At 40.7% G+C, this 72,089-nt stretch overlaps 3 protein-coding genes and 1 long non-coding RNA gene across 5 annotated transcripts; 1 reads left to right on the top strand and 3 right to left on the bottom strand.

Moving 5' to 3' along the window:
* Window positions 1–17,858: 17,858 nt before the first annotated feature.
* Window positions 17,859–40,645, bottom strand: LOC138983706 (uncharacterized). 2 transcript variants are annotated; one of them, XR_011461235.1, is made up of 5 exons: window positions 38,250–40,645; window positions 35,395–35,470; window positions 34,135–34,210; window positions 20,824–20,899; window positions 17,859–20,336 (listed from the first exon to the last, which is right to left on the bottom strand). It is a non-coding gene; the product is annotated as an uncharacterized lncRNA (long non-coding RNA). The 2 variants fall into 2 exon arrangements; XR_011461234.1 differs by lacking the exon at window positions 38,250–40,645 and having other exon boundaries at window positions 35,395–37,434.
* Window positions 22,118–30,743, top strand: LOC138983704 (uncharacterized). Its single transcript, XM_070357013.1, has 10 exons — window positions 22,118–22,301; window positions 22,706–22,904; window positions 23,089–23,371; window positions 23,716–23,922; window positions 24,189–24,252; window positions 24,478–24,729; window positions 25,134–25,283; window positions 25,608–25,765; window positions 26,008–26,169; window positions 30,081–30,743. The coding sequence occupies exons 1-10, from the start codon at window positions 22,225–22,227 to the stop codon at window positions 30,110–30,112; spliced, it is 1,584 nt and encodes a 527-aa protein (XP_070213114.1). The 5' UTR covers window positions 22,118–22,224; the 3' UTR covers window positions 30,113–30,743.
* On the bottom strand, window positions 24,812–32,398 carry LOC138983705 (uncharacterized). The gene is made up of 4 exons (XM_070357015.1): window positions 32,270–32,398; window positions 31,098–31,241; window positions 30,362–30,547; window positions 24,812–29,364 (listed from the first exon to the last, which is right to left on the bottom strand). Exons 1-4 carry the CDS (start codon window positions 32,366–32,368, stop codon window positions 28,864–28,866), a joined length of 930 nt encoding a protein of 309 aa, XP_070213116.1. The 5' UTR covers window positions 32,369–32,398; the 3' UTR covers window positions 24,812–28,863.
* Window positions 40,646–41,990: 1,345 nt separating the features above from the next.
* Window positions 41,991–62,294, bottom strand: LOC138946048 (uncharacterized). The gene is made up of 3 exons (XM_070317571.1): window positions 61,052–62,294; window positions 43,373–43,478; window positions 41,991–42,373 (listed from the first exon to the last, which is right to left on the bottom strand). The coding sequence occupies exons 1-3, from the start codon at window positions 61,787–61,789 to the stop codon at window positions 42,264–42,266; spliced, it is 954 nt and encodes a 317-aa protein (XP_070173672.1). The 5' UTR covers window positions 61,790–62,294; the 3' UTR covers window positions 41,991–42,263.
* Window positions 62,295–72,089: the final 9,795 nt, after the last annotated feature.

Genomic DNA, 72,089 nt, shown 5'->3' with positions numbered 1-72,089 from the left:
AACACCCAAATGCTATTGGCTTTCTTTTTCTGAAAGGACTACATCGCCCCCCCCCCCCCCCAAAAAAAAAGTTTGCATACTGAATCGCTGAACGGAAATGGTCATTAACTCTGTGTTCGACTGATCAAATTTCACTTTCCATTTAATCGCCAATCAGAATTGAGTACTTCAGTTCTATCGAAAGGGTCACCGAGGCTCAAATACATGCTGGTATCATCTGCAAAACATTTAATCACTGAATCGATATTCTCAACAATGTTATTTATATAACTTAACAAATCGCGTAAGGCGAAATTACTACATTTAGTCAAGCTGTCGAACTCACGGAATGAAACTGAACGCACTGTAGTTTTTCACCAAGACAGTACAGCTTCGTCAAATCCCCGCGAGAAGGAAATCGCTCACCTTCCACGTGCAAAACGCAGTGAAATTAGCACGCCAGAATAGCGCGGTAGCGTATTGTGCTAAGCAGGAAAGCGCGCTTTTCTGTATTCTTGTTAACTTTCGGAGCTTGTTTTGAAAACAACCTATCATATCTATATGTTTTTGGAATCAGGAAATGATAAAGAATAAGATTAAATCATTTTTGGATCGATTTCTTAAATTTTTATCGTAAGACTGATTAATCTATTTTCGTTAATTGTGATCACATTTTAAGAGTAAACATGACATATGTATATATGTTTAGATTCAGAATATGATGAAGAATACGATGCAATCAATTTTAAATCTGTTTGCGAAAATTCGATTTTAATGACAACTTTAATGAGCAAACTCATTAATTAATTTGTAAGCCTCCAAGCTGAAATGCAATACCAAAGTCCGGGCTTCGTCGAAGATTACTTGACCAAAATTTCAACCAATTTGGTTGAAAAATGAGAGCGTGACAGTGCCACCTCAACTTTTACGAAAAGCCGGATATGACGTCATCAAAGCTATTTATCAAAAAAATGGAACAAAAAGTCTGAAGATACCATACTCAGGATCTCTCATGTCAAGATTCATGAAGATCGGTCCAGTAGTTTTCTCTGAATCGCTCTACACACACACACACACATACACCACAACCCTCGTCTCGATTCCCCCCTCTACGTTAAAACATTTAGTCAAAACTTGACTTAATGTAACAAGTCGCGTAAGGCGAAAATACAACATTTAGTCCAGTAGCTGTCGAACTCACAGAATGAAACTGAACGCAATGCAACGCAGCAAGACCGTATACTCGTAGCATCGTCAGTCCACCGCTCATGGCAAAGGCAGTGAAATTGACAAGAAGAGCGGGGTAGTAGTTGCGCTGAGAAGAATAGCACGCTTTTCTGTACCTCTCTTCGTTTTAACTTTCTGAGCGTGTTTTCAATCCAAACATATCATATCTATATGTTTTTGGAATCAGGAACCGACAAGGAATAAGATGAAAGTGATTTTAAGTTGATTTCGAAAATTTAATTTTGATCATACTTTTTATATTTTTAATTTTCAGAGCTTGTTTTTAATCCAAATATAACATATTTATATGTTTTTGCAATCAGAAAATGATGGAGAATAAGATGAACGTAAATTTGGATCGTTTTATAAAAAAAATTTTTTTTTTACAATTTTCAGATTTTTAATGACCAAAGTCATCAATTGATTTTTAAGCCACCAAGCAATACCGAATTCCGGGCTTTGTCGGAGATTACTTGACCAAAATTTCAACCAATTTGGTTGAAAAATGAGGGTGTGACAGTGCCGCCTCAACTTTCACGAAAAGCCGGATATGACGTCATCAAAGACATTTATCAAACAAATGAAAAAAACGTCTGAGGATATCATACCCAGAAACTCTCATGTCAAATTTCATAAAGATCGGTCCAGTAGTTTAGTCTGAATCGCTCTACAGACACACACACACACACACACATACACCACGAACCTCGTCTCGATTCCCCCCTCTATGTTAAAACATTTAGTCAAAACTTGACTAAATGTAAAAAGAGGAGAGGTCCCACCATCCCCAGTGTTTGATGGAGACAGGGGGTTCGAACCCACAACAAAGAAAATAACAAAAAGCATAGAACATAACTGAACCTTTTTAACAAAGTTTTATCATTACCACCCTTACCCTCCCCGTCATCCTCCCTTCGTCCTCACCATTACCAGCCATATAGCATATCATCATACACATGTCCCTAATAGGAAATCTTACTGTGAGGACGTTAATCACCACCCACCCCAACCCCCAATCCCCCCCCACCCCCACCCCAAACCATCCCCTATCTAGTACTTCGAGGGGTTCCAAGACTGACCCTTGGGGGACACCAGAAGAAACCGGTAAAACCTCTCACTTACAACCTTTTACAAGACACACTTTGAGGCAGAGAGGACGAGTCTGAGAGACAGAGAGACAAAGAGAATCAAAGTGAAGTTACGTGTGTGTGTGTGTGTGTACGTGTGTGTGTGTGTGTGTGTGTGTGTGTGTGTGTGTGTGTGTGTGTGTGTGTGTGTTTTAACCCAGGAGAAATCAAATTTAGTCTAAAATAAAAAATCAGTGCGGTACTTTAAAGGGGGGACATATCTTTTGTGTCATTTAAGTTAGTGATTAACAAGTCGCGTAAGGCGAAAATACAACATTTAGTCAAGCTCAGTCGAACTCACAGAATGAAACTGAATGCATTGCATTTTTTCCGCAAGACCGTACACTCGTAGCATCGTCTGTCCACCGCTCGTGGCAAAGGCAGTGAAATTAACAATCCAGAAAAGCGCGGGAGCAGTTGCGCTGAGGAGGATAGCACGCTTTTCTATATCTCTATTCTTTTTAACTCTCTGAACGTGTTTTTAATCCAAACATATCACATCGATATGTTTTTGGAATCAGGAATGGACAAGAAATAAGATGAAATTGTTTTTAAATCGATTTCGGAAATTTAATTTTTATCATAATTTTTATATTTTTAATTTTCAGAGCTTGTTTTTAATACGAATATAACATATTTATATGTTTTTGGAATCAGAAAAGGATGAAGAATACGATAAACGTAAATTTGGATCGTTTTATAAAAAAAGTAATTTTAATTACAATTTTCTGATGTTTAATGACCAAAGTAATTAATTAATTTTTAAGCCTCCAAGCTGAAATGCAATACGAAAGTCCGGCCTTCGTCGAAGATTGCTTGGCCAAAATTTCAATCAATTTGATTGAAAAATGAGGGTGTGACAGTGCCGCCTCAACTTGTACAAAATGCCGGATATGACGTCATCAAAAACATTTATCGAAAAAATTAAAAAAAACATCTGGGGATATCATACCCAGGAACTCTCATGAAAAATGTCATGAAGATCGGTCCAGTAGTTTACTCTGAATCGCTCTATACACACACACACACACACACACACACACACACACACACACACACACACACACACTCACACACACACACCACGACCCTCGTCTCGATTCCCCCCTCTATGTTAAAACATTTAGTCAAAACTTGACTAAATGTAAAAAGGAACAACAGCTGGTATATCTAATTTGGAAATAAGTTCCTTTTCACAGTGCCGGGCAGTAATTAACAAAACAAAACAGACACAAACAAAAACATAAAAATGCTAAGAAATCTTCTGCATTTTGACGTTAATTTGAATGCGACCTGTACGTTTTTGTTTGCGTCGTTCTTTCTTTTCTTATTTCTTTCTCGACAAAATGCCGATGACGTTTTCTCGATCGAGAATGACCATTTTTAATCTTTTCATGATTTTTTTCTGTCCCTCATTCTAGTTTTTCATTCATTTTGCTTTTCTTTTCTGTGATTTTCTGCATCAAAAAAAGCCGGAGGCGTCTTCTCCATAGCGATCGAAAAATTGTCACGCTTCAAAACTGCTGACACCTGAATTTAAGTTGACATTTCTTTTGCAATATTTGTTTTTATCTTTTCTTAACTGTTTCTGTATATATGTCTCTCGCGATTTAAGTTGTTTGTTCATTTTTGTAAGCACTCAACGACATGTGGTGTTTCTTGCTCATGAGTTGGCAGTCAATCACTTTCAGATGTTTCCTCTTTTGTTGTTTTTGTGTTGCGCGTGTGTGTGTATGTGTGTGCGCGCGCGCGTGTGTGTGTGTGTGTGTGTGTGTGTGTGTGTGTGTGTGTGTGTGTATATGACCAAGTAGACGGATGGTTCTCCAAAGCACACGCCTGCATGGTTGTATCTGAGATGTGTGTGTGTGTGTGTGTGTGTGTGTGTGTGTGTGTGTGTGTGTGTGTGTGTGTGTGTGTGTGTGTGTGTGTGTGTGTGTGTGTGTGTGTGTGTGCGCGTGTGTGTGTGTGTGTGTGTGTAAACATATGTTACGTTATTTCCTCCATATCGTAATTGCTTCAAGTCAAATTGTTTATACGGGAAGGGCCGTTGCTTTAACGCGTGTCTGGTACAAAACTCTCAACATGGATATCGATTATCTTCTGTCTCCCTCTCATGACAGAAAAGACACAAGATTCAAATACAGTCGAACAGTCAAAACTGATCGTTATAGATATATTTTCGCTAAAAAGGTGAATTAATTAGCGAAAACGTCGTCGGAATTTTTTTGGTTTAATTATGAGTAGTTGCTGTGGGCAGGTTGTCGATATCGAGAAGTGGTTGCCATGCAGGGAAGGTTCGACTGTATCTCAGAATTGGAAGACTTCCAATAATACGTATAGTCGTTTAACTCCCTCCGAAATATTTGACGTGTGTTTGAGGCAAGCGTATCACTTCTACAAACAATCAACATTGCCTTGATGAGGGGCTCAGGTGTTCGTGCACACCGTGAATCTTTCCCACTTGACGTGTACATGGAGCAATTCTTCCTTAGAATAATAATCATTAACCATAGAACAATGCTTATTAGCTCCGAACAGCAGCTGATGCACATTTGACGTCAACTGGGATGCCTCCCCCAGTGGTAGTGTTATGCAATGGCCGACAATTAATGCATGACTATCAATATTTTCAGCAAATCGTTGTGTTAATAGAGCTTTCACGTTACTTCCGTTTCCGCCATTATGATTTTGATTGAGGGACTCAGTGAGAGATCCGTTCATGGGACTACTAAGTTTCTTGTGTCAGCACAATTCATATAGGAATATTAAGCGTACACACACTCACACAGAATACATGTGTGACAGGGCGACCAGTCACCAATTGTAGAGTAAAGTTTTTGTCATTGTCAAGTCTAGTGTTTGTAGTTCATGTTGCCGATCGCTTTATTGGTGGCCGCAGGAGCGGTTATCTATTGGAATGCATTCGGAGAGGTGACATGTCTCGTTTTGTTACCGTTCTCACGAGATCAGTTACAGGTGTTTTCTCTCTCTCTCTCTCTCTCTCTCTCTCTCTCTCTCTCTCTCTCTCTCTCTCTCTCTCTCTCTCTCTCTCTCTCTCTCTCTCTCTCTCTCTCTCTCTCTCTCTCTCTGTATGTATATGTCTTTGTCTGTGTCTCCCTCTGAGTCTCTCCGCTTCTGTCTTTCTATGTATGTCTCTGTCTATGTGTGTGTGTGTGTCTCTCTTTCGCTCTCTCTCTCTATCTCTCTCTCTCTCTCTCTCTCTCTCTCTCTCTCTCTCTCTCTCATCCGACTCCTGGCACACAAAATATTTTGCACAGAGAAAAAAGTACAACAGCCAACTACGAAAAAAGAAACTAACCTACAAAACCTCATTGGTCACAATGTTAAATGAAGCAATGGACAAAGACCCTTCCTCTGTATGGAAACTAATTAAGCAACTCAAGGACTCAGAGTCCGCACACAACCGGAACCAGACGCAGGTGATTGGAGCCAAATGGATTGCCCACCTTGAGAAGCTGCTCGGTCAAAACACCGAGATAGACGGTACCCGTGATTCAATCATGAAAGAAAAGATAGCTCAACAAACACATCAAACAAACCTACTAGATTTTCCAATAACAGCCACAGAGATAGAAAAGGCTGCTCGAAATATAAAGCTGAAAAAATCTCCAGGAATAGACGGTATTACAAATGAAATGATCAAAACAAGTCTCCCTGTATTGAGGCCTATCATACAACAGCTCTTCAACCAGTTAATACAATATGGAACATATCCCGAACAATGGAAGAAAGGAGTGAATGTGCCCATATTCAAAAACGGAGACCCACACAACACTAGTAACTACAGAGGCGTCACTCTTAACAACACAATGGCAAACTTTTTCTGTCAGGTCATTAACAATAGAATAACAAACTTCCTCGAGAACAACAGCCTGCTAGCTAAAGAGCAAGCCGGCTTCAGAAAATCGTCTCGAACGCAAGACCAAGTGTTCATCCTAAAAAAGCTAGTCAATGATTCCCTCAGAACTACAAATGGCAGACTGTACGGCTGTTTCATTGACTTTGCTAAGGCATTCGACAGTATCTGGCACACAGCATTGGGATTACTATATAAGATGCAGGAAATAGGGATAGGAGGCAAACTACTGCAAGTTGTGCAAGAAATGTATAATAATGCAACCGTATGCTCAAAGACAGAAGTCGGCCTATCGTGGGAAATCACAGTAAGAAAAGGTGCCCTCTTTTATTACGATGCTATGGTATTTCTGTGGGTCTCCACATGTGTTTGTTTATAAGGCGGAAGTGACCTCCCCTTGTACACAATAGGCCCTCAGAGGAAGCCTACGGACAGACTAGAATAGAACATGCACATAACACAGAAGGTCTGCACAGCACACTCACACACAGCAATACAGCACACCGTCTTGTACCTCCTTCTGCCCTGCCGAAGTCGGGGTATCCTTTTTAATCCATCGAATCTCACAACAATTAATATCCACAGCCATGTGTGTCTCCTGCCTCCGAACACACACGCTACAGAGCTCGACTCGATGTGCGCAGTTTCGTATAAAAATTATTTTCCAAATTTCCCCACTGTGTTTTATAAAATAATCATATTATGAAAGCACATACATTCTTATCTTAGTTTTTATGTATTCATTGTTAGCAAACATCGACATTATTCATGTTTTATTTTAAATGCAATCATTGTTATTATAGATCACAGGCACTTGATGTAAGTAGGTCACACACGTGTAAATGTTGTGCCCAGTCCTTGTTTTTGTTTCTGTTATTATTTTAGTTAGCAGGCCTAGTTGAGCACGTATTGTGTATCATGCACCCTCTACTAGTCATTGTGCATTTTAGTTAATGGACTGATGATGTCATTTGTATGGTGTCGACGCACGTGCGAGGATATGTATGTGTGGGAGGGGGGGGGGGGGGGCGCGGGAGATGGAAACTTGCTGTATGTTATGTAATGTATATATTGTGTGTGATACGTGGAAAATGTGATACTATTTATTTGCATGTATGATACAGGGACAAATGTGATATTTGTAGGCCTAGGCCTATACTAGTGATTACTGTGTGTGATACATGAAATGTGATATGAATGCTGTTTTTATATGTTATACTCTTACTTTCTGCCTATGTCTTAATCCCAAGCGCAAGACAAATTCTTCTATGTGGAAATTGAAGCCAATAAAATTTGAGTTGAGTTGAGTTAATACCCTAAGCCCAACACTGTTTAACATTTTTATTAATGACATAGTTGATAGCTTAAAAGACTGTGACTCCCCAACTGTGGATGAGGCTGGACTCGTTCCGGTGCCATGCCTAATGTATGCTGACGACATTGTTATTCTCTCAACTACAAAGAAAGGATTACAGGACAAACTCAACAGCCTCCATGAATACTGCAATAAATGGGGATTACAAATTAATCGCGAAAAAACAAAGGTGATAGTTTTCTCCAAGCACGAACCCATACTCCCCCTCTTCTTCAAAATTGGCGATGCCATAATCAATACTACAGACAACTACAAATATCTCGGCATCATATTCAATAAACGCGGAGACATGAAAATGGCACAGAACCATCTCTCCCGACAAGCAAAGCTCTGCACTCGCTCAAACGAGCAGTACGAACAAAGAACATAAGTGTCCCAGTAATGGCGAAACTCTTTGATACATTAGTTGCACCTATTCTGACCTTTGGCTCTGAAATTTGGCTCCCTTACTGCAAAGATATAAACTTAAAGGACACGCAGAACCTTGAGAATAATCTCCTTGAAAAATGTATAACGACTGTCCTTCCGCATGAAAACGTACACATGAAATTCTGCAAGCAACTTTTAGGAGTACACAGAAAATCAATGAATTTCCCAGTACTGGCTGAATTGGGCAGATTTCCGATCAGCACAAAAATATTGGGACAGATCATATCATTTTGGTTACACATCATGGAATCTGACCAACATGGGCTTCTTAGGCAAACTTACTCAAGCCTTCTCTCACAAGAACATAAAGAGGAAAATAAATGGCTATTATTTGTACTCGAGTTCCTGACTTCCTCAGGCTTCAAACACGTGTGGCAAAACCAAAGCACAATACACCCGGCAAGACTGAAACACGCGCTAACAAAACATGTAGAAACTCAATTTGTCAGGCTCTGGAGGACAAAAAAAGAAGGAAACTCCTCTAAACTACAGTTTTACAAGGGAGTGTCACACGACTACTCTCTACAACCCTATCTTTTGCTAACACAAGAACACAGACAGGCTATGAGCAAACTACGTATAAGTGCCCATGACTTAGAAATCGAAAAGGGCAGATACACGGGAACACCAAGGGAGGAAAGACTATGCAGAAACTGTGGAGTGGTGGAGGATGAACTTCACTTCCTTGATTCATGTACAATGTATGCTCATCTCAGGCAACAGTTATTACCGAATACTTCCACCGGCAGTGATGAAATAAGAGTCAGTTCTCTGTTTACTGACAGCGACATCCAAAGGCAATTGGCAAAATATGTGTACGATTGTTTTCAACTACGCAGATGCAATGCGTCTTCCGACTGTCCTCAATAACCTATGCTCATCTTCAGGTCCTCTTTGTTCACCCTGTTCCACTTGGTTTTGTATTACATGTATGTTATGTTTATATTGCTATTTTTTCCTGTACTTATGTATCTTGAATGTGTCAATAGGCTATGTGCTTTAATGACAATAAATTCTGATTCTGATTCTGATTCTGATTCTGATTCTGCAGGTCAAAGCAGAGGTTAACTTGATTGCACGTGTACCTAGCAGGAGGGGGGGGTGATTCGGGTCAGAAGTAAGGTAAAGCACTTTGATCTTCAATCTCTGGGTTATAGCTTTCAGTGGAGAAGATGCCAACATGAAATTGCACTATGCTCTACTATTTATTGTCCTTGTCTATCGGACACGAAGAAGGGAAGCTGCAATCGCCCCAGGCCATATATAATACTCTTTGTTTCCTGAGCCTGGACCATTGAGACGGTTACCTCATAGATCTGTTCATTCTCAGGGCCGGACTGGGACCAAGTTCGTTTGAGGGGGGGGGGGGGGGTTCCAACTGAAGGCAGGGGTCCAAAGTCCACATTTTTTTCTTTTCTCTGAGAGGTACATTGGATGGCCAGGGGGGGGGGGGTTCCGGAACCCCAGGAACCCCCCCCCCCCCAGATCCGGCCCTGATTCTTCAGTTTGTCGGTGTCAAAAGTTATACCCCCATTCCACACAACCGTTCTTTGTCCCGTTCCCGTACCAATCAAGGAATGCTGCCACAACAATGGAACGCTGCACAAACGGCCGTTTTTTTGCATCTTTCAGCAGCGTTTGACCATAGTGGCAGCCGTCCTTGGTCGGTAAGGGAACGGGACCTAGAACGGATGTGTGGACTGAATGCGGGTATGACAACTCAGTGTGTGAGAGCGCTACCGTTGCGTTACCGTTGTTTTAAGTTCCTTTAACGATCCAAGCGTTCCGTTACCGATGGGTTGAGGTTCCATTACCGTTCATTCTGATCGGGAGGGGAACGGCTAAAAATTTGAACATCAAACATTTGAAACTCAGCCGTCCCTACCGACCCTACCGTTCAAAGCAGTTCCGTTAACGATCAGTTACGTTCATTGCGGTTCTCTCCCGATCCCTCCCGTGCCGCACCGTTCCTTGGTCGGTACGGGAACGGGACCAAGAACGGTTGTGTGGAAAGGGGGTATAAGACTCGACCTTATGGTGGAGACAGCTGGAAGATCTCTGGATATAATTGAAGAGGAGTAGTCTTCCTTTTAGAAAATGTGTACTCTGCCTTGCAGATTACAAATTTGTGCTGTCGGGGCTGGGTAAAGGGAGTGGAGGGTAAGGGGGTGGGGGGTGGGTAAGCGAGGGGTAAGAGAGACGAAAGAGAAAACTGGACAGGGAAAAGTCACTGCCTGAAGTATTCAATAAAGCCACACACACAAAAAAGAAATTACCACATATGCAGGTTTTCAATTCATATTTTTGCAAAGTATCTGCACAAGCATGTGTGCCTCTGTGAGTATGTTCGTGGCTGCTTTCATGGGGTGCCTGTATCCTCAGGAATTTGAGGATTTCTTTTATCTCTCTTTTTCTGACACCGTTGATTTAACGTCATTTTTACAGGACAGTTTTTTTCCTTTCAATTATAAGTTGTAGTAGTTTGACCTTATTGTTTTAGGACAAGTAGAGCTCGTTCACCAGTAGCAAAGACTCACTCAGTCCGTCAGTGTGCCTGAGTGTGAGTGATGGGGGGGGGGGCTCTCCTGTGACCGGCCACCTGCAATGTACGGACAGGTTTGCACTGGCCCAAGGGTGTCCGTACATGAGAGGAACTGCTGTAACAGCAAAACTAGTGTGAAACATAAGTAATCAATTTATCCACTTGACTATATTCACAACAGGGACCTATATATCACTCTTCTTTGCATGTTTGTATGCCTACGGATTTTCAAATACTCTGCAACACATGTAACCCAAATTCAACATGTGCCCGTACAATACCGCTTCTTTTATGAAAACATTGCTTCGGCCATGTTGATTTTAATCAACCAATTTTCTTGTGTTTTGTGTAATGCCATTATCTGTTCTAAGTTAAATTTTGAGATGCACATGTCCAGTCACCGGTAGATCCTAAGCGCGCTTAGCCGTCTGTGTCCATGTTCTGACTAGTCTTTGATCCTTTGAACTTAAGCCGCTCTCCTAGGAAGAGACGGGTAGCCGCTGGCCTGCAGGTGGTCAGTTGCGTAACTTGTATGGTCTAACCGGGAGTAGCTTCCCAGAGGATGCTCTAGCCGTGTCTTTTGACGAGCCCCGATCAAAGCCTCGTTAAGAGGGTGTTAATTTCTTTGTCAGATCGGATGGATCGAACACCAGCTCAGCTGGCAGGTGGTCAGTTGTTTACCCCCCCCCCCCCTTTTGTGCTCCTCCCCTTCCTCTTGACTTACATTTAACCAATTAAGTAGATGTGTACTGCCGGGCAGTACATACCCCAAGCGAAGTCGTCCATCTGTGTGTACATGATTCTCTCTCTCTCTCTCTCTCTCTCTCTCTCTCTCTCTCTCTCTCTCTCTCTCTCTCTCTCTCTCTCTCTCTCTCTCTCTCTCTCTGTCTTAAAATGTGTCATCGATGACGTGTTTTCATACTTGCTAATGCGGCAGGCTAATCATGACGTCAAATTGAAACTTCTTGAAGTCTCTCAGAAAGGGACATGAAAACCATGTGGGGGTTACTGGTTTGGGCTGAAAAAAAACCCAACTCCACCTAAAATTCAAGCGCCTATGGGGCTGAATTATGCAGCATAAATTGTGAAACATCAGGATATCTCACACTTTCAATTCTGCCATCATGTCAAATCTGACAACAAACCTACCCACAAAATGTCATAAATATCGGTGTAGAATTGAGACTTAACGGTTTTTAACTGCCAAAAATAAGTTTTTTTGACTGGAATAGTTTGTCTTGAAATTCAGTTTGGGACAACGGAGCCACCCACTAAATTTCAAAAAGATAGGTGAAAATTTAAATGTAACGGTTTTCAACTGCCAAAATTATGTTTTTCTTCTGGAAAAGTATGGAGTGAAAATCAGTTGGGGACAACGAACCTACCCACAAAATTTCATAAATATCGATGAAGAATTGAGATTTAACGGTTTTTAACTGCCAAAAATAAGGTTTTTTGTCTGGAAAAGTATGTCTTAAAATTCAGTTTGGGACAACGGACCCACCCACTAAATTTCATAAAGATAGGTGAAGAATTGAAATTTACCGTTTTTTAACTGCCAAAATTATGTCTTTCTTCTGGAAAAGTATAGAGTGAAAATCAGTTGGGGACAACGAACCTACCCACAAAATTTCATAAATATCGGTGAAGAATTGAATTTTAACGGTTTTTAACTGCCAAAATTATGTTTTTCTTCTGGAAAAGTATGGAGTGAAAATAAGTTGGGGACAACAAACCTACCTTTAAAATTTCATAAGAATCAGTGAAGAAATAGGATTTAACGATTTTTTAACGGCCTTTAAATCATTGGTGATGTCATCATAACCCAGTCGTTGTAGTTGTCGTCGTAGTTGTTGGTGTTGTTGTTGTCATGTTCGTTGTCGTGATTGTTGTTGTTCCGACTCGTGTTGTTGTTTTTGTTGTTGTTGTTGTTGTTGTTGTTGTTGTTGTTGTTGTTGTTGTTGTTGTTGTTGTTGTTGTCGTCGTCGTCGTCGATGTCATTTGTTGTTGTTGTTGTTATCGTCGTCGTCGTCGTCATCGTCGTCGTTGTCAGAGGTTATTTCTAAAGATTTCATTGATAGTCTTTGTTCTCGTCACCAAGACTTGCTAAGAACAAGCTTGGAACAGCAAGAGTTCCAAGAACAAGATTAGAACAACTCATTACATCATTACCAGTACGTCATTTGTATTTAGAACACACTTTAGAAAAAAACTCTTCAGCTACAAACCAGTCACCCTCACATGGCGGAGGTGTTTGTCTAAACCACTTACTGAAATGTTTTGAGGTTTAATGACCATACACATGTTGAACCGGTGAGTGTCTTCCGCTGCTTAATTCGCAAATAACTATTTTATTAAAGTCCGCTTGAAACGCTCAAAGATGAAATTCCATGTTAAAAAGTGACAAAAGTTTCACATTTTCCCGTTGTAACAGCTTCCGATGATATTATATGAAAATTCTGATCCTCTGAGAGGATTCCCCGAAACAAAATCAGTTTGTACGCCTAATTTTAATAGAATTGTCCAAACAGTGTCGCTAATATTGTGCTAAAAGATGAATTCTAGAACAATGTCCAGACAGACACCACTTGGCCAAAAAATTTTCAGTGCTGGGAGATGAAAAAAAAAAACTACCTCGCTACGCGTGGGCTTCGCCCGCGCTCCGCTTGGATAAAGGGGTGAAATTATTTCCTTTTCAGCCTTGCATGTATTCCTGCACATTTTGTGTGTGTGTGTTCGTGTGTGTGTGTGTGTGTGTGTGTGTGTGTACGAGTGTGTGTGTGTGTCATGATGATGTTTGCACTCACACATGCAAGGGGGCACTGTAGGGAAAGTAACACACATACATCGTTACAAAAATCTTTTAACCACTTTCTTTTAACCTGTGTTAAGAATTGAGCAGATAAAATTATGATGAATGATTTGTGTGGTAGTGTGTGTACGTGCTTAATAAAAATTAAGTAGATGTGTACTGCCGGGCAGTACATACCCCAAGCGAAGTCGTCCATCTGTGTGTACATGATTCTCTCTCTCTCTCTCTCTCTCTCTCTCTCTCTCTCTCTCTCTCTCTCTCTCTCTCTCTCTCTCTCTCTCTCTCTCTCTCTCTCTGTCTTAAAATGTGTCATCGATGACGTGTTTTCATACTTGCTAATGCGGCAGGCTAATCATGACGTCAAATTGAAACTTCTTGAAGTCTCTCAGAAAGGGACATGAAAACCATGTGGGGGTTACTGGTTTGGGCTGAAAAAAAACCCAACTCCACCTAAAATTCAAGCGCCTATGGGGCTGTATGCAGCATAAATTGTGAAACATCAGGATATCTCACACTTTCAATTCTGCCATCATGTCAAATCTGACAACAAACCTACCCACAAAATGTCATAAATATCGGTGTAGAATTGAGACTTAACGGTTTTTAACTGCCAAAAATAAGTTTTTTTGACTGGAATAGTTTGTCTTGAAATTCAGTTTGGGACAACGGACCCACCCACTAAATTTCATAAAGATAGGTGAAAATTTAAATGTAACGGGTTTTAACTGCCAAAATTATGTTTTTCTTCTGGAAAAGTATGGAGTGAAAATCAGTTGGGGACAACGAACCTACCCACAAAATTTCATAAATATCGATGAAGAATTGAGATTTAACGGTTTTTAACTGCCAAAAATAAGGTTTTTTGTCTGGAAAAGTATGTCTTTCATAAAGATAGGTGAAGAATTGAAATTTAACGTTTTTTAACTGCCAAAATTATGTCTTTCTTCTGGAAAAGTATAGAGTGAAAATCAGTTGGGGACAACGAACCTACCCACAAAATTTCATAAATATCGGTGAAGAATTGAAATTTAACGGTTTTTAACTGCCAAAATTATGTTTTTCTTCTGGAAAAGTATGGAGTGAAAATAAGTTGGGGACAACAAACCTACCTTTAAAATTTCATAAGAATCAGTGAAGAAATAGGATTTAACGATTTTTTAACGGCCTTTAAATCATTGGTGATGTCATCATAACCCAGTCGTTGTAGTTGTCGTCGTAGTTGTTGGTGTTGTTGTTGTCATGTTCGTTGTCGTGATTGTTGTTGTTCTCGTGTTGTTGTTGTTGTTGTTGTTGTTGTTGTTGTTGTTGTTGTTGTCGTCGTCGTCGTCGATGTCATTTGTTGTTGTTGTTGTTATCGTCGTCGTCGTCGTCATCGTCGTCGTTGTCAGAGGTTATTTCTAAAGATTTCATTGATAGTCTTTGTTCTCGTCACCAAGACTTGCTAAGAACAAGCTTGGAACAGCAAGAGTTCCAAGAACAAGATTAGAACAACTCATTACATCATTACCAGTACGTCATTTGTATTTAGAACACACTTTAGAAAAAAACTCTTCAGCTACAAACCAGTCACCCTCACATGTCCGAGGTGTTTGTCTAAACCACTTACTGAAATGTTTTGAGGTTTAATGACCATACACATGTTGAACCGGTGAGTGTCTTCCGCTGCTTAATTCGCAAATAACTATTTTATTAAAGTCCGCTTGAAACGCTCAAAGATGAAATTCCATGTTAAAAAGTGACAAAAGTTTCACATTTTCCCGTTGTAACAGCTTCCGATGATATTATATGAAAATTCTGATCCTCTGAGAGGATTCCCCGAAACAAAATCAGTTTGTACGCCTAATTTTAATAGAATTGTCCAAACAGTGTCGCTAATATTGTGCTAAAAGATGAATTCTAGAACAATGTCCAGACAGACACCACTTGGCAAAAAAATTTTCAGTGCTGGGAGATGAAAAAAAAAACTACCTCGCTACGCGCGGGCTCCGCCCGCGCTCCGCTTGGATTAAGTAGATGTGTACTGCCGGGCAGTACATACCCCAAGCGAAGTCGTCCATCTGTGTGTACATGATTCTCTCTCTCTCTCTCTCTCTCTCTCTCTCTCTCTCTCTCTCTCTCTCTCTCTCTCTCTCTCTTAAAATGTGTCATCGATGACGTGTTTTCATACTTGCTAATGCGGCAGGCTAATCATGACGTCAAATTGAAACTTCTTGAAGTCTCTCAGAAAGGGACATGAAAACCATGTGGGGGTTACTGGTTTGGGCTGAAAAAAAACCCAACTCCACCTAAAATTCAAGCGCCTATGGGGCTGAATTATGCAGCATAAATTGTGAAACATCAGGATATCTCACACTTTCAATTCTGCCATCATGTCAAATCTGACAACAAACCTACCCACAAAATGTCATAAATATCGCTGTAGAATTGAGACTTAACGGTTTTTAACTGCCAAAAATAAGTTTTTTTGACTGGAATAGTTTGTCTTGAAATTCAGTTTGGGACAACGGACCCACCCACTAAATTTCATAAAGATAGGTGAAAATTTAAATGTAACGGTTTTTAACTGCCAAAATTATGTTTTTCTTCTGGAAAAGTATGGAGTGAAAATCAGTTGGGGACAACGAACCTACCCACAAAATTTCATAAAAATATCGATGAAGAATTGAGATTTAACGGTTTTTAACTGCCAAAAATAAGGTTTTTTGTCTGGAAAAGTATGTCTTAAAATTCAGTTTGGGACATCATAAAGATAGGTGAAGAATTGAAATTTACCGTTTTTTAACTGCCAAAATTATGTCTTTCTTCTGGAAAAGTATAGAGTGAAAATCAGTTGGGGACAACGAACCTACCCACAAAATTTCATAAATATCGGTGAAGAATTGAAATTTAACGGTTTTTAACTGCCAAAATTATGTTTTTCTTCTGGAAAAGTATGGAGTGAAAATAAGTTGGGGACAACAAACCAACCTTTAAAATTTCATAAGAATCAGTGAAGAAATAGGATTTAACGATTTTTTAACGGCCTTTAAATCATTGGTGATGTCATCATAACCCAGTCGTTGTAGTTGTCGTCGTAGTTGTTGGTGTTGTTGTTGTCATGTTCGTTGTCGTGATTGTTGTTGTTCTCGTGTTGTTGTTTTTGTTGTTGTTGTTGTTGTTGTTGTTGTTGTTGTTGTTGTCGTCGTCGTCGTCGATGTCATTTGTTGTTGTTGTTGTTATCGTCGTCGTCGTCGTCATCGTCGTCGTTGTCAGAGGTTATTTCTAAAGATTTCATTGATAGTCTTTGTTCTCGTCACCAAGACTTGCTAAGAACAAGCTTGGAACAGCAAGAGTTCCAAGAACAAGATTAGAACAACTCATTACATCATTACCAGTACGTCATTTGTATTTAGAACACACTTTAGAAAAAAAACTCTTCAGCTACAAACCAGTCACCCTCCCATGGCGGAGGTGTTTGTCTAAACCACTTACTGAAATGTTTTGAGGTTTAACGACCATACACATGTTGAACCGGTGAGTGTCTTCCGCTGCATAATTCGCAAATAACTATTTTATTAAAGTCCGCTTGAAACGCTCAAAGATGAAATTCCATGTTAAAAAGTGACAAAAGTTTCACATTTTCCCGTTGTAACAGCTTCCGATGATATTATATGAAAATTCTGATCCTCTGAGAGGATTCCCCGAAACAAAATCAGTTTGTACGCCTAATTTTAATAGAATTGTCCAAACAGTGTCGCTAATATTGTGCTAAAAGATGAATTCTAGAACAATGTCCAGACAGACACCACTTGGCAAAAAAATGTTCAGTGCTGGGAGATGAAAAAAAAAACTACCTCGCTACGCGCGGGCTTCGCCCGCGCTCCGCTTGGATAAAACACGGAACCTGCTGAGAGTGTCGTGGTTACGGGTGGTTACTAAGATGTTGATTGGATGTGTGTGACTCTAGCTAAAGTTTGATTATGTATGTACATGCTAGGGTGTGAAAGAGAACTTTGAGAACTTCGGAAGAGTGTGGACGTATTTTGTTGTGTGCTCCACTAACTCAGGAGATGTAGTCAACTTTGCATTGTGGCTTGTAGCCACCGGCTTCGGTCGGGTTGGCGAAGGGGAGGAGGGAAGATCGAGAGACACAGAAATAAAGTTTGCCATGCCAGTATTCTGTTTGTTGTCACAATGTCATATGTTGTGTCCGTGAGTGAGAGTCCAGAGTGAGTCCGTAACACATGAAAAATCAAACGAAACATCGTGTTCCCGAACCCTCTACACATGCAAGCACGCACACACGCCCGCCCCCCTTCTCCCCCAAAGACACACACACATTCCAACACACATGCACAGACACACACACAATCACGCACACACACACACACACACACACACACACACACACACACGCACGCATACTCACACGCACACACACACACACACACACACACACACACACACACACACACAAATGCGTCATAATTTGTGATGACCTTAGCCAAAATGATTGCTGTTTCGTCCACTCGATTCGAGTGAAAGTCATTATTGGAAATAAGCATACATCTCATTAAAACGTTCAATTAACAAATAGGAACAATTTTCACAAAATAGGAAACAAGAATTGAGAGATGTATATTAGCTGGATGATAATTCCTAGGCTTTGTAACATTTACAAATAGACAAGAATCACACAAGGTTATTGTTGAATTGTTCAAATTATCTCCCTTAGACAGTTATATAGAGCATTACTTGGGGGAAAATAACATTAAAGTCATTAAAAGCTGATCTTCATACGCAATCACAAGCAAACGTGGCGACTAAACAAGAATCACACAAGGTTATTGTTGAATTGTTAAAATTATCTCGCTTAGAGCAATACTTGTAGGAAAATGACATTAAAGTCATCAAAAGCTGATACGCAATCACAAGCAAAAGTGACGACTCCAAAAGAAGAAACAATAGGCAACCGTAAAAAGACTAACGAAAAGACCTTTGTACATGTTATGAGATATACTGAGACATCTAAACATTATGTTACGTTATTTCCTCTGTATTGTAATTGCTTTAATTAAGCTAACTGCACAAGCATACACATCAAATGCAAAAGCAAAAACAAAACATAATCCATTATGTATTTCTGTTCAATATGCTGAACTTTATCCTACACAGTGGGTACTTCATTTCTACATGGAATATTTTAGCCCACATGGTTCAGGGAACAGTACACCAAACCGGTTAGGGGTGGAGGTGTACCGAAAACAAAATTAACAGATTCATGATAATATGACATCCTGAAACTAGACAAATAGCTGAAAACACTGTGGGCAACACTTTAGGTGTCAAGTGGTTGTTGAACAAGTCAACTCACATATTGCACAAGTCTGATGTTGCATTCCTTGCAGGATGTCAATATCTTCTCACAATAGACACGTCTCGATTGTTCTTTTAAGTCTCAATAATGTGGTCAGTATCTGGTCCAGGAGACATCTGCCCAGGCAGCAGAGCAATATGCGGGACATATGAATAACATATGACATGGCATGTAAAAATCATATGGTAAAACAATATATGTCAGCCACAGAGAAATTGCAAATGGTTCTAGAGTGTCAGCCATGTGACTTTAAGGTGAAAATGACTTGTCAAAATCACGTGTTTACCACATTTTAAGTGACATTGTCATATGAAAATTAGATGCATGCCGTGTCATAGTGACATTTTTATATGAAAACCCCATGTATGCCACATTATTTCAGATGTTTGCTGTATAAATGGCATATCTTAGCCATATGTTTGATGGATGCAGGGCACCTCTTGCCATGACACACACATGACACACACACACGTCATATCCACAACAATTTAACATAAAATGACAGTTTCAGGTCATACCTTTAATTCCAACTATACTATATCTCTTTCAAGGTACTCAAGAAAAATTCTACATGTACTCTTCTACTCCAAGTCAGGGGATACAAATTGCTCAATTTCTAGACAAACAAAAAAGCCACATGTGACAGTTTAAATAAAAAAATCAAAGTTAAAATATTCTGCCTACAATTTTGGAATAAAATCTCCTGCTTGCAAAGTATGGTAAATCAATACATGATTTTAGGATAATGAGAATCAATCTAAATGAACCTGCTGACAAACCGTTTGTAATTGAAATAAATCAGTAAATCCTCTCACCGATCAACAGACAAGCAAATTAATTATTTCATGTGCAATCAATGGGAAAAAGTAAAGTGAATGCCTAGGGTATCTCAAACAAAATCGTGCAAATTACATTTTCAACTTCAGTTTGTCTATTTGGAGTCAAATACACTTTGATACCCAGAGATGCATCCGAGAGCTTTGAAACTTCCTCTGCCATCACATCCCTTTATTTATTTTTGGTGAACAGAGAAAAAAACAGAAAAAAAACAGAATTTTCACAAATAAAATCCCCACATACTAAAACAAACAATACTTCATAATTATAATGCCTAAGCCCACTATTCACTGGTTCCCTTTTTTGTTTTTTTAAACAGTATGCAATGTGAACCCACTTCGATCTACATAAACCTTCACACACACACACACACCCCTCTCCTCCAAAAAGGCTCTGTAGTGAACCCATGACTATCACTTCAGGGTTGGACCTTGAGTGTGTGTGGTGAATAACCATCGCAGCACTGGGAATGTAATCTCTGCAGTATGATTTAAAGACAAGTTCTGGATTGAGAAGAATTAATCTGCTTTAAAATTTGGTTTCAGGATTATATGTTATCTTAAGATAATCAGTCCTACACTCTGAATGTGGGTCAAGGTTTGTCACTCTTCAGCTTTCTGGATGATGCACAGGAGTGGTGTCTTGGACAGAACTTCTCCCCCATCGCCAGAGTTTAGCACCACCGACTGTGCCGAAACAGATATCCCTGATCACCAAGATGTGTGAGCTTGATCGGCTGACATCGTGCAAGACTCTGTTACATGAGGCATGGTACCTGAAAAAAAAGAGAAAAATAGAACCTGATAGAATGAAGTGTAGCCAGAGGAAAATGTTTACCATTTGACAGTGTAACATTGTATGACTGGGGGACACTACATTCTTTAACAGAGATTTTTCGCAGACTTTTCTTATCGAGCTTACTGATTGGTTAGCTATAGCCAAACTATCGCCAAACTGCTCTTATGGCATTAGGAGGTAGCTCCGATAGCCCCGAGCCTTCAAAGTCTGACAAGAATCGTCGCTTAAAAGTTTGAGCGTTTGCGCTATTCACAAGGGCAGCAATTTTGATTTGATTTGGCGCTGACTAAAATTGTTTCAAAGTAGGGGGAAAGGTGGTACAAAGTCTGCCATGTGAACAAAACTTAAGTCACAACCTGACTCACCAAAGAGAAAATAAAAAATTGAGGATGGGAGAGAGAGAAATCTTGAAGTTGAACAGGTATTGATTTATAAGGCAAAGTGATATATGAATGGTTACTTACCTCAACTCAAAAAGCAAGGTCTTGTTTGTAGTTCAGAGTATGTTTGACCTGACCGAAGCTGTTCATTACTGCCACCCTGAAAAGATATCACAGAAATAGTTATTGCTTGATGAAGATGTATGCAATTGCAAAAAACTCTCAAAAAAACATTCAGGTTACAGAACTTCAATTGGTACAAAGAAAGTGAACAGCTGGTTTACTTTTTTGTTTACACAATATACAGTAAATTACACTTTTTTTAAAACAGGATACAAAACTTCAAAAGCTGTGGTCTATTCATAAAAAGGTGGAGGGTGGATGTTAAAAAAAATGGCCGCCAACGCTGCACAGAACTGTGTACCAAATTCTGTACAGCGAAGGCGGCCTGAATCCTGACCTACACTGCTTGCGCGCACCTCACTGTGTCATTCAACGTTCGACTTCGGCCGGGGTAACTTCCGGTCGGCTCTACAGCGCTCACGGATGAGCAAACCCCTTTCCAAAGCAACCGAAGACAAAATAAAGAGAAAAAAAAACTATCACGAAAAACCGCATTACATTTCACTTACTGCAAAACATTCTGGAGCAGCTTTACAAATTACCTTCATTGCCTATAAGAGTATGTTCCTCATGCCCTGCAAAAGCGTCAAACTTCCCCATCGCTAATCCCTCTTGTTTTGCACACATGTGTTACATCAATCGCAACACATGGTCTTTTGTCGCCATTTCCCTGACGGTGTCACGAGATGACCTTGACACGTCTACTTGCAACAAACGAACGAAGTTTTACCTAACTTTAGTGAATATAATAGAAAGGGTCAGTGCATCACCAAACAACGGTGACAGAATTTGCTGCATTCACTCGTTACCAAAACAAGAACAGACGTCTAAGGGGTCAATTCCAGGAATAGCCTAAAAAAGAATGTGTTAAAACTTGCTACCTATTGCCATATCCGGTACAACTGTTACGTTTCGGTAAAAAGACATCCAAGCACGCCTGCCAGTTTTGTGTACACTGGAAGAAAGTCGTTCACTGGTCTATAAATGGACTTCGAGCACATGAGCGTAAGTAAACATTCAATATTTGGTCATAAAAAATGTTTTGCGATACATACATTATGCTTTTAAAAATCAAAACCTTTCCTTCGAAATAATTTTTCTTTTGGGTGCTGTTCACGGTAAGGGGCACAACTCTCGACACTTTTGTTTCCAATGTAAACAAACGTCAAACCGATCGCATGAGAGAGAGAGAGAGAGAGAGAGAGAGAGAGAGAGAGAGAGAGAGAGAGAGAGAGAGAGAGAGAGAGAGAGAGAGAGAGAGTACACGAATACGAATGTTTCATTTTTTGTAAAATTGTGGTGAGAGAGAGATATATTCATAACTGTCCCTTTGTTATATAGGATGAAGATTTCAATGATCTGATGTATGAGGGAAACTCCTCCGAGGAGGAAGACGAGGAAGGTGGCGATGAACCAGATGAACCTGATGAGGAAGAGCAGTAAGTTTACATTGCTTGCACATTTTTAAAAATTGACCTTTTGGATGTATATAAATATAATTTGTATTGCTTAATTGTCATCACCCAAAGACCTGGAAATAATTCCCCTATGAAGACAAAATGTGGATACTGTCACATTTCTATGTTTATTTTGAAGAGATTAGTGAGGATCAAGGGCCCCAAGTATGGACCACATTTTGTTGTATATGAATAATTAACTTGTTTTTGCATGCAGATGTATCATTGTGTGCTTGGTATTTTGTTCTCTTTAGTTAACCATTGCGCCTACTTATAGAGTCAATAAGCTTGGAAAGACATTTCGCAACAATTAAATACAGAAACAGAACGAAGGTCCATACCAAGAGCCTGGGCTACAACTATTTGAGTAATTCATTTTGTTACAGGCTGAGGACACCCAATGAATATGCAAAAATGTTCCTGAATGCAGCTATTGCTGACAAGCGGTATATTGTTGACGAGACGGTCCTTGTCAACACTGTGAAAAGATTACCGTGTGACAACTGTGGAGCTCCAGCATTAGGCGTGACATTGACGAAGAAATCCACTGCAGGTGGTGGAGTAAGATTTGAATACTATTGTATGGTAAGTGGAATTTTCTTATCAATCTTAACAGTAACATGTGATTATAAAAACACCCATGCTCAATTGACCTGCTCTATATCATTGTCAAAATTATGTGTTTATCAGCCCCTTACTTAAATCCTATTGAATGTAACGCATGCTGCATCACTTCATGATTATTTATAAATAAATTTTATTTGCACAGAACCAGCACAAGAACACCTGGTCCTCTACCCGCTGGTATGGGGCCAAAAGTTTGACAGGTCAGCTGCTGGTGCTGTGCACACTGCTGGCGGGCCTAACTTACCACCAGATGGCACAGTTTGCTAAGTTCCTGCAACTTGCTTTTCCAGCGAGGTCAACATTTTTCAAGTTGCAGCGGCTATTTTACAAGCCCTTGAAAACGTATTATTCCAAATCAATGGAAGAAACACGTACACAAACTCGGGCAAAAGTTGTTGCTGTGGACACACGGTTTGACTCCCCAGGTTTGTAAATAAAATGTGTTTGACTAAATGTGTGTGTGTGTGTGTGTCACTGTGTGTGTCACAGATTTTAACACTTAGAAACATGTTCACAATGAAAACTAGATACTTTCCACATAAAGACTAAAAAAGATTGTAACAATATGGTCAGTCAAGTATTACTTCTGCTTACTTGTTCAATTTCATGTCTTTGTGAATGAACACTTGTAACTAAGCAATGAAAAGTGCATTAGAAATACTATTGCATGTGTCATATCTTGCAATACATGTGCACATTTGAACAATTCAATACTTGCAACCAATCATGGTACCTGTATAACTGAATTTGGCTGTATGTGCTGTTGCAGGATATTGTGCGTCCAAAGCTACCACAGTCTTCATGGAATATGACACAAAAGCAATTGTCCATGCAGAGTTTTGTGACCACCGCTCAACAAACAGGCAGTCAGCCACCATGGAGTACCACAACATCCAGAGGGGGTTGCCTGCCATGAAAGATCTTCAAGTTGAAGAAATTGTGTCGGATGCCAGCTCTGTCATCAAAGCTGCCTTAGGTACTGACAAAATTAATGGGATCAAATGTGACCAAAACCAGTGCCATAATTTTATGCCTAAAGAAAGAACTATTTTGAAACAAAGCCGTTTATGTTTTAAGATATTGAGAAACTGTAAAGTATGTGTCAAATCAAGAGAGGTCAAGGAAGACTGACAAACAAAAAGCTTGCATGTCTACTTTTTGAACAAAAACTAGATGATCATATATACATACATAGAACATACACATGCAGCTGTGAAATACAGAATCTGTTTTTACTTCCAGGTGAAGAGGACACCATTTTCCATTCAATGGACCTATGGCACAAGGGGAAAAACATTGCAGAAATGTATGTACAGGTTCTCTGACAAATTTAGTGTCAACCCAATTTTGTTTTCCTGATGCCGTACGTATGACCATGTACACAGAATACGATAATGTTTGACTTTTAGTGGACAAAATTCAGATTTTAAAAAGAAGCTTGCTTTGTTTATTGTGTAAGAGAACTGTTATCAATATCATATTTTAAATGATAGACGGAATAGTGATGTGGTTTTTTTCATTTGTTAACCAGGGTCCTGACTGGTGCCAAAAACAAGGATTGCAGAGCCCTGAAGAAATGGGCAAAGCCAACAGTGGCCCACTTTTGGTCCTGTGCAGTTGCCTGTAAAGGCGACCAAGAAAAAATGGACCGAAGGTGGGCTGGACTACTGTGGCATGTACAAGGCATCCATGAATGGACTGTTGGCAGATGCCACCACGCCCCTGATAAAGATGCCAGTCTGCCCTTACTCATAGAAGGCAGTCCGGATGGTGAAGCCTTTCGGTAAACTTAATTCACACGGACACAAGCATGCGTACATATGTGCATTCACACGCAAAAAAGTAAGTGAGGAAATGAAAATTACTCAAAATCAATCTAACTTTATTACAGGGCATTACAACAGCCCACACAAGATACAAACATGTATTTATATGTTTCTTCATACACAAACATAACTCACTTCCTGTCTTTCTACCTATCCAAAGCCCCCTCTCTCCCCTCCCTATGAACAGGAACAGGTACAAATACAATGTTTGTTTCATTGAACTGAAATAGATGTCATTACATTTCATACAACTGACAATGCTGAAACTATATTTCCATACGTGAAAGTCAGTGTGAACAATTTTTGGGGTGGCAGAATATAAATGGACAACTCTAACATATTTCTATATTTGTGTCAACAGGAAGATCATCATGAATCCAAACCTCCTGGCATCCTTGGAGTACTACAGCAGAGCCAGACACACCTCCTCAGTAGAGAACTTTTTCTCCCATACGCTACTGCACTACGCACCCAAAAGAATTCAGTTCTCCTATGATGGATATTGCATCAGGTATATACAATATTTTTGATTTGTTTCAAACCAAGCTGTCACCACCAAAGTTCAATGTAAACATGTGCAACTGATACCTTTTTATGTTACAAACACATTTATGAATGTGTTCGTGTGTTTTCAAATTCCTATTTTTGTTTTTATTAGTGACTAATCCTTTTTTCCAACTGAACAACTTTATGGCACAACATATTGACATGGTATTTATAAGCCCCTTCATTTTATGACTGGCAAAAACTTACTCTTCTTTCTCATTGTGGACATTGTCATTCCTGCCTACTTCCTTTGTTTGCAGGTTGATAAATGCTCTGACAATTGTTTCAGGAACATGATTGCGATCCTGGATCACAACCACAACCTGACACGTGCAGACCAACTGTCCTCAAATGGAAACCCATATATCAACTGCCAGCTGTCGCGACGAACCAAGGAATGGGTCGCATACAAGCGTATGGAGGCTAAGGAATACTCCTACATTCCTGGTAATTATATGTGTGCACATTGACACTGATATAAAAACACCGAGTTCTTATTTATATAGTTTTATAACGTTTCACAATCATCATTTTGTTTTCATTTTATTCCATGCATACATATTTGTAAAAATGAAATATGTTAATTGTTATGAAAAAAAAGTCAGCACATGTACTATTTACTTTTCGATGACAGATAATTCATGGAAATGTCAGTCAAAAAATGGAATAGATCTTTTTTGACGTTACAGATCTTCTCTGCGTTTGCCTGGACGGGGTATATGGGGTAGGAAATCACACAGCCAGGCTGACTGACACTGGACTCTACCTGCGCAACCTGGGAAAGGCCCAGAGAAAGAATCCTGGGGCATGGACTGTGTTCCAGCAACAGGAAAGCCGTGGGAAACACTCCAGTAAGTTCATCTACCTTATTCGTACATTGACAGTACATGTATCATGTACTGTTTTGACTGTAAATATTACATTGTTCAGACAGGAACATTAGATCATAAACAGAACAATGCAAATACATACTTATAAACACTGTCAAAAAAATGTCATAAGAATTGGTATGTGGTGTGCTTTTCTCGAGGAGTAAACATTTCATTTCCTAACATACAGTAGTTGGTAGTCTGAAATTCAGTAATATTGTAAAAAACCGGCACGGTTGGCCTAGTGGTAAGGCATCCGCCCCGTGATCGGGAGGTCGTGGGTTCGAACCCCGGCCGGGTCATACCTAAGACTTTAAAATTGGCAATCTAGTGGCTGCTCCGCCTGGCGTCTGGCATTATGGGGTTAGTGCTAGGACTGGTTGGTCCGGTGTCAGAATAATGTGACTGGGTGAGACATGAAGCCTGTGCTGCGACTTCTGTCTTGTGTGTGGCGCACGTTATATGTCAAAGCAGCACCGCCCTGATATGGCCCTTCATGGTCGGCTGGGCGTTAAGCAAACAAACCAAATATTGTAAAAAGAACGCTCGTGTAGTGCCACCATCCTGTTTGGTTGCCTTCCTAAGCTTCCACAACACAATCTCTCTCGTTGTGACACTGCCATAAAACAAATATACTAAACTGCAGCGGTTGCCTAGAATATCATAAAGAAGAGGAATATTCTATCAAATACATAGTACATATGAAATGCATGACTGCAAATGCACTTATCACCCGTTAAGAACATGTTCTAAGGTGGAAAAGTGTTTTTACATCAATCAACCACACTATTTTGGATGTAGCTGTGATGTCTCTTGAATAATGGATCTCCCAAATCAAGCAAAAAATAAGTATGTGTCATCAGTTTGGAATACATATTTGACTAAATGTCAGATAAAGCAATGTTCAGCAACTTATTCCAACAAGACAGAAAAACAAGTCTGCCAAGAGATTAAAAAAATCCATTTAACCATCTGTTGGTCTGAAACTAACAGATCAACACTAAAAAAAACCAGCCTACATTGAGACTTGAAGTGCTAGGTTAAAGCCATATGTACTCGATGACTATACACGCTAATTGCTTTACCAACAGCTGGAGACATGCTAAATTAAGTTCCCTGCAAAATATTGTGGTCTAGGACCCCTTCAATGTTGAGATATGTTAATTTTCATTTTGATCTGGATCGTCCTATTTATAGATTTGGCAACACATGTAACGTTGATGCAAGGGAGCTAACACCGCGGCTTTGTTGACATCCTCACTTTTTCAGAGGCTAGAACAAGCTGTAATGCATGTATTATGGTCCGCGCATGGTGACATATCGTCATTATATGGTCTTATGGTGCGTTTGACATCGATTATGGGCAAACTACACTTTGTAAACACGGGAGCGCGTACATATGCCTTTAAATCCAAAGATTGAGACAGGTCCAGCTCGTTTCAGTAAAGCATACTGCCTAATTGACCCATTTTCTTCAATTATCATTGTGATTGCATTGCCAGAATAAACATGGCCCATCAATGTTATTGGATTCATGAAATGTTCAAGAATCAGATAAAATATTGATTACGTAACGTTTCTTTGTTATTAGAATTTAAAATGTTTTCATGACATGTCTAAAGGTAGGTATAAGCAACTGTTTTTTCAAATTCGTCATGCATTGATTTTTTTTATTCGGCACTCTAAAACAATCTTTTTGAAGTTGACATTCATTCAAATAAAGAGGAATTATGGTGGCAGTGTATATATATATTTTTTTTTTTTAAACAGAGGTAGTGCACCAAAACAGAGGACACGCCTTTTTCTAGAAAAATACATACAGTTCATGAAAGAAAGTTTCACACAATGATTCGTGATCAGGAAAACCAAATTTCTTTCAATGTGTCTATATCTCGATTTATAATGTGGAAAATTGCTGAAAGTCATTGAAACAGACTATAGTTTTTGAAAAAGACTTTAGTGTATTTTTAGGTTTATGAACAATTCTTTATGATGCTAAATATGACTTTCCGGATTTAACGTATGAAAGAACCCATTGTTATTGAGCGAATTAAGACATTTTCCCAATTACAGTGGTTTTGTTGTTCGTAAAATAATTTGATGAACATTGTTGCAAACACAAATTCAAACATGTTTTGACGTTATGGTTTTACGTAAGCATTTGATAGAAAAATAGTTAGTGATTGAGGACGCTAAAAATAGCTCTGAAGTAGCGAGGTTGGTGTGTTTCATCTGCATTTTTGAGTCTTTCGCACACTCTGGTGCTAATGTAAGTGATCAGGACGGTTATTAGTAACGAACGAACCACCAAGAAATCGTATTTTCAGCAGGGTGCACTTTATTTTTCAAGTCTTGATGATCCTGAATATATTTTGCAGAAAAAATACTCAATAAGAAAAGGCTACAAATTCGTCAAAATTGCGCTGCACCTCGAGGCTGATGTGTGCTCTTAAATCGTAGGTCAGATTTTAACACCAAAAACTACGCAAAAAATACGTTCTGACTGCCTAACTGCACAAGGTGAAAGCGTGTAATTTTGTCTCCCTGTTTTGGGAACTTCCGATTTTCCACGAGAGTTACCTTCTCCTAGCTTGGTTATGTCTACTAAAGGTAAAGTGAGAAGAAAACACTACCATCAACCTTTTCAATGCTAGCTGTTACAAGTCTTGAAAACTTTTATTCATTGCATGACTGGTAGCCAGTGTATGACTGGTTGGGATCAGGGAAGGCCCACCTTATTCTGGCAACCACACAGGACGGTAGCACTACACGATGTTTGGCACCCAAGCTGCCCCATTGCCACAAGGTGTAGAACCTGTATGCAGCTGAACGGAATTTTCTATTGCTGAATTCAGGATTGCTGCGGTGATATGTATATCCATAATTCTGCACACCACATACCTCTACAACCGATGGCTTCATGCACAAGTCAAAAAATGTTGGTGTGCTAGTCACACATTCATCCTCCCTTCCACAACACAATCTCTCTCTCTGTGATTCCATGGTCACACAGTGGCCACACCTACACCACCCAGGAACGTCACTGTTATCAACACGCTCAGTGTTCACATGGGCATGAACATCACGGATGAAGCAAGAAACGTACAAGGGGTCCTTCTGTGCCATCCTCTGAAGCACTGCATCTTTCTCCACTGCAGTCAGTGTAGCGAGAGCTTCCTGCAAAGAGAGAAGAACATAATTATACAGCAGCCATGAAAAGGAGATGGGGATGTAGAGAGAGGGTAGTGCGGGCTAGATTACAAAGAATCAAGTGGTACTTTTTGTGCCGAATAGCCGTTTTCCACAAATAACCATGTTAGGATTTCTCGGCGCTCTAGCACAGCACTGCTGACCAGCAATCAATATAATTACTAACTCAGATGTGTATGCTTTTGTATGATATGCCATGTGCGATCAACATGTGGCCCTTTTCCTTTGAAAGTTTACTCATCGTAGTTCAGAATGTGATGAAGTAATCACTGCTGCCCCACAGATGGCTAACAATGTGTTCTGGATGAGGTCACATGATTTGTGGTGCAGGTGCGTCTTTGATAGTTCGACTGATACACATCAGATATAGTTATTCACCACGCTCATGTGTTTCTGCAGATGAGCACTCTTGTTGATTGCCCCGTGGTTTGGGGCAAAAATCTTCCAGCTCTCCAAAATCCAGCTAGACTTGTTTTATAACATCATCTATTTTCATACACATACTACTATTACTAGTCATTTCTTTGTTTTTTTAGTATTGTCACAGTGCAATCAAATATCATTAAAATTCATGATACTGTTGATAGGATTATATTATCAATATTGAAAATAATTAACCCAAATTGAACATTGATTTTAAGACATGTGTAATTCTTATTTTATTATCATCTTTTATTGTGCAGGTAGGCAGGAGCCAAACAGAGCCACAGAGTGACATGCATCAAGTTGTGTACACAATTACAGCTGTAATTGAACAAACAGCTGTCTATGAATGCTGAACTATTCTGTGTCTGTGGTGAAGTATTGTCAAAGACTGTGTTCTTCATGTGGTGTCAACTTACAGCCAATGACAAGATTTAAGATGTACACCAGAAGACAAAACAAATAACTGGAAACATTCACAAGTTTTTCAATGACACTTCCACACACACTTTGTGTTCAACTGTATCAGTAAGGATCTTACCTTCACAGCATCACCAGCGGCAGCCTCTTCGGCCCTGACAGCTGCAGAAGCCACCTCCAGCCTCAGGTTCCTCGGCGTTTCTCCAGAATTCCTCTGGCTCTCTGCTGCATACGGAATGTGGATGGTTGTACTTGCATTCAGAGCAGAGGTTGTAGCTACCTCATGAACAGCGTTCAAATCCTGTTCCTGATAATGAAATGAGTTGAAAATGGACTCAATGATCCTGAGCATGATAAGAGATAGTACTGGTATATATCTCAAAGAACACAAGCTATCAGTAGCAGTGATGTTTCATTAGAATTTTTTCAGAAAATGTTATGATTCTGTCATTTACATTCTAGAGTAGAGATGATTCTTACCCAGCCCATTAATTTTTATTTTTTTTAAATTTAGAATAAGGATATGAGCACACACACACACACACACACACACACACACACACACACACACACACACACACACACACACATGTATGAGAAGCCATACTACCACTAATTCAAACTAAATCAATGCCAATGCTTCCATTTCAAAACAGACTTACAGTTACAGTTACAACAAACCATGTGCTGGTAAAACTCTCAAAGAATGTCATGCTAATTTTATTTGACACTGTAAATGTATTAATAAAACAGTATCTGTTTACATTTCAGAATTTATTACATTTCTCAACTTGACTGTCATTTTATCAGAGAAGGAGCAAGACTTCACACTTTCCAAAACACAACAAATTGCTCACTGTCGTTACCAGTCCCTTGTTTTTGCACTTCTTACTGCCGCAGTCTGTGCATCGGGTTATGTTGTTCTTACAGGAACATCTGACACTTTGACAGGTGCTGTTCCTTGAACAGCCGCAGCACTGTAGGGTCTGTGCACGTGTTGCCTGTAATTTAATTCAAATTAAGGTTGTGTTAGCTACTGGGGCAGTGTAGGCTGATGATAAAACCATGACAGTAAGTTCCATCTTTGATCATCACTGAATGAATCTTACTTGATTGACCAAAAGATGCTACATACATCACACACAGCAGCATTTAATTGTAGTCAAATGCATTACTTTACAATGATTTCAATTTTGTAGTGAACAACATTAAAATGGTGCTGATGAAGTAATATGATTGAACAGAGGAGCACACGGGGTTTTCTTTATACCCTTTTTATACACAAATTTCACATGCTTCATGTCTACTAATTAAATTGTTAATGTGTTCTCATTCTCAATCTCCTTTACAACTCTGCTTCCAAATCTACAGAATCATGAGGTTAGTGTTTAAAATACATTTAATTTTGAGTTAATCAACTTAATGATTAACGTTTGAAGTTGTTTGAAGAGTACAAATCAACCAACTTAAATTATCTATATGAATTATATTGGACGAGAAAATGAATTTTCACATTCAATCAATGTCAGGATTAACTGCATGATAAATCATGTGTGAGGGTGTGAAAAACTGTACTGGTGTCCAATACATTGATTTTTTCTTTTGTGATGATGATTCTACTACAGGTATGTATAGATATTCTTGTGTGTGTATAGTTTACCCAGATTTCTTGCCCTAACATGAAACTAATTAGGTGCGAACTTATTAAAAGAGTGTTATTCAAAAGCACCAGACTTGTCTCCTTGTTTGATTTTTCTGGGAGATGTCACATCATCACCACCGTAACCATTTGTTTTAAACCACCCCAACCACATGCTACTGGCTTATTTGCATGTCACAGAGATCACGAAATCTACTCGATCGCAATAGGACAATCAAAGCTTGTGTACTAACACTGCCGAAGTAATCACTATTGCTGATTGTGGGCAATAACGGAAAGACAAGACAAGACACTGACATGAAAGTGAAACACTTTCGATCGAAAATTAGGTAGCGATTTAGTGAATTGCCGAAATAACAGGGAACAGACCTTTCGTAAGCAATAGATTATTAGTTCCCGAGGTACAGTAGGATTACTGCGAACACAGAAACAGACAAAAACACGAAAGAGCAACCTTCGCATCGACATAAATGTTTCAAAGTCGTTCGAGACTCGAATGTAAACAATGCGAGAGTAAGGTCCCTTTACGTTTGTGAAAATAAGCCGAGGTATTCGTGTGAATAAGCATCGATCGTGAAAATAACACACGTAAAAATACAGTCACAGAAAATAAGAGACAGATGCCAGGACACATACATCGAGTGTTATGAATAAAACAAAATATATTTATCATACTCACCAAAGTTAGCATTGCTTGTGCCATCGCAAAATCCAGAAGAAAGCAGCGTAAACTTTAGGCGTGTAAACAGCACGTGGTCTCTTTACCCAAAACATCTCAAAAACACAAATCGACTAAAACATCACTCGAATTGCAGATTGAAGATGTGACTTGCTCATAACATAAACAATGAAATATGTTAGTATTTGCTTTGCACATAGTTTATTTTTAACATAAGCTTAGATTTCATGAATTGTGGAAATAACACGATGGATGAAAAAAAGGTGTTGTTGGTTTTACTAGTTTTGTATTGAAAGTCACGTGGAGCAATTCGGCACAGACATGGCGGGTCCGCATGGTTGTTTTGATTTCGTGAGAACCGTGTATATGCGCTCAAATATTGTGTTGCAGATGAAAGGACGAGTTTTTATGGCGAAAATGGATTTTTAATCGTGGCTGAGGGTTAGCTGTTGTCTTAGAAGGTAACGGAGGTACGAAATCCGGCTAAGCTGATGGATAATGTTTTGCACGTAAGTGTGTGTGTGTGTTTTCTCACGGTCTCCCCCACTTCGCCTGCTTTGACTAATAGGAGATTGCTTAGCCGTGAGCGCTGTTCAGCCGACCGGAAGTTACCCCGGCTGAAGTCAAACGTTGAATGACATAGTGAGGTGCGCGCAAGCAGTGTAGGTCAGGATTCAGGCCGCCTTCGCTGTACAGAATTTGGTACACAGTTCTGTGCAGCGTTGGCGGCCATTTTTTTTAACATCCACCCTCCACCTTTTTATGAAAAACATACTAAAAAATAAATCCTCTGAATAATAAAACTGAGAAAAATGAGCCTATTACTATGAGTATGGCTGGCGGACACTACATTCTTTTACATTTGATGAATATTTTTTTTTAAATGAATAAAATCTTTGAGAGAATTTGACAGTTAAGGTTCATAGAGACTGGTCCATTATGTTTTCTCAAATTACTGGGCATAACTCTCACACACACACACAGACGGAAAAAAGTGTGAAAAGGGTAGGAGCGAGCTGACAGTCACTCAATAACTGCCCTGAAAAGAGTTGAAATAAATGGATGAATAATCACACTGACACAAAACTATACCCCTGCCTAGATTTTCAGATCACCTTAAAACATTTAAGTGCTGTTCACATGACAGATGAGCAAACAACTTTCCCCCGACTTAGTCGTTTGAAAATACCTCCTGGGTTGTCGGCAAAAAGTCAGCCATGTGAACGGCTCCAGCAATTAAGAAACAATTAAAGTAAGACCTAGCAGCGACTCCAAAAACTGCTGGACTTCAAAGTCTGACAAGAATCGTCGCTTAAAACAAGTTTGAGCGTTTTTGCTGTTCACAAGGGCAGCAATTTTGATTTGATTTGGCGCTGACTAAAATTGTTTCAAAGTATGGGGAAAGGTGGTACAAAGTCTGCCATGTGAACAAAACTTAAGTCACAACCTGACTCACCAAAGAGAAAATGAAAAATTGAGGTTGGGAGAGAGAGAAATCTTGAAGTTGAACAGTTACTGATTTATAGGGCAAAGTGATCTATGAATGGTTACCTACCTCGACTCAAAAAGCAAGGTCTTGTTTGTAGTTCAGAGTATGTTTGACCTGACCGAAGCTGTTCATTACTGCCACCCTGGAAAGATATCACAGAAATAGTTAATGCTTGATGAAAATGTATGCAATTGCAAAACAACTCTTACAACAAACACACACACACGTACCTAAAGTGTGGATGGTTACCTAAGAGGCGGCACTGGGTGTAGTGCCTTTCTAGTGCACTTGCACTACAACAGCACTGGGTGCAGTACTCGCTCCGGCATCGAAGAATTTTGCACTATAAAATGCACAAAATTTGACCTATTTCGTCGCCTATAGAGGACGGAAAGAATGTCATTTTGAACATTGTTATGACATTCTTTCCGTCAAAAAAGTCAATTTAACGGTGTTAAATGAAGCGACCATCCACACAATTAGGTTGGCATCCAGAGTTTAGGTTGCCATCCACGTGTGGATGGTTGCCTTATGGTGATTTAGGCAACCAAACCTGTGGAAACGGGGGTACACACACACACACACACACACACACACACACACACACACACACACACACACACACACACACACAGAGGGTAGGAGCGAGCTGACAGTCACTCAATACTGCACTGAAACTGAAAGGAGTTGAAATAAATGGATGAATAATCACACTGACACAAAACTATACCCCTGCCTAGATTTTCAGATCATCTGAAAACATTTAAGTGCTGTTCACATGGCAGACGAGCAAACAACTTTTCCCCGACTTAGTCGTCTGAAAATACCTCTTGGGTTGTCGGCAAAATGTCAGCCATGTGAACGGCTCCAGCAATTTAGAAACAATTAAGGTAAGACTTAGCAGCGACTCCAAACTGCTGGACTTGGCCGTGGAATAACAAAGATATTCCGCAGACTTTTCTTATCGCCGCTTTCTGATTGGTTAGCTATAGCCAAACTATCGCCAAACTGCTCTTACTGCATTAGGAGGTAGCTCCGATAGCCCCGATAGCTGCACTGGCCTTCAAAGTCTGACAAGAATCGTCGCTTAAAACAAGTTTGAGCGTTTGCGCTATTCACAAGGGCAGCAATTTTAATTTGATTTGGCGCTGACTAAAATTGTTTCAAAGTAGGGGGAAAGTTGGTACAAAGTCTGCCATGTGAACAAAACTTAAGTCACAACCTGACTCACCAAAGAGAAAATGAAAAATTGAGGATGGGAGAGAGAGAAATCTTGAAGTTGAACAGGTATTGATTTATAAGGCAAAGTGATATATGAATGGTTACCTCAACTCAAAAAGCAAGATCTTGTTTGTAGTTCAGAGTATGTTTGACCTGACCGAAGCTGTTCATTACTGCCACCCTGAAAAGATACCACAGAAATAGTTAGTGCTAGTTCATAGCCAGGGTAGGTGTACTCTGAGGCGACCAGTGGAAGATGCTTGTCTTGGCCGGACATCCTAAACCATGGCAATAGAACGCCTGCTGGATTCTGACATCAATGCAGAAACTAGGTAGATAGTGGCCAGCACCACGTTTTGTAGTTGTGGACAGATGATGGCCCTGATGATGTTGAAAGTCCTTGTTTAGTTATCACATTAAGTCCAATTAAGAAAATAAATCTGAACTATCACCTCAAAATGTATGTCAGAAATGGATTTCATTCAGCGCCCCTTAAAAAGGGACAGTGGGCTTAACGGACTTGAGGACAGTACCATGCATATAGATACACAACGCACAATAAGTCATGTACAATCAACCTTGGACTATCTCAATTTAAACACACACACACGCACACATACGCACAAACACACACACACACACACACACACACACACACACACTGTGACACAACACACATCATGTACATCCACCTCTTTAAACAGATCAGTTAGTCTATTAATCCAGACAGAGTTTGAACAATGTTTTTTGTTAAAGCGGTTTTAAAGGCGGTTGTTGACTCAATGTGGCGAATGTTATGGGGGAGGGAGTTCCGTTGTTTTGGGGCAGCATAGGAGAAGGACCCGTGTGTCCAAACGGTTTAGTTCTAACATGGGGAGTGCGAACACGTCGGGACTCGATCTGAGGAGGAGTAAACACAGTCAACAGATCGGAGAGATAAACAGGAGATGTCTGACAGAAGAAAAAAACCATGACAGAGAGTACAAAGTTTGTAGGTAATGCGGGCTTCAACAGGTAACCCGTGGAGAGAGCGAAGGAGTGATTTGGCATGATCTCTTTTGCGTGCTTTAAGAACTAGTCTTGTTGCTGCATTTTGTACTTTCTGAAGTCTGTTAATGATATACACCGGGCATTCTGACAGAAGAGAATTGCAGTAGTCTAGCTTGGACAAAACAAAGGCACACATACGAGTTTTAGTCGCATCGACTGTCAGGCAATTTTGAATGGAACTGATGCGTCGAATTTCAAGGAATGCAGACTTACATTTTGTCATATGCTTGTCCAGAGACGTGTCATCTGATACAACGAATCCGAGATAGCGTACAGAAGAGACAAAGGGAACGTCAGAGTCACAAACTCTAAATGCAGTAGAGAGGGGTGGAGCAGAAGAAGTACGGTTAGATTTAATGAGTGAAGACTGTTTTTTCATCATTCAGCTTCAGCTTGTTGTCTGTCATCCAGGTCTTGACTTGAGAGATAGAGTGTTGCATATTTTGGGTTGCAGTAAGTGCTTGGTCTGGGGGAAAGGAGTCCTGAAGCTAGGAATCATCAGCAAATGACTGACTAGAAATAGCAACAGAGTTAACTGAGAAAGTCAGTGGTTTTGAGCACAAAATGAAAAGAACAGGGCCTAACACTGAGCCTGAAAAAATAATTATATTCCACATGAAAGCCTTGGCAATGAAAATGATCGTGTACGCGGGAATAACGGAAGCTTTAAAGCCGAAAAGTATTGTTAAAACAAAGTAATTAGGTTTGGAAAAAGAAAAAAGGGGCATAATCCAGGCTATTCAAAGATGGTTCGGAGCTCGAGCTACTGCGTCCCCTCTTTTTCACACGCAAATTTAAAACAAGTCGCGTAAGGCGAAATTACTACATTTAGTCAAGCTGTGGAACTCACAGAATGAAACTGAACTCACTGCATTTTTTCACAATGACCGTAGTCCGCCGCTAGTGCAAAAGGCAGTGAAACTGACGAGCCTGTTTAGCGCGATAGTGGTTTCACTGTGCTGCACAGCACGCTTTTCTGTACCTCTCTTCGTTTGAACTTTCTGAGCGTGTTTTTAATGCAAACATATAATATCTATATGTTTTTGAAATCAGGAACCAACAAGGAATAAGATGTTTTTAAATCGATTTCGGAAATTTAATTTTGATCATAATTGTTATATTTTTAATTTTCAAAGCTTGTTTTTAATCCGAATATAACATATTTATATGTTTTTGGAATCAGAAAATGATGAATAATAAGATGAAAGTAATTTTGGATCATTTTATAAAAAAATAATTTTAATTACAATTTTCAGATTTGTAATGACCAAAGTCATCAATTATTTTTTAAGCCTCCAAGCTGAAATGCAATACCAAAGTCTGGCCTTCGTCGAAGATTGCTTGGCCAAAATTTCAATTAATTTGATTGAAAAATTAGGATGTGACAGTGCCGCCTCAACTTTTACAAAAAGCCGGATATGACGTCATCAAAGACATTTATAAAAAAAAAATGAAAAACGAGTCTGGGGATATCATCCTCAGGAACTCTCATGTAAAATTTCATAAAGATCGGTCCAGTAGTTTACTCTGAATCGCTCTACACACACACACACACACACACAGACAGACACAGACACACACACACACACACACACACACACACACACATACACACACACACACACACACACACACACATACACCACGACCCTCGTCTCGATTCCCCCTCTATGTTAAAACATTTAGTCAAAACTTGACTAAATGTAAAAAGAGCGAGAGAGAAACAGTGACAAAGACGGGGGGACAGAGGCGGGTATGGGTGAAGAAGAAGACGAAGAAGAAGAAAAAAACTTGACTAAATGTAAAAAGAACAAGAACAAGAATTAAGAAGAAGAAGAAGAAGAAGAAGAGGAAGCGATGATACAATATTAGTGCGAATCATATAGAGGAACAAATCCAGTTTAACTCACCTTTGCCGACAGTTACAGAGAACCAGGCGGGTTCTGTGCGATAGAAACAAATACATGTATGTACAATCAGTAGATTGCCCATTCTGATAATCGCTCCACGGCTATTGCCAGTTGTCTCTCTGACCGGACACTACAGTCCTACGCGAATCTATCAAAACAAGAATTACAGAGTTATCTCCCATATGTTTTTCGCGAGCACTGATCTAAATTTGAGATCAGTGTTCGCCAGACGAAAATGATTGCAGATTGGCCGACTTCGACAGTGATCTCCGTTCTGTTCTTCACAGTTATGATAAAGACATCGTTCTAAGGTCAAAACAAGTCGAAATTTTGGGACTGCTGCCGGAAGGAGACCGTAATATATGGTTTCATCACTGTCAACTGGTTACAGAAAAAATCGTCTGCTCCAGTGAGCGCCGAAACCAAACGGTTGATTATCACGTGACACTTTTACCATATTTAGAGTTGTTTGCACAGTAAATACAGCCGCGAAAAATAGCTCGCTTGAAACTGTCTAAAATAAAAATTCCTCTGTAATTTAAAAATTACAAAACACCATGAAAAATCATTATCGACGATCGCGAATCTGCTTATATTAATAATACATTACAAAAAGCTCTAAATATGTAAAAATAAAAAAAAATAAAAAAAATAAAAAAAAACCACACAAAAAAAAATCGGTTTCCTTACCAGACAAGGAAACTCAAGGCATCCTGTCAGGGAGAGGATGAGCCGAACTCATTTTGACCTGAGTTCAGGATGTAGATTGCCGTGCATTTTCTTGTTATACTGCTTCACCCTTCAGAGAGCTTAACATACTTTCTTCTCGTGTTAACAAGCGTGCGTTTAGGGATGGCTTAAAGTTACTGTGCATGGAGCCCCTGGGGTTTTTCAGTCATGCCTCAGGCATGTCCGGGGCAGGGCAGGGTTCTCAGGCACGTGAACTAATTACGTGTTAGTCTCGGCAAAATAGATCATTCTTTCTAAGACATTGTTTTTGATTACGTAACAACATTGTAAAACCTGTTATTTTGGTCCATTTTTGCATACCGCACACAGACTTTTGTCCCAGAACGTGATCAGGGGAAATGTTAATTACATTTTGGCGGGAGATGCGAACTGACAAACCGCACGAAGTTTCGTTGGGCTGGCAACACTAAAGGTATGTGTGGTCATCTGTGGGATAGTTGTGTAAATGTCTTGGCTGTGTATGTCCTTATAATTGACACAAAGACAAATCGTTGCACAGTGCTCTGAACGGAGCAGAATGTAAAACGTCCACACGCTGGCTGTCATTTAGAATGACCGGCAAATGAATGGTGCGATGCAGAGTTGCAAGGGTGAAGGGCACATTACACGAATGGGTGAACTGTTAAAGTGATAATGTCTAACAAGAAAACGGTCTCTCGTCGCCCCAAGAGCTATAAAGTTAAGGCTCGGGGTTGTGACCACACCGTGACCAGAAATACCTTAAAATAAACGTCTGAGCGCTATGTTATTCAAATTGAAAACGGCATTGTTTTGAGTTGGAATCCCAGACTGTAATTCTCATTGTGACGCCTTTGTGCGCCAGTCATGATTTTTGTTCTACCTTTCGCCCCTGAATATTGCATGCGCTATTCCTAGAGATACAGATTTGAAATTGAGCCGAGAGCTACATAGTTCGTTTTGGGCGTTGAATAGATGACAAAACACAAGAGGAAGGTCTTAGAGTTCGTGTTTGAGCGTTCTATTTTTCAAATCTGAATACTGTGTTTGGTAGTCATTTCTAACCGTGATATTCTCCAACGACCTGTGTGTTTGTCTAAATTATGCGAAGTGTTTTAGCCCTGTATGGCACGGAATATGCATGCGTTTGCTAGACTGTAGGTTTGATTTCCACAATCAAACAGTTCTTATCTGCTTTGACGAATGAGGACCAAATAAAGTATGACTGACGACAAAGGGAACCCGGCTCCTAACACAAGAGAGCTGGGCGAAGCAAACCGCTCGCTGATCAAAATTTATGTAATCATTTGGAATAGTTTCGGAGCAGTTTTGAACAAGTCATTGCAAGTGTTTCTAAATTACATTTCAGGGAATATCCCTTGAACTTTGTAAGGTCCAAATCGTCACAAAATTTTCCAAAATGGCGCCTTGGATGTACTATCTTTAACTCACGATGCAAAAGTGAAAAAAGCCACCACATGCGGTTTTGCACAGAACGTACATAATTATATAAAAAATATCAGCAGGGAATTTACAGCGATATGAATGAATCAATGAAACCAAAAACAGAAGTTGCGATGTGAATAAAAACGGGGAAAAAAGAAGTTTTGATATGATCGTGGAGAAAGCAAGGGGGCAATGGCATGAGCATTAACAGAGGGATTGAGAGTAGGGTGTGGGGCGGGGAGAGAGAGGGGGGGGGGAGAGAGATAGAATGAGAGAGAGAGAGAGAGTGAGAGAGAGAGAAAGAGAGAGAGAGGGAGAGAGAGAAAGAAAAAGAGAGAGAGAAAGAGAGGGAGAGTGAGAGAGAGAGAGAGAGAGAGAAAGAGAGAGAGAGAGAGATACACACACACACACACACAGACATACACGCGCGCGCACACACACACACACACACACACACACACACACGTACACACACACACACACACACACACACACAGATGCGTTCTAATTTGTGATGACCATAGCAGAAATGATTGCCGTTTTGTACACTCTTTTCGAGTGAAAATCATTATTGGAAATAAGCATACGTCTCATTAAAACGTTCAATTAACAAATAGGAACAATTTACACAAAAGAGGAAGCAAGAAGAGATGTATATTAGCTGGATGATAATTCCTAGGCTTTGTTACATTTACAAAGACAAGAATCTCACAAGGTTAATGTTGAATTGTTCAAATTATCTCCCTTAGAGCCTTACTTTGGGAAAATGACAGTCATGAATCTACGCAATCAAAAGCAAAAGTGATGACACCGAAATAAGAAACAACAGAGTGACAGGCAACCGTAAAAAGATTATGTTATGAGACATACTGCGACATCGAAACATATAAATAATGTTCCGTTATTCCATTGCTAACTGCACAGACATACAATTCAAAATCCAGAGCAAACAATGCATCACGTATGTCAATTCAATATGCTGAACTTTATCCTACACAGTAGGTACTTCATTTCAACATTGAATATTTTGGCCCTTTCTTTCTTTCTTTATTTGGTGTTTAACGTCGTTTTTCAACCACGAAGGTTATATCGCGACGGGGAAAGGGGGGAGATGGGATAGAGCCACTTGTCAATTGTTTCTTGTTCACAAAAGCACTAATCAAAAATTTGCTCCAGGGGCTTGCAACGTAGTACAATGTATTACCTTACTGGGAGAATGCAAGTTTCCAGTACAAAGGACTTAACATTTCTTACATACTGCTTGACTAAAATCTTTACAAAAATTGACTATATTATATACAAGAAACACTTAACAAGGGTAAAAAGAGAAACAGAATCCGTTAGTCGCCTCTTACGACATGCTGGGGAGCATCGAGTAAATTCTTCCCCCTAACCCGCGGGGGGTATTTTGGCCCACATTGTGGAATACTTGGTTTAGTGAACAGTACACCAAACCGCTTTTTAGTGCACCGAAAACAAAATTAACTGATTCATGATATGACATCCTGAAACTAGACAAATGGATGGCATCGTGGAAATCACCCCCCCCCCCCCACCCCCCCCCCCCCCCCCCCCCCAAATGATGGAGTACTTCGTTTCAGAACAATACAAAGGCCAAAAATGAGATGGCCATAGGGAAGTAGATCTATACATGTATTACACAAGAAATGTTCAGCTCAAAATGTTAGTACACGATATCTAATTGGTATGTACAATTTTTTTTAAATAAAAAAAAGAACTCTAAAAGCAGATGAAAACCTCCCATAAATCCCCGTTCAAGCATGAAAAGTAAGAAGAAATGACCCATAACCGTGAAAAGAACAGATCCCACGCGAAGTTCGTTCAAGTTGTATAACTCCTTCACACGTCGCTCTCTGAAGTGCACACTGGTGTTCCCTCCCCTGCCGTGAAAGGCGAACCTCGGCTTGACGCGGTCATGTTCCCTGCGTCTTCGTACGCAATGTACAGACCTGCAAAACAGGGGGAACAATCAGTGATTTGCTTCGTGGATACATGTATGGCTGGATGGATACATGTATGGCTGGATGGATACATGTATGGATGGATGGATACATGCATGGATGGATGGATACATGTATGGCTGGATGGATACATGTATGGCTGGATGGATACATGTTATGACAACTGACCCACACAGTGACAGCAAGTGAGAGACAAACGAGTGAGTTGAGCGAGTGAATTGAGTGGATGAGTGATCGAGTTATTGAACGAGTGAGTGAGTGAGTGACCAATTCCAGTCGTGTAAGGAATAATTCGACCTCCGACCTGCCCATCATTTTACATGGGGAAAGAGTATTGACTTGTTCACTCATTTCCACAACTGGCACCAACAGCCTGGCTGCTTCCTGTAGGCACACAGCTATTTGCTTGTTGGCAGTAGAACTTCCTACGTCACACCTGTGCTCATCTGCTACATTCATTCAGCAAGAATGTTCCACTGTGCACAGAATACAGACACGCCGTTGATTCTTGGTATGTGTCTGAGTGAAATGATGCTCATATTCCATATGAAAGCCTTCGACAGTGTACTTGATCGTGTGCGCAAGAGTAACTGAAGCTTTAAGGCTGAAGAGAATTGTTTGAAAAACTGAACAGCTGCCATGCTAGGACACCGTGAAAAAAATATGGAAAAAGTTTTGTTTTATTTTTAAGAGAGAGAGAGAGAGAGAGAGAGAGAGAGAGAGAGAGAGAGAGAGAGAGAGAGAAAGGAGAGAGAGAAAGGAGAGAGAGAGAGAGAAAGCGGATTTGTTCTTCGCTGGGGGTATGCAGTGCCTTGGCATTGCACTTCTACTTAATTTGTAAGAGAGAGAGAGAGAGAGAGAGAGAGAGAGAGAGAGAGAGAGAGAAGGAGAAGAAAAAGAAGATGCGAGATAAGAAGGAGAAGAAAAAGAAGATGCGAGAATAAATCATAAATGCGAATCATAGAGAAACAAATCCAGTTAACTCACCTTTGCCGACAGTAGCCTGAAGCTGAAAGGCGTCCCTTCGCCCTTGGTACGGGACCCTCACAAACACGCGGGGATCCGAGTCTTGCAACGGAGAACCAGGCGGGCTCTGTGCGATAGAAACGAATACACTACTCACAAAAAGTTGAGGATCACTATAAAAAAAACAGGTGCTCAATAAAATCAGTTCGCTACTGTTATTTATTTCTCAGTCAAACCAAAATTGTTATGAATTCTTGTTTAGCTGTAAGTGGGCGATGTTGTGTTAGTGGGAAAATTGCACGGGATTCTCTACTACTGAGCTTGGAAACAAAAGACAAAGCGGAAACTTGCGAAAAAGGACCTTGTTTTGGACCGTTCAGCCCGAACACATTGCACAAGCCACATGGAAAACCCATTATGCACGTGCAAGCACTGCTGTTTATGTGTGAGATGCTGTCACTTGCTTGGCTTTTTGAGATGACATACCACCAGTATTAGGCAATATCTGACAATGCCTCCACGACGAAAATTGAACGAGTTTGAGAGGGGACGAGCTGTTGCATGGTTCCAAGATGGTGTCCCTAAGCGAGAAGTGGCCAGGCGACTTCACGTGTCCATCTCGGTCATTGTCAGACTGATTCAACGTTTCTCAGCCACTGGGAGGGTCCAGAAAAGACGCAGACCTGGGCGACCAAAGAAGACAACTCCACGTGAAGATCGTCTCATTGAACGACTAGCCTTGCAAACAAGAACAGCCTCTTCCAGCATTATTCGAAGGCAGCTGAGGGTGGCTACTAACACCAACATCAGCCAGCAGACCATACGGAATCGCCTTCATGGGTTTAACCTCCGTTCTCGTCGCCGAGCTGTACGGCCACGCTTAACTCCAGCCCATAGGGCAGCACGCCGCGCCTTCTGCAGACGTCACGTGAGGTGGACACGTCAGCAACGGTCCCAGGTCCTGTTCAGTGATGAATCACGCTTCACCCTGAACCACAACGACGACCGACTGAGGGTCTGGAGGCGCCAAGGGGAACGCTACATTGACGCCACTGTCCAAGAAAATGTGGCCTTTGGTGGAGGTTCTGTAATGGTCTGGGGGGCCTTCAGCTTTCACCACAGAACACCCTTGTTTCATGTAAAGGGTAACCTGACTGGCCTCCGATACCGGGATGAGATCCTTCGACCGCTGGCTGTGCCTACACTGCAGCAGATGTGACCACAGGCTTTCTACCAGGATGACAGCGCTCGCCCCCACAGGGCAAGGGTGGTCAACGACTTCCTGCAGCAGTCTGGCGTCAACAGAATGGAGTGGCCAGCATGCAGTCCCGATCTCAACCCGATTGAGAACCTCTGGGATGAGTTGGATTACAAAGTGAGGAGCAACCACCCCCCTCCCAGGGATGTCCAGCACCTCTACCAGATGCTGCAGGATGAGTGGCAGGCGCTTCCACAAGGATCTTCACCACCCTGGTCAACTCTATGAGGACTCGCTGCGTCGAGTGCCAGAACAGCCAGGGCGGTTACACGCATTGCTGAACTTTTGGGAGCATCTGAATGCCATGTGTTGTGATTTCAACGACTTTGTGAAATTAATTTTCGATACGTACACACTTTGATAAAATGTACAGACCAAATGATTGCTCGAAATTGAAGGAAATGTTGTATTGCTATCACTAAAGCATTGAATTAAACGTTTGCCAAATACCAACGCATTGGCTTTCTTATTTGGAAAGTTATGAGTTTGTGTGCAAGTGATCCTTAACTTTTTGTGAGTAGCTTATATACAATCAGTAGATTGCCACACAAGGAATAAAACGTTACATTTTCTTTTTTCTTTGTTTTACTGCTGTTTAAATGCTCATGTGATAAGTTGATCTTAGCGGTGTACTTGTGTTAAATTATGCTGTATGATCGTGTGTTTGTGTCACAGTAGAATCCGTTTAATAAACATACGGTTAATAAGGAAGTTTCCTGTCACTAAACATAGTCAGTGGAACCCCCAAGGTCTTCTAATTCTATTGTTGCTATAATTGCACGCGGCCTCGTCTGGTCACGTTCACCGTGGCTGCGGATTCCCGCGAGCCCAATAATTATTAAGTGTGTGTGTGTGTGTGTGTGTGTGTGTGTGTGTGTGTGTGTGTGTGTGTGTCTGTGTGTGTGTGTGTTTGTGTGTGTGCGTGTGTATGTGTGTGTGTGTGAGCAGGGCCGGACTACCGGGGGGGTTATGGGGGTTGCGCAACCCCCCCCCTAGCCTAAACATGTACCTTATTTATTTAATTTTTTTTTTTATTATTGCTTATTTTATGCCGTTTCATGCAAGGAGCGACCATTTTCCTATCTCAGAATATGACCTACCCGTCAGCTTCAGGGGGCTTCGCCCCCTGACCCCCACAACGAGGAGGGGGGGGGGGGGGGGTTCTAGCGTTTCCGGACCCCCCCCCCCAGCCAAAAAATAAAAATATTGAATGAGGTATGCATTTCTTTATTTTACATTGAGTTTCAATTTTTGGGGTATTAATCAGTGACAAAATCTGCTGCCTGAAACTGGTAATGATCATCCTCAGAATGCACCAGATTGCACCATTTTGCATCCTTTTTTTCAAAATTTTCCGGGGGGGCATGCCCCCGGACCCCCCTAGCAAGCTAGGCGCTTCGCGCCGTCGGTTCGGCGCTTCGCGCCTTCACACCCATATCTTCACAATATACTTTTGAAAAAAACCAGTCATAAAATGAACTGATCCGCCCCTGCCGCCAGGGGGGACATCCCCCTGGGCCACCACTGGCAACCCCCCCCCTCCTCTTCGCCTAGTCCGGCCCTGGTGAGTGTGTGTATGTTTGTGTGTGTGTGTGTGTGTACGTGCGTGTATGTGTACGTGCGTGAGTGTGTGTGGGTGTGTGTGTCACAGTGTATCTGTGTTTGTTTGTGCGTGTGTGTGTTTGTGTGCGTGTGTGTTTGTTTGTGTGTGTGTGTGTGTGTGTGTGCGTGCGTGCGTGCGTTCGTTCGTTTGTGTGTGTGTGCGCGTGTGTGTGTATGGGGGGGGGGGGGGGGGTAAGAGTGTGTTTTCGAGGGTATGTCAGGGTGTTCCAGAATGTGACTGAAGGAGTAAACAGTGAAGAGAAGATGATGATGACGATGATGTTGAAGACTGATGAAGATGAAGATGATGATGTAAAAGGGGAACGATTACTGAAAAAAGCCATCATCATGTACAACAACAACAACAACAACAACAACAACAACAACAACAACAACAACAACAACAACAACAACAACAACAACAACAACAACTAGCGTTGAAATGAAAAGTAGAAGAAGAGGAGCGGTCAGTCATGCGCTGCTCGAGTCCATAGCAGCTGCTAGTCTGTGCTTGCAAAAAGTTGGCTGTTTGAATTGGATATTATATATATAAACACGGTAAATGAGACCGTGGTCGCACGACCTGACCTCGTCATTTCCTGTGTATGTTATGTTTCGCATGCACTGTTTAGACTATCAAACCGTGTATGCCCCAGACTGCACACTGGTAGCAACAAAACTGGTACCTTTCTCCCCTCCCCTCCCCCCCTTCTCCTCCCTCCACCCTCGCAAGAAGGGTAAGTGCGATGGGAATTCCCCTGGAAGGGAGAACTCATTATGCAGTTTGGGTATCTTCAGGTTGCAATGCCTTCACCTTGACTGTTCACAGACGTCTGCATATTAAAATTTTACAAGGCAGGATTTTTCTTCAATGACCGTGCATGTAAAACAATGTGTTTCGCGCAGAGCTAATATAGCTCCAACGGGAAACATTCCAATTGCAGTTTGCCGTCCTTAATGGTGCTGGCCCGGGTCTTCGTGTCTGAAAATAATGTCATGCGGATGCAGCAGTTATCATTGCTATTTAGGCATCGGAACTTGAACAGACATATCCGTGCGTCAGATTCACACACTGACAATCCTGCCATTGATTGCACACATTGACTTTTGTCAAGGTGAAATCGTCAGTTTTAAAGTATGTGATATGTCCTCCGTGAAAGGGCTGGGTGAACTTATCCTCTATTTTGCCCTCTGTGTTACTAAGAATCATAAATTCGGGATTAACACTGATTTCGCAGATAAGAAAAAAAGAAAACAAGCTTTTTACACACGGCGATGACCAGATATGCTTAATAAAGAAAACTTTTCCTGCTTCAGTGTTTGCGTTCTTAATCAATTCTTTTATCTGTGTTTTTGGGGTGGGGTGTTGGCAACCCTGTCCATACAGACCACCTTGGGTGGTCTCTTTAGACAGGTTCCACTGTATCTTGTAAACCAGCATCTAAACCAACATGTGAACCATCATGTAAACCAGCATCTAAACCATCATGTGAACCATCATTTAAACCAGCATCTAAACCATCATGTGAACCATCATTTAAACCAACATCTAAACCATCATGTGAACCATCATTTAAACCAGCATCTAAACCATCATGTGAACCATCATTTAAACCAGCATCTAAACCATCATGTGAACCATCATTTAAACCAGCATCTAAACCATCATGTGAACCATCATTTAAACCAGCATCTAAACCATCATGTGAACCATCATTTAAACCAGCATCTAAACCATCATGTGAACCATCATTTAAACCAGCATCTAAACCATCATGTGAACCATCATTTAAACCAGCATCTAAACCATCATGTGAACCATCATTTAAACCAGCATCTAAACCATCATGTGAACCATCATTTAAACCAGCATCTAAACCATCATGTGAACCATCATTTAAACCAGCATCTAAACCATCATGTGAACCATCATTTAAACCAACATATAAACCATCATTTAAACCGTCATGTAAATCAATACGTAAACCATCGTGTAAACCATCCTGTAAACCATAATGCAAACCAACATGTGAACCATCATGCACACCATAATGTTAAAGGCACAGTAAGCCTCCCCTAAACCATCACAGAGCTCCCCGAGCGTCTACATACAGTACAAGCATACTTCCATTTGAACGCTCACCGAACGGGAACATCCTGGCTGCTTTCTGTCGAGCGTGAGAAATTTTCAAAGAATTTATTTTCGTGGACTTAGCCTACTCCTCTGCAACAATGGAGCCTCGTTTTGGTGCTGGACGGCTGTTATGAATATTCAATACCGGAAATCACGCCCGGACAGTAAGCCTCCCGTAAACCATCACAGATACTGTCAGGCTTTTACACACAGTACAAACACCCTTCCATTTGAACGCTCACCAAACGGGAACATCCTAGGTGCCCTACGTAAAGAGCGAGCAATTTTTGAAGAATTAATTTTGCAGATTGTCTCGAACACTTTTTGGACCCATCCTGAACTCAGGTCAAAAATGAGTTACTTCCCTTCGGGTCTCATTCTATCGATGTAAACTGGCCATAGCCGTGGATCGATGCTTATCAGAATGTTTTTGGACCGTGGTGCGTTTTTGCGCTAGACCTAACTTTTAAAATCTAAATAATAAATTGACAGCTTGTTACACAAACATTCTTTAATCATAAAAGAATTCTTTTTTCATCAAGACAAGATCAGTAGCCTACAATTCGAAGTTGTGAAAGTTTGAAAAAAGAAAAGCCCGGAAGCAGGGTCACGCAAGGGTCGTAGCAGACGACGGTTTATCGCCGTTCCTCTCAACAGTCAAAAGCCATCGCTAGAGTTCTTGTGAACCACAGCCGTTTGTTTCGTGCATAAAAACGTGCTATTGTAGATAAGCTCACATCGAGTCGCATTCAGATGACTAACTGACGACTACATAGTGAAAAAGGGAAACTGGATCACACGGGTTCACGATGGCTCAGGGGTAAGATAAACCACGCAAAAATAAATTCTTTGAAAATTGTTCGCTCTTTACGTAGGGCACCTAGGATGTTCTCAATCGGTGAGTGTTTAAATAAAAGGGTGTTTGTACTGTGTGTTTGTACTGACCGTATCTGTGATGGTTTACGGGAGGCTTACTGTGCCTTTAACCTTCGTGTAAACTATCACGTAAACCATCGTGTAAACTATCATGTAAACCATCCTATTAACCATCCAGTTAACCACCATGTGAACCACCATGTAAACCATCCTGTAAACTATCATTTATACCATCATATAAACCATTGTTTAAACCTCCATGTAAACCATCATTTAAACCATCGTGTAAACTATCATGTAAACCATCCTGTAAACCACCACGTCTACCATCGTGTAAACCATTGTGTAAACCATCCTGTAAACCATCATATAAACCATCGTGTAAACCATCATTTTAACTGTCGTGCAAACCATCATGTAAACCATCATATAAACCATCGTGTAAACCATCATTTTAACTGTCGTGCAAACCATCATGTAAACCATCATGCAAATCATCGTGTCAACCATCTGGTAAACGATTAGATATTCGTCGAGGCTTATCGTATGTAAAAGCCTGGCTAGATCTGGGATGGTGAGCTTTTTGTCTTTTGAAATGCAAAGCTGTCTGCTGAAAGATTTTTTTAAAGCCCTAGCGTGCGTTTAATGAAGGCTTAAACAATCCACACGCTGGCTTTCATTTGAAACAAACGGCACATGATTGTGTTGCACAGTTGCAAAGACTGCCACTGCCCTCACAAGGGTGAAGGGCGCATTACACAAACAGCACAGTCCTTGGGAATTCAACACAGCGTCACACACACCCATTACAAACACAACAGTAGGTAGGTATAACCATAGACCTATATTAGAAATATAGGTCCCTGGTATAACCAACTGTTTTTTCAAATTCTTCATGCATTGATTTTTTTTTTTAATCTGCACTCTATAACAATCTTTGTGAAGTTGAAATTCATTCAAATAAAGAGAAATTACGGCCGCTGTGTATTTTTTTGTATTTTTTTAAAAACACAGGTAAGTGCACCACGAAAACAGTGTTCATTCAAAACATGGGACACGCCTAGCTATTCCCAGTAAAATACGTAGACCTCATGAAAGAAAATTGAAAAGAAAGTTTCACACAAGGATTTGTGATCAGCAAAACTGTTTTGTGCACTAAATTTCTTTCGTTTGTAAATCCACTTAATGAACATTGTTGTGAAAACAAACTCGAGCATCTTTTGACGGCATTTGATCGAAAAATAGATAGTGACTGAGATCGTTCAAAATGGCATAGAAAGTCAATGTATAGAGGCAGGGGATTTACAGCGAAAACCAAAAGTAGAAGTTGTGAGGATTGTGGTCGAAACAGAAAATAGAAGTTGTGATATGAATGAAAATGAAATTGTCCGTCTATTATCAGATCGGGGAGAAAGCAAGGGTGCAATTGAGAAAGCATCAAGAGAGAGACAGACAGACAGACAGACAGACAGACAGACAGACAGACAGAGACATTCAGACAATCAATCCAAAATCCAGAATGAAAACACTATATAACAATCTTTGTGAAGTTGAAATTCATTCAAATAAAGAGAAATTACGGCCGCTGTGTATTTTGTTTGTATCTTTTTAAAAACACAGGTAGTGCACCACGAAAACAGTGTTCACTCAAAACAGGGGACACGCCTGGCCAACTGTAAAATACGTACACCTCATGAAAGAAAATTGTAAAGAAAGTTTCACACAATGATTTGTGATCAGGAAAACTGTTTTGTGCACTAAATTTCTTTCGATGTGTCTAGTTTTCTCGATTTATAATGTTGAAAATTGCTGAAAGTCTTTGAAACAGACTATAGTTTTTGAAAAAGACTTTAGTTGATGATAAAATCGTTTATTTAACGTCAATCTTTAAAATCATTGGCGACATTTGTCTTAGATTAAAAACACACACAGACGAGCACACAAACTTTCCCTTTATGTACAGTGGTTCACCACCCTCCCACCCTCCGCACACGAGTCTCGCTCATCTATTTAAAAGTGGTAATAAGAGATACTTGGATATAAAAGGGTATTCTTAAAGGTTCTAATAAAGAATATAAAGTAGCTATGAGAAGTAATGGCGTTATAGTTGCAGTAATGTCTCTTCATATCCAGGGACCAAGTGGGTGCGTGTGCACAAGTCTAGCGATAAGTTTGGAACCTTGCCACCCAAGGTTTTTATTAAAACTTAAAAGATAGCTTAATTTTTCATTTGGGGTATTTGGCAGGATATTTCTGTTCGCCGGTTTATAAACTGAGTCAGGGGTTGAAAGTGACGTGAGTTCAGATCACACTCCAAAGTCAAATGAGCAATGCTGAGGTCGGATTGACAGGTGCATTTAAGCTCTAGAAATTGGTAGTTCCCAGCTTCTGCCCTTCTGCGGTTAATTCTTTTTTTTATTACACCTGGGCATGCATTATAGGTGTTCATCTGTTTTGATGGGGCTTCCCGAATGAGCCAGCCAGAGCCTACAGCCGTGTGCATGTATTTGTTCTTCCATTCTCTCCAGAGAAGAGAGTCTGTAAGGCTACTGATCTCAGAAGCAGACAATGGCAGGTCTACCTCGAGGCGCCTTTACCTTGGGCAGCTTCTTTGGCGGCTTTGTCTGCTCTCTCGTTGCCAGGCACGTTCACGTGTGCTGGACAGTACACCAGACCAGGTTTATCTCGCTTCCTTTTTACATTTAGTCAAGTTTTGACTAAATGTTTTAACATAGAGGGGGAATCGAAACGAGGGTCGTGGTGTATGTGTGTGCGTGTGTGCGTGCGTGTGTGCGTGCGTGTAGAGCGATTCAGACCAAACTACTGGACCGATCTTTATGAAAATTGACATGAGAGTTTCTGGGTATGATATCCCCGAACATTTTTTTCCTTTTTTTGATAAATGTCTTTGATGACGTCATATCCGGCTTTTTGTGAAAGTTGAGGCGGCACTGTCACGCTCTCATTTTTCAACCAAATTGGTTGAAATTTTGGTCAAGTAGTCTTCGACGAAGCCCGGACTTCGGTATTGCATTTCAGCTTGGTGGCTTAAAAATTAATTAATGACTTTGGTCATTAAAAATCTGAAAATTGTAAAAAAAATTATTTTTTCCTAAAACGATCCAAATTTACGTTCATCTTATTTTCCATCATTTGCTGATTCCAAAAACATATAAATATGTTATATTCGGATTAAAAACAAGCTCTGAAAATTAAATATATTAAAAACTATTATCAAAATTAAATTTTTCAAATCAATTTAAAAACACTTTCATCTTATTCCTTGTCGGTTCCTGATTCCAAAAACATATAGATATGATATGTTTGGATTAAAAACACGTTCAGAAAGTTAAAACAAAGAGAGGTACAGAAAAGCGTGCTATCCTTCTCAGCGCAAGTACTACCCCGCTCTTCCTGTCAATTTCACTGCCTTTGCCGTGCGCGGTGGACCGACGATGCTACGAGTATACGGTCTTGCTGCGTTGCATTGCGTTCAGTTTCATTCTGTGAGTTCGACAGCTACTTGACTAAATGTATTTTCGCCTTACGCGACTTGTTACATTTAGTCAAGTTTTGACTAAATGTTTTAACATAGAGGGGGAATCGAGACGAGGGTCGAGGTGTGTGTGTGTGTGTGTGTGTGTGTGTGTGTGTGTGTGTGTGTGTGTGTGTGTGTGTGTGTCTGTGTGTGTGTGTGTGTGTGTAGAGCGATTCAGAGTAAACTACTGGACCGATCTTTATTCCAGCGTCGCGGACGACGCTGGTATCTGTGGTTGGGAAGAACGTGCCTGTGGAGAATTAGTCTCCAAGCCAAAGCGCGCTGACTCTCCAAGCCAAAACAATTTCAAAGCTGAAAAAAATGTACAATTTACGCGAAACGATTAAACACAGCTTTCGGGTGTGTTTTTTTAATCTAAGATGTACATAAATATACCACTCCGACCATAAGGAAAAGAAAAAAAGACACACAAAAAAAAAGACCGAGAGGAGCCGAGTCAATCCGAGACCAACCGAGAGGACGTGTTTCGCGCCGTTTCGACGTCGTTTGTTCAGATGCGGCCGGTTGGATCAGTTGCGGTCATACAGGGGCGCCTTGCACAAGAAAAGATCTTCAACAATCCCGATCATCATCATGGTACAATAATGTTTTGTGCGCCCCCATGTATGTGTTCTGTGCTAATAATGCACGGTTGTGAAATGTCCGTACACATTTTGTGGCACTATGTAATTGTTAGTGCATCCTCCTGCGGATGCTTCGTGCTAAAAATGCACTTCCATTAAAATATTGTACGCTCATGTCAGTAATATATTTTCAATTGTTTCTCTGTCAATTTCAAGTGTTTGTTTCCAATTACTTCAGTATCTCCCTGTTGCAATTCCAGGTGATTCATTATGCATGTGCAAATTTGAGGTGTTTAATTCTGATTCCTGTATTTACAGTGTAAAATTAAAACTATTGTTTTCAAACATTCCTATGACACCTGGTAATGGTTCTGTGGTTTTGTTTTTAATTTGTATTTTGTTTTTCTGCAATAAATATTTGAAATGGATCTGAGGCCGACTTACTACTTTTAGCACTCTTTTTCACCACATTCCCACGTACAGATATTGCAATATCAACTCTTCCTTTCTACCTGTTTCAAACAAGCTCTATTTTTTAATTAAAAAGTTTTTACTAAATGTCTTAACATAGAGGGGGGAATCGAGACGAGGGTCTTGGTGTATGTGCGTGTGCGTGTGTGTGTGTGTGTGTGTGTGTGTGTGTGTGTGTGTGTGTGTGTGTGTGTGTGTGTGTGTGTGTGTGTGTGTGTCTGTGTGTGTCTGTGTGTGTCTGTCTGTGTGTGTGTGTGTAGAACGATTCAGACTAAACTACTGGACCGATCTTTATGAAATTTGACATGAGACTTCCTGGGAATGATATTCCAGGACGTTTTTTTTTTTTGTTTTATAAACGTCTTTTATGACGTTATATCCGGCTTTTTTGTACAAGTTGAGGCTGCACTGTCACACCCTCATTTTTCAATCAAATTGATTGAAATTTTGGCCAAGCAATCTTCGACGAAGGCCGGACTTCCGTATTGCATTTCAGTTTGGTGGCTTAAAAATTAATTAATGACTTTGGTCATTAAAAATCTGAAAATTGTTAAAAAAAAAAAATTCTTTATAAAACGATCCAAATTTACGTTCATCTTATTCTTTATTGTGTTCTGATTCTAAAAACATATAAATATGTTATGTCTCGACATGTATTTCTCTCTCTCTCGACTGTACACAGAAATAAGAACAGCCTCGCTTTCACCTAGATCCTGCCTAAAAACAATGTTCAGACCTCATGTTCAGACTCGGCGTAATAATACCGAAAGGACTTTTTAGCGGTCAAGTTCAGTCGTCCGCATACTCGAAAGTGAAAAAAAGATGAAACGTTTTGCTACAGTATCGGAGGATGAACTGTCGAAGAAGAAAAAGAATCTCGTGCCAACCACTACGCAGAAGACCATCCGAGTTGTCCAGAAGAAGTTCTGAAACACGTCACGTTCCAAATCAAAAGACGACATTCTATTCTCTTACGTCACTATTCTTGGTTTACGGTACCATTCGGCGGCTTTGCTACGAGTATGCCATAGTCTTGGTTGGCCGAGACCTTGAAGTGGAATGCGAGTGATTAGGTTTGTTGATTTTGCTCGGAGAAGTGGTCCGTGTTCAAGCAAGTTTCTTTCTTCTTTGAAAACAAAAACCCTAAGACCAGTGAATGTCGAGATATATATGTTAATTGGATCTGTGATCCAAACATGCCTTTTGGTCAATCTCGATGGCAGTTTATTCCACTCGCCCTACGGGCTTGTGGAATAAACTTCCATCTCGATTGACCAAAAGCCATGTTTGGATCACAGATCCAATTAACGTATAATATTTGGATTAAAAACAAGCTCTGAAAATTAAAAATATAAAAATTATGATCAAAATTAAATTTCCGAAATCGTTTTAAAAACTATTTCATCTTATTCCTTGTCGGTTCCTGATTCCAAAAACATATAGATATGATATGTTTGGATTAAAAACACGCTCAGAAAGTTAAAACGAAGAGAGGTACAGTAAAGCGTGCTATGAAGCACAGCGCAACCGTTACCGCGCCAAACAGGCTCGTCACTTTCACTGCCTTTTGCACTAGCGGCGGACTACGTTCAGTTTCATTCTGTGAGTTCCACAGCTTGACTAAATGTAGTAATTTCGCCTTACGCGACTTGTTTTTTCTTGTGGCTATTTGATCAATTCATAGCAAGCAGTGACTGAAATAAACAATTTATATATCCAGCACAACATGCAATTCATTGACTTTTGACCCTAACCTTTTAACACTTCCCAAAATAAATCTTTGGTGGACATTGCATCGACGCTGTTCATTTTGAATGAACATTTTTCTTGTGAAATTTGACATGAGAGTTCCTGGGAATTATATCCCCGGACTTTTTTTCTTTTTTTCGATAAATACCTTTGATGACGTCATATCCGGCTTTTTGTAAAAGTTGAGGCGGCACTGTCACACCCTCATTTTTCAATCAAATTGATTGAAATTTTTGTAAAGCAATCTTCGACGAAGGCCGGACTTCGGTATTGCATTTCAGCTTGGTGGCTTAAAGAATTAATTAATGACTTTGGTCATTAAAAATCTGAAAATTTAAAAAAAAACATTTTCATAAAACGATCCAAATTTACGTTCATCTTATTCTACATCATTTTCTGATTAAAAAAAACCCATATAAATATGCTATATTTGGATTAAAAACAAGCTCTGAAAATTAAAAATATATAAATTATGATCAAAATTAAATTTTCGAAATCAATTTAAAAACACTTTCATCTTATTCCTTGTCGGTTCCTGATTCCAAAAACATATAGATATGATATGTTTGGATTAAAAACACGCTCAGAAAGTTAAAACGAAGAGAGGTACAGAAAAGCGTGGTATCCTTCTCAGCGCAACTACTACCCCGCTCTTTTTGTCAATTTCACTGCCCGCTTTGCCACGAGCGGTGGACTGACGATGCTAGATGCTACGAGTATACGGTCTTGCTGAAAAATTGCATTGCGTTCAGTTTCATTCTGTGAGTTCGACAGCTTGACTAAATGTTGTATTTTTGCCTTACGCAACTTGGTTTTTGGCTCACGTAAGTGTAGCCTATGCGATGCTAACTTTTGTCTGTCTGTGCGTGCGTGCGTGCGTGCGTGCGTGCGTGCGTATGTATGTATGTCTGTGGTAGAAACTTTAACATTTGAAGACGTCATATTACATTGACGTCACATTATGACGTACGAGGGTTAGACGTCACGCGATGGAATTACTGAAAGTCTCGGTGATTGTTATTTTGAGCGGGCCGAGACTAGTTGGCAGTCGTGTCCATGTAAGTAGGCTGCATGCAGACAGACAGATCTAGATCTAGTGTCTCGCTTTCTTGCACAGTTTCACCTATGCTCTTTCTGTGTGTGTGTGTGTGTGTGTGTGTGTGTGTGTGTGTGTGTGTGTGTGTGTGTGTGTGTGTGTGTGTGTGTGTGTGTGTGTACTGTGTGTGTGTATGTGTGACGGAGTGATTGAGTTTGTGTTACTGTTTGTCGATTTCTTACGTGAGCCTTGAAGGCTTCGCCTCTTGTTTTTACTATCATATTACCCCAGTCCTGTCCTTAAGAGGCCAACAATCTATGCCTGTAGGACGTTAATATATCTTGTAAGTTAGAATAACTGGGCACTTTGCCCATGGTTGGGCAGCCAGTATTTTAAGAAGGTTGATGGTCTTATTTGCTTTACTTTAAATGAGCAGTCCATAGTCTATTTGAGGTGAAAAGTACGCCCAGATATTTCACCTGCTGACTAGGTGAGACAACAGATTTATCTAGTGAGAACTGTATCTTTTCTCGATCTTCCATTTTTCGGGTTGTAAAGACAACGAATACAGTTTTCTCGGCAGAGAGAGTGAAGCCATTCTCCCGCATATAGTTTGCAATGTTATCTATAGCTGTTTGCCACTCTTTAGAGAATTGTGTTCTGTTTTACAGGTTTTGTTTCGATACTCTTTGCATAGAGCGATATCATCCGCATAAAGTGTCAGTTCGGTTCCATGTGTTTTAACTGTCGATATGTCATGCAGCATAATGCTAAACAGCAGTGGTGCTATTACTGAGCCCTGTGGCACTCCCATGTCAACTTTGCGAGTGGATGATTTGGCACTTTTATAATCAGTTTGTAAGGATCTGTGTATTTTTAGGTTTATGGACAATTCTGTATGATGCTAGATATGGCTTTCCCGATCTAACGTATGGAAAAACCCATTGTTATTCAGCGAATTAAGAGATTTTCCGGATTACAGTGGTTTTATTGTTTGTAAATCCACTTAATGAACATTGTTGCGAAAACAAACTCGAGCATCTTTTGACGGCATTTGATCGAAAAATAGATAGTGACTGAGATCGTTCAAAATGGCATAGAAAGTCAATTTATAGAGGCTAGGCAGGGGATTTACAGCGAAAACCAAAAGTAGAAGTTGTGAGGATTGTGGTCGAAACAGAAAGTAGAAGTTGTGATATGAATGAAAATGAAATTGTCCGTCTATTATCAGATCGGGGGAAAGCAAGGGTGCAATTGAGAGAGCATCAAGAGAGAGAGAGAGAGAGAGAGAGAGAGAGAGACAGACAGACAGACAGACAGCCGGACAGACAGACAGACAGACAGAGAGAGACAGAGATAGACAGAGATAGAGACAAAGAGAGAGAGACACAGAGAGACACATATACACAGAGACAGAGACACAGAGAGAGACAACCAAACAGACAGACAGACAGACAGACAGAGACATTCAGACAATCAATCCAAAATCCAGAATGAAAACAAAAAAGGTTCGTTTTCGAAAGAAAATGTCTTGCTTCGTCAAAACTCAAACATTCCAATGCATTAACTAGCCCTTCTTGTTTGATGAGACAGATAGCAGAGAGACACAAGAAAAATGTTCATTCAAAATGAACAGCGTCGATGCAATGTCCACCAAAGATTTATTTTGGGAAGTGTTAAAGGTTAGGGTCAAAAGTTAATGAATTGCATGTTGTGCTGGATATATAAATTGTTTATTTCAGTCAATGCTTGATTCATTCATAAGTACATTTTTCAGCATGGTGCATCTACAGGAGGGTGCTCTAACAATGATGCATAGTGCCAACATTTAGCGCAAACTTTTCACAACAGTGCATTATTACCACAAAGCGCATACAGCGATTATATAGTAGCAAGTTGCACTAAACATTTGAACAAAATGCATTTTGTTCAAATGTTAACAGCACAGCACCAAGTTTTGCATAAGTGCACAACAGCACTGACCATTTCACAAAAGTGCATAACAGCTGTGACAATTTTACAAAAGTGCATTGACCATTTCAGGCAGATGGCTAACATGCAGATTTCGCTTTTGTCTGTCTTTCTTTGAAAAGTAGGCATGTTCAAGATCGATGAAGTCATGAGCAATTGGGTTAGATGACAGAAAAGATTCAAAAACGTCAGATTCAGTTAGATGACAGAAAAGATTCAAAAACGTCAGATTCAGTGTTTTGGGCACTGTTGAACAGGAACATTCTCTCCTGTTCAACAAATGTGGGTTCAATTCAAAAGCAACATTGTCACAGATAGGCTAGTGTTACATTTCTGTAAAGTTTCAAAAACATCTTCCATGTTTTGGTTACTGTTGAACAGAGGCATATTTTCCTGTTCAAAAAAGTCTGACACCAATTGTCGTAGTTGTGAGTTAAGGTTCGATCTATACTGTCCTTCAAACGAGTCGTAGAACCGTCATTGTCACAGATAGTGTTACATTTCTGTTTTACATTCAAACGAGTCGTAGAAGTAGTAGTACATTTGCGTTTGGTTGTTTTTTCTTTTAGATTCCTGTCACTCATACTAGCAGTATTGATTGAGGTACATAAATCTGTTGATGTACAGGGATGACTTGTTTGTAATGAATCCTTGTTTCCTCCACATTGAGTTTGCATTGCAGTTGGACAGAAATGAACAGGTGTTAATTGATAAACACATTGATAATGGCTTTTGAGAAAATCAATCAATTCTGCAAAGGAATTAACTTGATGACATCAAAACTGCAGCGCCATTTGAAGAATGGTTACCATTTCTGTTTCTTTGATGGGAATCAAACAAATAAAAACATTGACTATCCAAGTTACCATGAATGGCAATAGTTGACTCCTGAAAAGTAGCAAGGATATAATTTGAGACGATAAACGCCTGATGCAATCCCTCCTCAAGGTCAGTCAACTCAAAACCTTCATCATTCGCAACATCAGTAGGCAACACAGCGGGATTCGTATGTCCAGAAATCATGTCGAAAAAATATTACATTTCAAAAGCATGTCCAACCACAGTTGTTGGCAAGTGTTCGTGTCCGAAGTAGCCTTCAGTGTGTGTATATGTATTCATGTGACAGAGAACGTGACCTCATTGTTCAATCCTCTCTCTCTCTTCTTTCTCATTCGAACGCACACACGCAAGAACGTAGCCTACGCACGCATGCACGCGCACGCACACACACACACACACACACACACACACACACACACACACACACACCGCTGACGCACACGGCAAACCACGCACACACACACTGACTGTCGGCAAGCATCTCTTTTTGTTTTCTTTACCTTTGTTTATTGTGTTTTCGATATTTGTGTTTATTTTTTGCTTGACTTATCTGTTTTATTTTAATGTTTGCTATCCACATCGTGTGATAAATGTTTCTTCTCAGTCTCCGAGTCAGTTTAGTTTCTGCACGCCGCTTTGGTACTCCTTGTTTTTCTAACTGGTGTATTGTGCGCGACTGCCTTTGCGGATTTATTTTTATTCCTTTCATATGCAGTTGAAGTGTTGTGGGTGTTATTGTCTGTATATGCTATGTTGCGTCTGTGTATGCCGACAAGAATTTTGGGTGTAATGTGCCTGTGGTCTGCTCGCAGTCGAGCACAGAAAACATGGCGGCGCCCTGTGGCAAATTCGTGGAAAGTCTTCCCGACCGCAGATACCAGCGTCGTCCGCGACGCTGGAATAATAGGGAGACACACAGACATGCAGACACCTATGATTATCTGCTAAATTAAATCAGCAACTTCTTCTTCTTCTTCAGCGTTCCAGAATGTTCTGGTTACGTGTGAGCTCGTTTGCCCATTTGGGTTCCCCACACTATACTCATAGTCAGCTTCACTCCGCTTTTGTTGAGTAGGCATGCTGGGTATTTTCGTGTTTCCATAACCCACCGAACTCCGACATGGATTACAGGATCTTTTCCGTGCGCACTTGGTCTTGTGCTTGCGTGTACACACGAAAGGGGGGGGGGGGTTACATCAGCAACAAAAGTAATCCCACTACGCACAGAATGCAGCAACGCTATTGATGTTGAGTATATGTCCAAGATAAGGGATGCTCGAATTCCCCCTGCAAGCCTGAACAGATCTGTGATTATAAGAATATGAACATGATCGTGTACGCAGGAAAAACGACACCTTTAAGTTGATCTCTATTGTCGTTCTTGTAATATAATATCGGATTTTCTTTCAAACCTTGTTCGTTCCGTGTTGCGTCTGCTTTTTGTTGTCTTTTGTGTTCTTGTTTTTCCTGATGAAGCTTCCAAAAGCGAAAATTCGTACCGTCTTGTCTCGTTCTTGTATCGGTGAGTACAGTATTCCTTTGGGTTTTTTTTTTTAACTTTGTTCATCTTACCAGTCACTTCGTTGTTTAGATATAATATCAGACAAAAAGTCCGTATGTTTATGAAACAACCACACTTACCATCAGTGTCACCACGGCACCACTCGCACCGGGGTGCACTCCCATCGTCAAGCTGCTCTTCAGGTTGGTGAAGGCGTACACCATGTTCATGTCAGATTCGCGCATTTGTCTCTGGCAACGAAACAGGCCCGCTCCCTCCTCCCTGGGGTCAACATGACCCATCTTCAGGCAGAAGGTACCGGCAGGTTCCTGGCAGACGTACAAGAATTGGTTGTTGTACGGACTGTCCGCGGCACGGAGACTGAAGATGGGTTCCGAGTTTGGTCTCGGTCTTCCATGACACAGTTTCTCGGGTTCTAAAGTCTTGCTGACACTCTCGACGTTGTGTCCAGGGGCTTCTGCCTCGTTGACACTCACAAATACCGTCTCTCTCGGTAAAGTCCGTGTGTTGACTTGTTTCACTGCAGGAGAATTTGCATAGAACGTTGTTTCTCTTGATATGTTTTGCCCTGAAAGAGTACGTTTTGATGAAAGGGGCAGCCCGGTCTTAAACGTAGCTGGGACGTGCTCTTTCACCGGAATCCTGACAGTCAGACTGGATACCTTCGGCACCTTTTCTGGGTGCACATCAGGCACGTATTCCTCGCTCTCCTCGGCAGAGCCGGCCGAGGTACTGTCGCCACTGTTTCTGACAGCCACATACAATTTGTGGCGTGACCCATCTCGGACCTTGACCAGACGGCCGTCAGAGAGTCCCCTCCGGCGGAGTGCGACTGTGAGCTCTTCCACAGCGGCCATGGTTCTGTGGGACACCTTGGTTTGGCGGGGGACAGTCTCGGCTCAGAGAAGCTGGCGTCGCTGAGCACTGGTCTCAAGTCCGTGGAACTGTCGGCGTTGTGGATTGTCAGAGTTGTTGGACCTGCCTTCTTCTCTGGTTTTCTTATCCGTTTTGAAAGTAGTCCCCAAACTCAACACCGTTGGAACCGTTTATGTTCGTATCACTGATATGCTGCTACACAGACGGAACGAAAAGGGGACTGTGTTTGCTTCCAAGTTTGTTGTTTTTTGCTTCGTCGTCTTCGTATAATTGTTCTTCTTTTTCTTCTTCTTGTTCTTGTCTTTCCCTCCCCCCCTTGGCCTTCTTCGCGTTCCTCTTTATCGCTTTTACAACGATGCTCTTTCACAAAACTGAGGTTATTCCTTGCGTAGCGAGTAGACAGCTGCACTTATCGTAAAGCAACGCTTTTGCGAGGTGTAATAAGTAGCAGTTACGCTGGTTGTTGGTGGAGATTGTGACAAGAGCTTTTATACCACTGTCCCGCGCCGACACACATCCGTCCTGGGAAAACCCGTTAAAGCTGTGGTCTATTTATTTGTTTGTTCGTTCATGGGCTGAAACTCCCACGGCATGCTGGGTATTTTCGTGTTTCTATAACCCACCGAACTCTGACATGGATTACAGGATCTTTTTCGTGCGCACTTGGTCTTGTGCTTGCGGGGGTGTTCGGACACCGAGGAGAGTCTGCACACAAAGTTGACTCTGAGAAATAAATCTCTCGCCGAACGTGGGGACGAACTCACGCTGACAGCGGCCAACTGGATACAAATCCAGCGCGCTACCGACTGAGCTACATCCCCGCCCGGTCTATTTATGACTTGCCGGGTCTCGGTGTTTAAAAAGATAGGGCCGAGAAGCATGTACTGAATTCTGTACAGCGAAGGCGGCCTGAATCAGAACTTACACTGGCTGCATGACCTTGACAACTTCATTCAACGCTTGACTTTTGCGCTGATAACTTCTTGTTTGCTCTCCCAGGGCTGAGCATTTCATTTTCAAGAGGAATCGAGGGGAACAAATGAACGCCTCGCCACAGTTTCGAACCCACGACATCGATATTTCAGGGCCGATGTCCAAATCACTAGGCTACAGCGCCAATAGTGATAATGATTGAACAAAATAGGAATTAACCTTAAGTGTAAACCTTATGTTATTTTTGTAGCAGCAGATGTAAGATTGGGTTCAGGCCGCATTCGCTGTACACAATTGTGTACAGGCTCCTGAGTCCTATCTTTTTCAAACACCGAGCCCCTGATAGTCATAAATAGACCACAGCTTTCAGTGAAGTTGCCGACCACGGCTTGAGAAAGTCCTGGTACGTGTTTTGGTATGAAGGAACGTGCTAGTTTCATATCAGAGATAGTAAAGGAAATACACTTCAAACTGGGTCAGGCAGTACAACTTCTTTCCATTATTCAACATGCAGAGCATACGCGGAAGCTGTCACACACGCGACATTGCGTCAATGCGAATTCTAACTTGAATCGATGTGTGGTTATTTTTGTCACGCCAAAACTTTCCTGTGAGTGAATTGAAATTGATTTTTTTTTTACAAGAAACAGATTTAAGGATGTGCCTTTTCTTACTACAAAAAATATCAATCAATAAAACCAAAAAAACAGCAAACAAGCAAGGAAACAGACAAACAAAAAATTTCTTCTGAAAAATAGACTCGGACTATGTGTGTGTGTGTGTGTGTGTGTGTGTGTGTGTGTGTGTGTGTGTGTGTGTGTGCTAGTTTATCTCATTTAGCCCTCATAACAACTGTTGTTATAGTGTCAGCTCAATTGTGGCTCACACGCACACTCACACTCACACACACACACACACACACACACACTCACATACACACACACACACACACACACACACACACACACACACACACACACACGCGCGCGCGCGCGCGTGCGAAGGCACACAAATCATGTGATGAACATTTGTCGGTGATAAAAACATAAATACCAATACATTGCACTCTGTTTTATCACCGCATCGCAGATGATCAAGATTAACCTCCTCGTGCCCCCTAATTGGCCTAGAAGCGCGTCCCCCGGGTGGTGGATGGGGGAGCCTTCTCTACTAACTTCTGAGAGAAGGTCGCATCACTCTCGATGCCGTGAACCTAATTAGGATCTTTTTCTTGTTTCTTCTCTATTTCTGCCTCCCCAAAGTCCTTTTACTTTCCTTTTCTCACCCATAAAATTCTTCACTTATTTTCCAAAGTATTGTGAATCCCGAGTTTGTCATGTGTGACCAGGGGATGAATGGCTGACACCTTAGTATTCAGTCGTAAGCACATGCGTTTGGTTTCAGGTTGGGTCGACGCCAAATGACAGTTTTAGGCCCTTCCCTTGTCACGGGGGCTCTCACAAGGGTGACTGTGTATTTCCCACCTCATTGAGCTTACGTGTTATGTCTTTGTTAAGGCAAAAAAAAAATTGTCTGTTTCTGGTAACATGGCTAAAAAAAATAGGGTCGGTAGGTCGGGATTTTTTTTTTTTAATTTTTTTTTTAACCCCAAATGTAGACCAATAAAACTAACTTTAAAAATCGCACAAAGAGACTGGATTCACTATACATAGAGACAAGACACTCAACACATTTACAAATCGTCAGCGGTCTTTCGTTTTCACACGTTTTTGTTGTTCATTTTCTCACCCTGTCCTTTACCACCAAAAAAAAAATAAAAACTTTTGAGTTTGGAAAAAAAAGTTTAGGGTCGGCACCGAAATTTAGGGTCGGTCGGGTGACCAGAAACAGACAATTTTTTTTTGTTGGCCTAAACAAGAAAAGGAAAGATAGAGATTCTGACAGCGAGAATGAATCTAGAACTACTGCTGCTGCAGCAGGGGTGCAGGGTGCATGGCCCCGATACCTCGTAGTTCAGTTTGAAAATGGCACTCAAAGGATTTCGCCTTTTGTTCTGGAAAAGTGGTTCCAGGGGGTTTCCTCATCAGTTCAGTCAGTGAAACGTCAGAAGGATGGTAGTTTCTTGGTGGATTGCCCCACCAAGAGGGTATCGGGTCTTCTTTTGTCCCGACATAGTTCTGCTCTGACCGTTGGATCGAACTCCTTCATGATTTCCGTGACTAGCCACTCATACCTGAACACCTCTCGGGGTGTGGCACGCTCATACCACTTCCAAGGTATGAGCTGTGCGGAGTTGAAGGATGGGTTGGCGTCACAAGGCGTTGTCGATGTACACAGAGTATCCAGAACGGATAAAGAAGGAAAGAGAGTGGAAACAAACACTCTCTTTCTAAATTTCTGCACAGCCGTTGCTCCCAAAAGAATTGTTGTTCTTTATGAAATTATTCCGGTTTCCCTGTTCATCCCTTCCCCTCTGCGTTGTTATCGTTGCCAACGGTTTGGCCACGGTACCAAAAACTGCAAGGGGAAGGAAATGTGCAGAGATTGTACAAAGGAAAAACATGAGGGTGAATGCGAGGGACCCAAACAGTGTCACAACTGTGGGGGAAAACATTCCTCAGCTTCAAAAGAATGTCCCCAGTGGAAAACGGAGGAAGCCATTCAAAAAATAAGAACAACGGAGAGATGCTCTTTCGGTGAGGCGAAGGAGAAGGTCATGTCCCAGATGGCGCAGCCCTCGGCGTCCACATACGCCAGGGCTGTTAGTACTCCGTCTGCGACGCCGACTACACCTTCGCCTCTCGAGGGCTTTCTCGAAAAAGTGACTGCTGTCTTGGACCATCTCATTAAAAAGATCGATCGTCTTGAGAATGTCGTTGCTAATCTTAACCAGTGTGGAGTAGAGGTGGCTGTTGCTGCCGATAACGTTGAGAAGGCGGCTACGGTTGCTGAGACTAAAACGGACCAGACGTCAGTTTCGACTGGCGCCTCTGAGGAAGAAACGACTGTGACTTTGGCAGCCACTGACGTCACACAGGCGGCCGTGAACAAAGCCGCCAAAGCCCAAACCAAATGGAGGACCAAAAAATCCTCCACTCATTCGGCCGGGTCTTCGGGGGTTGGGCGGACGGGTTCGATCGGTAGATCGGATCTTTCCTCCCAGCCGTCAAGATCAAACTCTGAGGGTAGAGCCTCGAGATCTCCCAAGGCCAAGGGCAGGCCTAAGTTGCCTACCCGAGTGAGAAAGGGAGATACATCACTCTCTGCTTTGACCAACCCTTTCTCCCCCTTGTCTGACGATGGTGCAGAATCAGAAATGGATGAAACGAACCGGTTCTACCCTGCGTCGGACGGGGGTGGAGGATCGGGCATGGATTAAAGTTTTATTTGTTTTTAAAATACTAAGTCTTTTTAATGGCTTCAATAATGCAATGGAATATCAGAGGTTTTAATGCCAATCAAGAGGAACTTCATCTCCTTTTGAAAAGTAATCCTTTTGCAATCTCTTTACAAGAAACTCTTATAGGCCCTAACAAAAATATATCACTGCCTGGGTACAGCTGCTTATTGCGGTCATCAGGCCGCGGTAGTGCACTTTGTATCCGTTCTGATTTTCTTTTTAATCAGGTCCAATTGGACACTAACCTTGAGGCAATAGCGGCTCGCATTTCTTGTAATAGAGCTATAACTGTTTGTTCCTTGTATCTGTCGCCATCTACTACGGTCACCAAAAATGACCTAGAATACTTAATACATCAATTACCAACCCCGTTCCTTTTGGTAGGGGATTTTAACGGCCATTCCCGACGTTGGGGGAGCGAATATTCCAACATTCAAGAAAAGATTATCGAAGATGTCATCGATAACTTGGATTTGTGTCTTTTAAATTCCGGAGAGGGTACTTTTTTAACGCAATCTGGAGAAGAATCTCATTTGGACTTGGCTATCTGCCATCCATCTTTGTTTCTTGATTTGAAATGGTCTGTCCATTCGGATCTGTGTGGAAGTGACCATTTTCCCTGTTTTGTCAGTTTTGAAGGGGATCAGGGTGAGGAAGCCCTTCCACACTGGAAATTTTCCAAAGCTAACTGGGATTTATTTCGTCTTTCCACTTCAGGACAAATAACCCCAGAAGTTCTAAATTCTGAAGACCCGGCTTTAACCTTTTCCACCCTTTTAGTGCAATGCGCATACCCAAATCTTCCTCTAAACCCAAAGGTCCAAAAACACCTTGGTTTAACGAAGAGTGCCAAGCTGTCAATCAGGAGCGTAAACGAGCTCAACGGCATATGTATCTATACCCTACGTCAGCCAATAAGATCGCTCACCAAAAACTTCGAGCTCAAAGCCGTTTCATTTACAAAAAGAGAAAAAAAGCCTCTTGGCGCAATTTTTGTTCTAAACTTAATTTCAAAACTTCAAGCAAGAAGGTATGGCAGATTATCCGTAAGATTAAAGGTAAAAATCGTAAAGAGGTTGTCCAATGCCTCAAACAACATGGTCGAGTAATAACCAACAAGAAAAACGTGGCGAATATCTTAGCTTCAACAATAAATCATAACTCTTCTTCGGAACATTATTCTGAAGAGTTTCAAAAAGTCAAAGATAAATCTGAAGCTTCACCCGTTTCCTTTGATTCTGCCAATTTGGAAGATTACAATTCCCCTTTCTCGATGTACGAGTTAAAGGATGCCATTTTAAAATCCAATGACTCCGCTTCAGGGCCAGATGATATCCATTATCAACTTTTGGGTCATCTCCCTGAAAACGTCCTGACAGTTCTTTTATCTATTTTTAATCATATCTGGTCTACTGGAACTTTTCCTCCTGACTGGCAAAAGGCCATAATTATTCCCATTCCGAAGCCTGGAAAGGATCATTCGGATCCAAATAATTATCGGCCGATAGCCTTAACCAGCTGTCTTTGTAAGACGATGGAGAGACTGGTGCATGAGAGGTTGCTGTGGCACTTGGAAAGGATCAACGCTTTGGACATAGTCCAGTGCGGTTTCCGAAAACATAAAAGTACAACGGATCAGATGGGACTGGGTGGCCGAGTGGTAACGCACTTGCGCTCGGAATCGAGAGGTTGCGTGTTCGACCCTGGGTCAGGCCGCTTTTTTCTCCCCCCTTTCCTAACCTAGATGGTGGGTTCAAGTGCTAGTCTTTCGGATGAGACGAAAAACTGAGGTCCCTTCGTGTACACTATATTGGGGTGTGCACGTTAAAGATCCCACGATTGACAAAATGGTCTTTCCTGGCAAAATTGTATAGGCATAGATAAAACTGTCCATCAAATACCCGTGTGACTTGGAATAAAGGCCGCGAAAGGTGAATGCTCGCCTAACAGGCTTGAGGTTTGCTGGTCGATGTGAATGCGTTATATATTGTGTGTAAAAAATGTTTGTTTGTCTGTCTGTCTGTAAAAAAATTCCATTTCACACGGCAGAAATTAATATGTAAAGCGCGGAGAGCACAGTTAATTGTGGTTCGCGCTATATAAGCTCACCATAATAATAATAATAATCATTTGATTCGTTTTGAATCGTTTGTTCGTAACGCTCTGGTAAGCGGAGAGCACGCTGTGTCCGTCTTGTTCGATTTGGAAAAGGCGTATGACACAACATGGAAGCATGGTATTTTATCAGATCTTAAAACCTTAGGGTTTGATGGGAATCTTCCCATTTTTATTTCAAATTTTCTTACCGAAAGGGAGTTTAAGGTCCGAGTAGGTTCTACTTTCTCCGATTCTTTTGAACAGGAGATGGGAGTTCCTCAAGGGAGTATTTTATCACCGTTACTTTTTAACATTAAAATCAATAACATCGTCAAACACGTCCAGTCTGACATCGACAAATCGGGGCGGGGATATAGCTCAGTTGGTAGCGCGCTGGATTTGTATTCAGTTGGCCGCTGTCAGCCTGAGTTCGATCCCAGGTTCGGCGGAAATTTATTTCAGAGTCAACTTTGTGTGCAGACTCTCTTCGGTGTCCGAACCCTCCCCCCGTGTACACTACATTGGGTGTGCACGTTAAAGATCCCACGATTGACAAAAGGGTCTTTCCTGGCAAAATTGCTTAGGCACAGTTAATAATTGTCTACCTATACCCGTGTGACTTGGAATAATAGGCCGTGAAAGGTAAATATGCGCCGAAATGGCTGCAATCTACTGGCCGTATAAAATTTCATCTCACACGGCATCACTGCAGAGCGCCTAGAACTGTACCCACGGAATATGCGCGATATAAGCCTCATTGATTGATTGATTGAAATCTCTTTTTGTTGACGATTTTCACATTTCTGCCAAGGGAAGAACACTAGCTGGGGTTGAACGGCAGCTTCAGCTGTGTATTTCCAAAATTCAAAAATGGGTTCAAGAGAACGGGTTCAAATTTTCCCTGGCTAAAACAGAATGTATTCATTTCCACAGGAAAAAACATCCATATGATTAAAGTTTCTAAACAAGTCAAATTTCTTGGTCTGATTTTTGACAGCAACCTTTCTTTTTTACCCCACATCAAATATTTAAGAACCAAATGTCAAAAGGGTCTCAACGTTCTCAAAGTTATAAGTCACACGGATTGGGGGGCTGATAGAGCAACATTGTTACGTCTGTATCGGTCTCTTGTCCGTCCACAGTACAGTTGGACTACGGTTGTATTGTTTATGGTTCTGCAAAGAGAAATGTCCTCATGGCCTTAGATCCCATCCACCATCAGGGTCTGAGAGTTTGTTTGGGTGCTTTTCGCACAACACCAGTGGATAGTTTGTATGCCGAGTCGCGAGAACCTCCTCTGGAGATCCGCAGACTTCGGCTTTCCATGAACTATTACCTTAAGCTAAAGGCAAACCCCGAAAACCCTGCTCATGAATGTGTTATTAATCCTATTCTGAAGGACAAATTTTTAGCCAAACCTACTGAAATACCAACTTTCGGCATACGTATGCTTTCTGAATGTGAAAGGGCTGTTATAGATATTGATTCTGTCTGTGACGATCCTTTGACAACAAACACTCCACCCTGGCAGTTAGAAAACCCAACCGTCAATTTTTCCCTAACTTCTTTCAAGAAGAATGAAACATCGGACTCTGTCTTTAGGCAGCTGTTTCTTGAGCAGTGCTCAAAGTACACAGAGTATGAATTTATTTTTACTGACGGCTCTCTCAAAGACGATTCAGCTGCTGCGGAAGCAGTTCATAACAAGAAATTACATCAACCACTTCAACTCCGGCTCCCTAATGGAGTGTATTTACGGCATTCCATTTGTCAAATAATTATTTGGATATTTTTTCATGGTTTTTTCACCAGTTTTAGCTAAATAATCATTATTTAGAAGCTCATGTGCTAAATAAGTAATTGTTTATAAACAATGTAAAACAATTCTAAATAATTGTTTTGTTTACGTAAACCATTCATTCTTTACCTAAACAATTCATTGTTTACGTAAATAATTCATTGTTTACGTAAATAATGATTTATTTAGCAACATTGCTGATTGTTTACAAACAATGTAAAATACGTCTAAATAATATATTGTTTACGTAAACAATATATTATTTAGACTTATATTACATTGTTTATAAACAATCAGCAATGTTGCTAAATAAATCATTATTTACGTAAACAATGAATTATTTACGTAAACAATGAATTGTTTAGCCAACACATTTTCCATTATTTAGGGGTTTCTAGGAAAATAAACAAATTTACGAACATTTTCTGATAAATAATGTTTGGAGATACCTTGTATTGAATAATAGTATACACAAAGAACATAAATGAAGCGTAGAAGTCAATTCTTGATTCCCCTAAATAGGGAAAGCAGTTTTCATTATTTAGCGAATCTGCTAAATAATGCATTATATAGGTAAAGAATGATTTATTTAGCAACTGCTCACTTTATCCACCCAAAAAATACAATTTTGTGAAATAAGTGATTATTTGTGTAAACAATACATTATTTACGTAAACAATGAATTATTTACGTAAACAATGAATTATTTACGTAAACAATGAATTATTTACGTAAACAATGAATTGTTTAGGTAAACAATGAATGGTTTACGTAAACAATGAATGGTTTACGTAAAAAAAAACATTATTTAGATTTTTTTTTTACATTGTTTATAAACAATTACTTATTTAGCACATGATATGAGCTTCTAAATAATGATTATTTAGCTAAAACTGATGAAAAAACCATGAAAAAGTATCCAAATAATTATTTGACAAACGGAATGCCATATGTATTCGGCGGAACTTAGGGCCATCATCTTGGCATTAAAATTAATTTATCAATCCAGACATCAGTCTTTTCTGATTGTATCTGATTCGCTTTCAGCTCTTGAAGCGATATCCACCAGAAAGTTTACTCATCCTTTTTTAGTCGACATTCACGACCTTCACACTAAACTTATTTCTGAAGGCAAGATTATCAATTTTATGTGGGCGCCCAGTCATATGGGCATACACGGCAACAAGGTTGCTGACAAGGCAGCAAAGGATGCTCTAGATTTGGCGGTTCCTCGTCTCCCTGAGCAGTCTGTTCCTTTTACTGACTTACGTCGGAAGACCCTTTACAGCTTAAAACTCTGGCAAGACCGTTGGTCTACCTGCACGGAAAACAAATTGTATAAAACTCTTCCTGACCTGTTAAAGCCACTTCCTTTAGTGGCTTCAAATAGAAAAAAGAAAGTGTTTTGGCCAGGTTACATACTGGTCACACTTATCTAACTCATGTTCATCTGCTTAAAAGAGAAGAGGCACCATGGTGCTACGCATGTGATACTGGTTTTACTGTGAATCATTTTATCACCGAGTGTGCTGATCTGTATGATCAACGAGAAAAGTATTTTGGCACCTCGAGCTTGAAAAGTATTTTTACAGAGGTCAGCTCTACAGCCCTTTTTGGGTTTTTAAAGGAGTCTGGTCTTTATTTTAAGATTTGAATTTTAAAACTACCTAATTTATTTGACATATAGGGTTTTGCTTTGACTTTTTTTGTTGCCTTCGGGTGACGTTACGGATTTTATGTATTAGAACTGTTTTAATCTAAAAATGTGTAATGATTAACTTGTGGGGTCCTGATTTGGCCTATTATGGTCCGCTGGACCCGAAAAGCAACAGCTAACTAACTAACTAACTAAGATTAACCTATTCGCACACACACACACACACACACACACACACACACACACAAACACACACACACACACACACACACACACACACACACACACACACACACACACATATTCAAACATGGTGATGTTACTGATTAATCAGAGCTGAAGGGACCTGCCGGCACTACAGGCGCTGATTGGACAGCCGGACGGCGGAGAAAGTAGAAGTTGTGATATGAATGAAATTGTCCGTCTATTATCAGA

This window comes from Littorina saxatilis, linkage group LG13 (assembly GCF_037325665.1).
Source record: "Littorina saxatilis isolate snail1 linkage group LG13, US_GU_Lsax_2.0, whole genome shotgun sequence".
Lineage (NCBI taxonomy): Eukaryota > Metazoa > Mollusca > Gastropoda > Littorinimorpha > Littorinidae > Littorina > Littorina saxatilis.
Note: the sequence above shows the minus strand (reverse complement) of the source record. Positions and strands in the feature narration are given on the sequence as shown.

Bases quoted from the DNA above. Each gene is read 5' to 3' on its own strand.
- LOC138983704 (XM_070357013.1), top strand. From the start codon at position 22,225: ATGTATGAGGGAAACTCCTCCGAGGAGGAAGACGAGGAAGGTGGCGAT. The intron at 22,905-23,088 runs GTAAGTGGAATT...TTATTTGCACAG, and splicing joins GATTTGAATACTATTGTATG to AACCAGCACAAGAACACCTG. The intron at 24,253-24,477 runs GTATGTACAGGT...TTTGTTAACCAG, and splicing joins GGGAAAAACATTGCAGAAAT to GGTCCTGACTGGTGCCAAAA.
- LOC138983705 (XM_070357015.1), bottom strand. From the start codon at position 32,368: ATGTCGATGCGAAGGTTGCTCTTTCGTGTTTTTGTCTGTTTCTGTGTT. The intron at 31,242-32,269 runs GTCTGTTCCCTG...ATTAAATTACAG, and splicing joins TAATCTATTGCTTACGAAAG to GCAACACGTGCACAGACCCT. The intron at 29,365-30,361 runs GTAAGATCCTTA...CTCTCTTTGCAG, and splicing joins CCGCTGGTGATGCTGTGAAG to GAAGCTCTCGCTACACTGAC.
- LOC138946048 (XM_070317571.1), bottom strand. From the start codon at position 61,789: ATGGCCGCTGTGGAAGAGCTCACAGTCGCACTCCGCCGGAGGGGACTC. The intron at 43,479-61,051 runs GTAAGTGTGGTT...TCTATCGCACAG, and splicing joins GTGCCGTGGTGACACTGATG to AGCCCGCCTGGTTCTCCGTT. The intron at 42,374-43,372 runs GTGAGTTAACTG...CCTGTTTTGCAG, and splicing joins TCAGGCTACTGTCGGCAAAG to GTCTGTACATTGCGTACGAA.